The following is a 70,795-nucleotide window of genomic DNA, read 5'->3' on the forward strand; positions in this document are numbered from 1 at the left end:
ATTGGATCGGATGTAATGATGTACACTTTCCAAGTTATAATCCTGTGTTCATTAGTGTGAGGAGGTGGTCACTCTGGGGGCAGCACCCCACTTGCTGACCCAGGTAAACCAAAGAAAACACTGGAACTCTTAAATAATCTGATAAAAAATCATTTTAAGAGTTTTGTGAAAATGCCATTTATTAGTGAGTGATACTTTGTACTTTGGAGGGCGCGGTGGCAGGATGGGGCACTGCAGCCATTGCTACAAGCTATCCGGTCCCTATATATCCAAAGTGAGAGCCGTGTCCATGTACTCTGTACAAGTTCACACATGTTTCCGGTGAGGCTGCTCCTTGTTCCTGATCCTGTTTGTGATAATCGTCGTCAGGATCTCAATGCACAGCTGTGGTGAGGATGGTGTTCGGTTTAGGAGCCGCAGAACTGTTTCTCTGCTTTTCGCAGATGGTGTGGTTCTGCAAGCTCCTTCAGTCCGTGACCTCTTGCTGGGAAGTGGGGGGGGCAGAACCACCATCATGCTCTGAAGACTCATCACAGGCACCCAAAACACTGTGTCTGACCGTCCAAACACTTTCCACACTGAGCTGATGCTACCAGGATTAAACTGTCTGTCAGGATGTGCAAAGACCAGAAGGAGTATTTGTTCACAACTCCAGCATGACATCGGACACCAGACAGGCCCTGTATGGGGAGACACCTCTCATGAAACTGAAAAAGTGTTACCCAAAAGGCCTAAGAGGAAGTCTGCTGCAGATTCGATCAGTGCACAGTCCCAGGGAACCTGTGATTACCCCCTTTTCAATCTCTCTCCTGAAACGCTGGGTGTTTGAGAGATGAACTGCGGTTAAAGAGCAGGGATTAGGTCCCATACAGGATCATAAAAGAGAGCTGCAGTGGATCAGATAAGTACAGCGTCCTGGAGAACCTGTGGTTACCCCGAGGGTCATAGAAAAGACCGTAAGGATGGGAAGAAGAATAAGGATAAGAAGAAGAATAAGCTACCAACAAACCATGATCAAGGGCAGTGAAAGGGCCAGAGGCTGAGAACAGAGTCATTTGGGCAGTGGGCCATTAACTGCCCTCATTAACCTCAAGAACAAGGAGGCGCAGTTGGTGGGCAAGGAGCAGTTTGCAGTGTGATTGACTAGCGGGCAGGGCTGGAACTGAAGCTGGGGAGTCAGACATACACGCATCATCACTGACAGAAGATGATGTGCGCTGCACTCCATACTACAGGCAAACACCAGGGCCAGAAAAGACATATTAGAAGCAGAACAATGTCCAGACAGCCTGAAACAGTATCACCTTGTAAATGTACTTAGCGATATGTTTTAACAGGCTAGACATAACACATGGCCAACTTCTTCATGTGCAGTGTATTACACTCTTAGTATTATATTGCCTCGTGTCTTTATTTGTAATTCTAAGTCTTATGTTTTGTGTATTTTCAGGGCTCATCCAGGAAGGGGAAACTTTTCACCTCAAAACATTTGCCGTTTGTAAACACACTACATTTACTAACTCATGTGACTTTGTTTGACAATGCAGCAGCGACATGAAAATCACAAACGTACTTCCTCAGTCTCTTTCACAGCTCTGCTGCAGGCACAATTCCAAGCTACAGCTTGGTTACAGCTAAAGCAGTTAGCGCATACATGTTTACAAAGGGGTTCAGCAATTATGGCTCAGTTTTTTTTTTCCTTCCTTCGAAAACACTCAAGAGACGGGCCTTGAAGGGCTTGTCCAGTATTATTGTGTTTTTGCTGCTACGTCTCACAAGAGCAGTATACTATGGAAAAGAGGCATGAATGTAACCTCAGCTGAGTTTACTTTAATATTTTTTCAACTTATCTCATAAATGCACTTTTCCTTTAAAGGCAGTAACCATGTAACCCATTGAAAATTATCTGTTGATGATTGCACATTATCACTGCATTTTATTTATTGAGCGTACTGTAACATAATTAACAAAACAGCCCCAAGAACATGAATGTTATTATCTTACCAATGATTACTTTGAACTTACATTCTGACATTTGTTAGATCTGATGTAAGGCATATGAAGTGTACAATGATGCATGGACAGGATAAAAAGTAGAGCTACTGTCAAAATAGGGACAAAATAGTCGCCTCTTTAACCTCTCACAGTAAATCCATCACACAAAAAAGCAAACAAAAAAAAAAACCAACAACTGACGGCTCAAAAACGTTAACTTTAGTTTTATTCACACATTTTGCTTTTTACAATTGAAAATCTGCATATTCTGTACATTCAGCTGTTAATGGTGTGGAAGACTTACAACCATTTGATAGCCACATAAGACATGTATGAAGTGTTTCCCTGACTGTGACAACCAAAGTCTGCTGAGGAATTGCTTGGAGAAGGCAGTCGATCGACTTATTCACACACAATACAAAACTGCTGCTGCAAAATGGCATCGTATCAAATCCAGAACCAGGTACACAAATATGGACAGCATGGAATATGAAACAGGACTGAGGCGTGCTGGGCAATAATCTGACACAAGGAATGCCAATAACCTTTTTTTTCCCTAACCTGTTCGCTTTCACTCAAATCTTAAAATACTGCATTATCAAAATGTATAAGTGAGTCAACAGGGAAGGAGCTGCATCTAGAATTGTATACTTGGAATGGGTCATCAAAGGAATTAGCAGCAATAGCCAAGTCAATTGGATTTAAGTAAAATTACCCCTGGTTTTCAAAGGCCCAGGTCAGAAGTACAATTTCAAACCTCACAACATTTGTAAAAAATTAAAATAAACTTCGCTCCTGGTTTTGTTATAGTTCCACTTCAGCTGCTGCTGCTTTTATAGGATACAGCCTGTAGCCTAAAAGCACATCATTCAGAAGACTGAGGGCCACTGGGCATCAGCTGAACCCGCGTATCAGAAGAGAAACGAGCCAGACTAATCCAGAGTGTTCCAAAGTTCGATGTTAAGAGGTCTCAGATGGGCTACAAAGTAGTTCACACCAGAATTAAACTAAAAGTTGAGAGAATGTGTATCCTTCCGGATCTGTAGTGACTGACTACTTATTTCACATCCAACTGCTGACTGACTGGACGGAAAAGGTCACTGGACATTGCCAGACCTTACAATGGCACCATTAAACAAATATCAATGCAGTATTCAATGAATTAAGGCCCCTAAACTGGGTGATAAGAGTGTAATAGTGTGTTCTATGTCATTCCATGCTGTATTGTGATTGGTCGGTCTGTCAAAGCAGCAGTCATCTTGTGAGAATTTGGTTCTCTTTCCTTAAGCCGCTGTCGGTAAATGTGTTTTACAGTGAAATATAGGTTCACTTTTTTGGATTAAAGGTATCTGGTGAAGTTTTTGCCCCTAGTAGCGCTATGGAGTTTTTTATTTTCAGAAGTGTTAGAAATAGGCCCTCCATTTCCATCCACCATCCACAAAGTGGATGGAAATGGAAGAATCGGGGCACTGCAAAAAATCGTCCACATTACTCCACTGCGTGGCAGTAATGCAGAATAGTAGTAGTTTTATATTAAAATTTTCAATTGGTTTTCATTTCATTTTTATAACATCCACCCCTGCTACAGTCATGGACAAAGGTTTATATTCACTTGTATAGAACATGTATATCATGGCAGTCTTGAGTTCCAGTGATTTCTACAACTCTCATTTTTCTGTAATGGAATGAGAGGAACACACACAGTCCAATGTGTTCAATAATGAATTTATTATAGGTCCTGTGAAAATGTGACCACATCTGCTGGGTCAAAAATATACATACAGCAACTTGAACAATCAATTGTGTTGATTATATAGTTGTGTCAATCAAATCTGCTTTGTAGTGTGGCCCCTTAACTTCTTCTGAGTGATTATGAACTGATCAATTTTTCTGGGCCCATTTTAATAGGACTTGTTTGATACACTCCTCAGCCACAAACACTACAATGGGAAGCATTGATCTGAAAGAGGGCAATATCAATAGGTCAGGAAAGTCACTTGGAGCCGTTTCAATGCAGTTACAGGTCCCAAGAGAAAGTGCACAAACAACTGTTTGCAAGTAAAAAGGAATGGCACCGTTGTGTCACTGCCACGATCAGGAAAAAAAAAAGACAAACTATCACCTGCTGCTCAGAGAAAATTGGTCAGGATGGTCAAGAGTCAACTAAAAACCACCAAAAAGCAAGTCTGCAATGAATTAGAAGCGGCTGGAAGACAGGAGTCAGTGTTCACAGTCAAGCGTGTTTTGCATCACCATTGGCTGAGAGGCTGACATGCAAGATAGAAGCCTTGCTACAGATGCGGTAACTTAAAGCTTGATGGATACTTGCTGCTGATCACATGGACAAAGAAAACTGTGATCAGATGAAACAAAAAATTTATTTGTTTGGCCACAATGATCAGCAATATGTTTGGAGACAAGACAGTGTGGCCTTTAACTCCTTTATCTCCAAATTCATCCAGGATGTTGGGTCTAGGGTGCAGTTGGGGGTCCCAATCAGACAGTCATCCCATCAACTGTGGTAAAGGGAATGGCTTAATCAGGCTAGAATTTTGGTTTCGGAATGGCCTTCTGAAAGTCCTGATGTGAACCCAGTCGTGAATCTTTGGACTGTGCTGAAGAAACAGGTCCATCCCAGGAAGCTCACACATTTAGTTGAACTTCACTGAGTCTATCAAGAGGAGTGGTTAAAAATTCAGTCAGAGGACTACCAGAAGCTTGCAGATGGATGTTGAATGCTTCAGAAAACCCATATTCAACTGGAGACTGCCATGGTAAACAAACTTTTGACAACAGTAGCATTTGGAGAAGCCTTTGAAATAGTACAGGTACTGTCAATCTGTTACTGTATTCAGCTCTGAAAGGCAGACTTTGATAGACAAAGCAAGCACAGAAGTCTGACTTTATGGTTGGATGGTTGGTATTCAATGCAACTCTCCTTACCTCTAAACTCACTTTCCATTTTTTCCATGTTGACCTACTCACTGTTTGTAGTCTTTAAATCAATTCTGATCTTCAGACTAATTTCTCTTGGCTTACCTGCATAGAGCACAGTTTGCATTTCCAAATTTGCACTTTGCACAAAATGTCCTGATACAAGGCAACATGCAAATTTAAATATGAAAATGACGCTGACATGCTAATGGAGGTGAACATTGTCAGAATGGATTCATGAACACAACATCTGAGGAAAAACGACTTCCGGTGCCACATAATTTCACTATGCATTTTAAACGCATGCAGAGACAAAGAAAGGAATATCATCCATGGCATGGGCATCACTCCAAACTCTACATTTAAATCCAAATTGTCAATGAAAAGATTCACAGTATAATCTGCACAACAGAGTTACCTGCAAAAGATGATGGATTTTGAGAAAGCACCCAGCATTTCTGCCATAAAAATCAAAGAACACTTGAATCCAAATTATTCTTGTACAAGAGTCTTTAAACTCAGACATACACAAAAAAAAGAAATACTCGAGTCACACCAAACTGATCACAATACTTTCCAAACTTTAAATACAATAAGAATATCAGAGATCATTGCTTAAATAAATTCTACAAAAATATCTGTTGTACATGTAACATATTAACATTGACTGTAGCTTTGAGTGATTGTGTGTCAGTGTTATCCAAAAAAGACCTGATTATTCATTTGTACATGAGCAACTGCTTTAGTGAGAAAATTTGGTGCTTTCGAAGAAAATTATATCACAGTGCACTCACTCCAAACTAAAATGTATAGTGTAAAAAGTAAGTTCACTAACGCTTTGACTGTTCGACTGGCAGTTTCAAAAATGATCTTAGAATTATACTTAAGTTGCCAAATCAACTCAAATCATTTTTGAATGGGCATTGAATAACTTGATTAATCTCCTTGAAGGGAAGGGTTTTTAAACCTGGGCACTGATTGACATGTTTTAGTGTGTTAATGATTCATAATTATCTAGTTTGGGAATCTGGCTGATAATGGCCAAGATGACTGCAACTCCTACCGTCAAAGTTAGGTCCACTAAAGGTGCTTTAAAGGGTTTCGCCACAAAATTAACAAGATTGGTATTCTAATCCCCAGATGCAACTGGGTACATCTGCTGCTGCGACAACGTCACAGGAGCTGATTGCGGCAGTTCGATCGATGCTTGTGGTTCCAGCTGCGTCACGCTGTGTTTTAACAGCGTCCCAGAAGCAGCTCTCTCTTTTGCTCTGTCGCGAATACACACTGAATTTTTCTTTGAGGGAAGCGGACAGCAGCCGTGTCAAGCTGCACATAGCAAATCAAGCTAGGCAGGAAGTCAGACTAGGCATCTACAGCACAACAAAGTTGGAAATGTTAAGCATAAACAAACTGAAAACAGACAAATTACAAAACAACTTAACCCTGTAGCCTACTCAACTATGGAAGAAGCACCCGAGTGAGTCAAGAACATCAGGCAGGCGTGATGCTCTGCCTCTGAAACACTCCTGGTAGTACATGAAGCAGCGTGGACCATGGAACAAAGCAGTGTTTCACATGTGGAAAAACAAGCACTTTTAGTGGATGTAACTCTGAAGGTCAAATTTGCCCCAAAGGATAACATTTAGCCATTTTAACTGTGTTGCAGCTGCTGGTTCTAAAATACCACAGTCCTCCTTTAATGATGAATTATCTAGCTTTTGGCCAATCAGCTGGCTTTCTGGCACGTCACAAATGATGGCTGCTTGCCAGTTATAAACTGAGTTTATTCCATTATTACAGGAGAAAGAACTTGCTGTGCAGTGACATATATGTTCCAAACATACTGTCCAAATCTCCCAGCCATTTGTAGCTCCATATTTTGTGTTGTTTTTTGCTTTCTGTTCAAAGCAGAGTTACACAAAGTAACACCGCTTTTCTCTTTTGACATAGCAAATTAATTGAGAGGTCATATCCAGACTGCTGATTGGTCGACTGATTCATGAACTGTTGCCAATAGCTGTCAATGGAAACAACAGACAAAAAGGAGATGTGGGTGGTTATTGAGATTTACACTCACAACAGGGTGAGCAAACAAAATCAGTGAATGTACCATGTAGACGATTTTAAAGCTATAATTATCCATGCAGCTCAAACACCAATTCTGGGTCAGGGAGGAAATTGTCATCAATCACTGCACCGAGGTTCTACGGGTCAGAAGAAGAAAAATGTAAATAAAAAATTTCAAAAAGGATGGGGGCTTGATTGGCAAGTACGCACTTGATGAAAATCTGTCTCAGCAAAGATAACATCATACACATTTATACAATAACAACATACATGGTCATAATGCAAACTGTAGTAGCGATGCTATCTGCATGAAAATAAGGTTTTCTTTTTCCCACAAAAACAATCGTTCCTCACATGAGGTGGATCCATTTCCACTCCTCGGCCACTGTTCTAACCATAAAAAGGCTAAAATGGAGAACAGGAGCTGAAAAATCTACTTTTACTGTGTTGAACTGACTTAACAAATGGACTAACTATCCTTCAGCATGTAAAGAACTGTCCTATGGACATTTCTTCCAGGCAAGGAGCAGAGTGATTGCATAGTCTTCACAAATGATAGCAGAGTTTTAAGTCACCCTCTTCACTTCTGGCGTTGCCTTCACACATTGTCAAACTTGTGTTTTAAATAGTCTTTCATAACCTTTGCAATTGGTAGTTGCTCCAAGAATTTCAAGCTTTGGAGGCCAATGCAGTGACGAATTTTTATTCGACACAGGTCTTGTAGAGTCCGCGGTTGTCCTGAAAGAGGAACATAAACATTTATTACATAGTGGAATATGACTTGGTAGCATGCTCATTACTACATTTTGACCAAGCAAGCAACCCCTAAACATAACCCTCCAGAGCTGTGAATGAAGCCAAAGCTGAAGTACCAAAAACTGCAGTTCCTGGAAATGCCACTTGAGGCTTGCACCAAGGGCAAGTCAATCCCTGTCGCAAATGAAAAAGAGCCCAGCTTTACAGCATAAAAAAACATGTTTACAACCTGCTACAAAAAACAGTTGCGGTCCCTATACCTAATTTATTCCTTCATGATAACGGTTCTGTGCTGGTGGGAATTTTTTTTATACAACTCACTCGTTTAAATTATATATTAGAGGACATGACACATTTGTACAGAAGTAAGTGAGTTGTAATTTATTTTAAGTAAGTTTTAGATATAAATTGTTTACAAAATAATTCAAATAGATTTATGTTTGATACCAACTAACATCTCGACTCTGGCTCACTGCCGTATGCATCACTGGCTACATCATCAGGGTGATTAGTTGGATGGCGGGCTCAGGAAAACAACAGTCAATCAACATAAATTTAGCTTAATATGGCCAAAGACTTCCTTGAAAGTTATTTTGAGGAGATTCCCAGAAACCCAGTGGCTTACACATTCAAGGCAGTGAGTAAAAGCAAGGCAGCGTAGGGTTCAAACTCTAGTTTGCGTAGACTGCTTGGGCTGATATTCGACTTTAACAGTTAAATAAACTAAAGAGGTGTATATTTCAGTTGGTAGTGCATATGCCCTCTTCTAAATCCCCTATGCAACTTCGTTACATTGTTTGAGGGAATAATAGGTAACTGCATACTTGTGGACGTAATCAGTAATGCTCATTAACGCACAAGGATGTTGAAGCAGGGGCAGTGAAGAGCTGTACGACAATCTCCATTCAGGAAGAAATCCGGGAATACTCTACAGAGAAAGCAGTGACCACCGGGCAGCACAGAGGAGTTATAAAGCCTGACAAAACTCTGTCAGTAGCAAAATACAGTGTTTAACAAACTTTTATTTTTTCCTCCCTAACCCTAACCACAGTTGTGTGAACTACATCATATGGCCATCAAAACAGTGAGAATGCCACATGTTGGTAACAGGGACAGAATCCTGCTCCAGAGAGAAGCCTATTGGATACACTTCCTCAACACTCCAATTCCAAAGGGAGTGAATGAGGAGATTTCATTTACTTGTTTCCTGTGATACAAATGTGTGCTATGTGGTTTCTGCGATACAGTTAGATGTTATTCGGTCGTGAGATTTAGTTTTGTTTGTATAAGACCCTGCATGGTCCTTGACTCTCCTTCAAAAAGGATACAGCGCCCCCTATTGGGGTATATCTGTTGTGCAGTTTTGGATAAACTATAATTCGCACATCAGTATAGTTTTACTGTAATTTTGCCAGAATACATGCTGAGGAAGGGCGTTTTGTCCGAATCAGAGCAGCAAGAATAAACAGTCTGGTGAGAGTGCTGACCTTTCTTTTTCTTTTGAAATTCAGAATTATATGAAATACCAACACGAGATCTGACTCAGCGTCCTTAGATATTTGATTTTAACTGAACCACATTTTAATGGAGATCAGTACAATTCACAACTGTACTGGGTTACTACTTTTTACTTAAGGGGGCAAAACAAAGCCCAAATGAACAGGAACAAGGACTGTAAGGTAAAGGAAATAATTTTGATTCTACAGAGATGGTGGTGGAGATCAGGAGTCCCTATCCTGCCACAGTAAGAAAGCTGGGCAGTTGAACTTGATCCTAATGGTTGTGGTGGGGTGCTCGTTAGGGACAGGACAATATATTGAAAATGCAATTTGCCCTTCTTTACATATCCTGTTACAAAGTCTGTCTTTCAGCTGTATGCTTTTCCAACTGCCTTCCAAGGCATTAATCTGTTCCCCACAGCAGTCAGTATTCACTCTGTTATCAGCTGTATGCAAACAGTTGGGAAGAATCTCCTTGATTCCAGGAAGTGATATGTGTGATGTATGGGTGTTATCTGTCTGATGCACGTAAAGTGACTCCTCTGCAATGGACGCTTCCTTTACCACAAAAACACCTACATGCTGTGACATCATATTAAACTCTGATTACCATCTCCATGGGCTCCCATGATGCTTCTACCATTACCTTCTCCTGTACTATACTGAATCTCAGAGGTGGACGTCTCTAAAGATCTTTCCACTGCAGTACCCGTACGGCACCTCATCTAGATGGGAAAATGTGCATTTTTATCATTTGATTTAACAGACCCATGGAGTTACAGCTAATTATCAGAAAATAGTGTATGTGTATTCAGTGTTTTTTGATGTGTTTGGTTTGATGTGTGTGGGACCTTAATCAGTAAATGAAAAACAAGGCTCAGTTCAACAGGCTGCCAGAGTCACCACTGGATTTGCTACAGGAGGTAGCACTGTGCCTTTGTTAAATGATTAGACAAATTCAAACTCGGAAGTTAGCAATGATTGTGATGTAATACATGTAAAAGGGGTGTAAAGGGGTGTCACAATCTCGAAAGTAAGTCGGCTATTGAAAGTAGAAGTAGTATCGAAATGACGACACAATATCAACCTTCAAAATCAAAAGCGGAATTGAGGATTTAGCCCAGTGTCACGCCCCGGCAGGCGTGCCAAGAGGGGAAAAGAAAAACAAACACAGCATGTTGTAGCACAGCGAGTGCGGGTTTTTGTAACTGCAGAGTGCACTCTTCACATCAGATGTCATTCAAGTTTACAACAAAACATCCAATATGTGGTGACACTTTTGGAGTATCGTGACACCCCGAGTGAGTGAGAGAGAGAGTGAACAATGTCTGAGCTTCTGGTTTTGCTTTAAGTTTGAGCCTTTGTATGAGGACAGTTTAAAAGAACTCAGTGCCTTTCATGCCATATGAAATAATCCAGGAGGCAGAGGTGTAATCAATAACCCAGCAGATATGCGATCTGGTTGAGGGTTTTCAGTCTCTGAAAGGGCTTGTCTGAATCAGCGCACAGCTCTTTGATATCTTTGATATCAAAATTCAGGGGGTAGTGAAGGAATGCAGCCATTGTTCCTGCTAAATCATAATGCTTCAGGTAATGTACTCTCCTGTTCCACCAACCTGGGAATGTTCTGTGACTGAACACTGCTCATTATAACCTAAAGTTGGCGTGCAGCCCTCTTTCACTCTATACATTTCTTAACTTTTTCCTCAACTCAACTTAAAATAAAAAATTTCTACACTCCACCCACTATCACATATTTCTTTTCATGGTTAAATGAACAATAAACAATAAACATCCTGCATTTTGAAAAGTTCTTCCTGATCAAAGTGTTATTTGAATCGGCAAATGAAAATGCGTTGGTAAAAATACTTCAATAAGCTGTGCGTTGTGCCTTTGTCTTTAGGAATGAAGCACCTGCCGTCGGGACATATTATGTCACATGTCCAAATGAAGGCAAAAGACAAATGAAATCATTCTTTAAACAAGAGAGGAAGATAAAAGGAATCAATAGGAATCTACAACAACCCTGTTCACAAAGGGTTCGTGCATTTCCGCGCAGTGATGAAAGTCCACATGACAAAGAATCTTTTGCAATATCAACACTTGTAGTTGCATGTAGTTGTACTCATAGTGCAAGTTATTCAGTCTTGATAAAAAAATGCATGTATTCTGGGAGAAATGTCATTGTTAAAATAAAATATATAAACTGTGCAAAAAAGGCAAGATATCTTTATTTTATATATGTTTTTAATATCTTCATACTACTTTTGACGTTCTTTAAATGACTGACATTCATTACATCACCTGGAAGGCCTTGAATGCCATTTGGGAAACATAACCTTGGTTCCAATATGGACAGGGGTAGGGAGTTCCTGAATAAAGTTGTTTTCATGTTCCTTATGTTACCAACCCCCTTGTCTTACTCTTGGCTTGGAGCCACAAAAGGTAATTTTGTCAAGAGTGGTGATGAATGAACTACAGGTGCGCATGAAAACCACAAGTAGGCACTTTGCTCCCTCAGCCAGAACATTTTCACTTGTGTTTGAATAAAGAAATGGCTACTCTCTCCTGCGTTGAGCCCTCTGTTCTGAAGAAATTACCTCGACAGTCTGTATCTACCATCAGACACTTAATTTCAAAAGCGTGCAAACTGCACAAATGAATGCTGTCAATATCCATCAGCATGAGAGCACTGGCGGTGAAGTACGTGTCCTAGCGTTTCCGATGCTTTAAAATTCGAAAGAACAGTGAAATCACCATCCATATTGTATCCTTCATAATGCTATATTGTTAACAACAAATCCGTATTGATATAATTATAAAAGTAAACAGTTTGTTTAACCTGCAGAATAACACTTGTGAGACCTCAGATTTCTACATATCTATAAAGGTATATTTATGGTTCCTTTTATATGTAATTCCACTCAGCTATCCCTCAGCATTTTTGTAAGCTTTTATGTTTTATCTTTTGTAATGTACTGTAATGATAAGTAGTTGCAGATGATTTTTTTTTTTTTTACAATCTTATATCTATATGTCATACTGTGGGACATGCTTGACTGACAGGTAATGTGCTGGTGATACTCACTGGTGACCTCCTGCAGGAAGTCCAGACAGGGCCGGCTGATCCCAGACATGCTAACAGATACAGCGACCGGTGTTTGGCCCTCATAGTTTCTGGTGTTGGTATCAGCCCCGTACATGTACAGCATCTGAGCACACAACACATCATCCCGGAGGGCTGACAGGTGCAGCGGGGTTTGGCCATCTTCAAGACGTCCGAGATTAGTGTCCGCTCCTCTTTGCAGGAACATGCGGCAGTATGAGTGATTGCCTTTGATGACTGCATATCGCAGCAGGAAGCCATTTTGAATGTCAATGTTGGCGCTGTGGTCAAGGAGAATCCGTACGCAGCTGGAGCGCTCACGGATGATAGCCAGCTGTAGCGGCGTGGTCCCTTTGTCACTCAGCGGGTCCACCTCAGCCCTGAACTCAAGGAGGAGACGCACAAAGGAGTCTCGACCGTAATGGGCAGCCACGTGCAGAGGCGTCCAGCCGTCATTGCTTTTTGCATTTATAATGTCACTGCGAAACTCAGATTCCAGCATCAGTCGGGCGATGCGCGCTCTGCCATGCATAGCGGCATAGTGAAGTGCTGTGAAACCACCAATAAAGTCCTTCACTGTGGGGTCAGCTGCACAGAGGGAGTGGAAATGAAAAGAAGGTCAAATACAACAGGAGTTGTGCCTTATAGCAGTGTGTGACTTTACTGTCCACATTAATTCTAGTTAGTCACCAAGTCTCTCTTCAATGCCTCACACTTCTATCATAGAGAGCCATTATATTATTTAGACACATCTAGACATTATGACTAGGCAACAGATTGTTTAATGTAAAGCCTTTGAACCTTCTGCAATTGTTTCAAATGGCTTTAGAGCAAGAGACAGGCTAGTATCAACAGTCATTTTCCAGGACATTTCATAACCAGCGCTGGAACTATGCTGACAACAATGTCAATAAAATGTTGAGAAAATACATAAATACACTTATTTTATATTGATTATATTGATTCAAAGAAAAGAAAAGAAATCAAACAAAATGAAAAATATCTCTTAACTGTAAAATACAAATTCAGAAAAAGGTTAATAGGATAAAGACTTTAGGAACGATTCTGTGTTCTAGTCTCAGTTATGTCTGTCTTTGTACTGAGGACTTTTTGCCCTGAAGCCACTACTCCACCCCCTGGTTACTGCTGGAGATGGAAATTGTCTGCAACTCCAAACACAATGTACTTTCATCCACAACACTGTACTCAGCTGAAGTACCTCAGCATGTTTGCTTAGAGTAAAACTTGTCACATTTAACTGCAGTTCACAGTTTAACACTTCATTTCCTCCAGTTGACTGTGTTTAGCTCTGCTATAAGCTATTAACTCAGTCAGCTTTCATGTGCAGGGTTCAAACAAGCATTACGCTGTCATTCTATCCCCTCAGTCACAAATATCTGGCTGGTAGGCCAATAAACAGCGCTGGTTAATCCACGAGGGAATTGAAAATGTGTATAGATTGTGGCAGGAGGAGAGCTAGAGAGCATTTAGCAGCAGGTGAGCAGCAGAATCATGTGGTGTGTGTAGCATTTTAGCAGCACAAATACAAAAGCTGTCTCATTTGTATATCTGATCTGATCTTCTGACCTGGCTCTATAGAGAGCATCAGTCAAACTTTTTAGAACGCATATTGGCCAATAACGATTGGTGGCTGATCAATCAGAGCACCCTTACTGTTAAGCCTCATACAGCGAAGCCTTTAAACATGCAGTTGTCTTGAGTTGATGATGAAATGGATGCTTGCAAGTTGTATAGACGAACTGAATAGACAAGGAATTGTACACATGTTATGTGTCATTGACAGGTCGCTGCCGACCTCTCTACAGTGCTGAAATAAAAGACTGTCCTGTCTATTTGACTGGATTTTCCACCATATAACACACCATATATATTACAAATGACAAAGAAATGGATAATTGTATCTAGGGCATGTTTCAGCCAGGGCTTAATACAGGATAAAGATTTTGGATGCATCATGGTTATTCCATTGCTGTGTTGGAATTTTAGATAGTTGGAAATTTTAGAGCTCAGCAACAATCCTGAACATGGTCCTTGGTCTTCTTACTGGTGATTGTATCTTGGCGCTTTAAGTAAATTAAAAAGCTTTTTAAGGTAAATGCTATATCCTTTAAATATTAAAAAAAAAAAAAAAAACATATATAGATATTACTATGACTGTTGTATGTATATAAAATGGGCCTACTTCTCTACCAGAAGAAGACTCTGTTTGTGACTTGATATATCTTGCTTTACTTTAAATGGTTTTCAACACAGAGGTGAATGAAAGGCTGTCTTTTCCAGTAAAGTATCGCCCTCTAGTGTACGGACAGGAAAACTTGTCATGGCATGATGCCAACCACCAGATAAAGCCAGCCTCAGCAGCATGACAAAAAACACAAAGCCTCTGACCTCCATGTTCCAGAAAGACTCGAACACATCTCTCTTTTCCTTTGGCAGCAGAGAAGTGGAGCAGTGTCCAGCCATTGGCATCGCGGATCTTGGGCGAGTATCCTTGCTCCAGCATTCTCCTGACAGTGTACACATCACCTGCTGCCACTGCAGCCTGGATCTGCAGCTCCTCATGAAGCTCAGGGTTCCTTCGGCAGTGATGGTTCAGCATCCTGCCACATTTCAGAGAGGGAATATTTATCTGTGTTTGAAGTGAAGATTCTCACTCACCTGCAAAGGTCTGTACCATCCAGAGTCATTTACACATTTCATATGCTGTACACTCAACATTGTCTATCTAAAGTACACCTGTTATACAGGTGCTTGGGACAATGAAGCCAAGGAAGGGATTGAAAGCCTTCTCCCAGTATTATTAAGTGTATTGAAAAACAATGTTTCGGGCATTGACACTACATGGATAACATTAGGTCTATCTTTATATGGGCTGCCACAATCAATAAAATCAAAATCAAAAGGAGTCAAATCCCCTTTACGGAGCAGATCTGGGCATTTTTTTGTATCAATCAGTATCAGTTAAACTAACCTAGATCAAAATATAATCCTTTCTTAACTGTATTTTGTACATCCAAGCCTGCTAGTGTTATTTGTTCCACACATGAAAAGTGACATTATTGGGCGCACCATTGAGTGACTCTCTCTTTCAGTTATCATTGTAAAAGAGCAGTGTATAAACATTCAGGTAGCAGTTAAAGTAACAAACGTCACCAACAGCAGGTTATATCCTCTGTGATTCTGTGAGTAATTTGATAAAATGACAGTACACTTGGTTGGTAAATGTGCTTTCTAATTCTTCACTCTTTAAAAGGCCTCATTTAGACCAAATCAGGCATGGTGCTGGAAGATAAGATAAGATGCACCTTTATTGATCCTCCATAAAAGAAATTAAATTATGCACAGTAATGAAAGGGAAACAATCCCAGTGCAAACAATATACTATAAAACGTACAAACTATACTATACAAAAAGCAGCAGCACAAGGTAGGAGTTGACCAGGGGGAATATAAAAGGGAATATAAAATAGAGTACAATAAAAATACACTTGACTAAGTAAATAATACCAGTCCACCCATTCAATTGAGTACTGGTAGTGTGTTGAGGCTGCACTGATGCAGACCACAGGGGTTGCCCCTATGGCAAAAACGTCTTCTCAGTGATGCCCAAAATCATTGTACAATCAATGTGATGTGGACTGACATTTACACTGGCTCATATTGGCCAATAAATGGGCCTAGCTGATTTACAGTAAATAACTGAAAACAAACATAAAAGAACATACAAAAAATGAGACAAGTAATAAAGATAGACCATAAAAAAATGAGCAATTCATAGTTGTAGTAAATGTTGTTCTAAAGTTTAGAACAAGTTCAACAAAAACTGTGTTAATACACAGCTCTGTGTCAAGTTGAACCCAATTGCTGTGATAAAACAATTACAATGGATTACCTTATAAGCTTTATTGTCATAAACTTGTGTAACGATGCATCTATGATTTTTTTGTGGCAGTTTAAGTGGCACCTGCATACCGACCTTGTGTCTGCAGATACTGGTCTTGCACTGTTGCATTATTAGTTTCTTGCTGTTTTTGTTTTTTTGCCATTATATCTTGTTAGAATTAGAACTTGTTCAACATTTAAGTTACATGTGACACCTTATACATGTTATTACATCAGTTTGACTCGGAGAGCATCAACAGTAATGGAATAAATTAATTATTAAAGATGCTTGAACAGAAAAATATACTGTCCTTATACGACAGTAGGGGAGTCACTTGATGATCTTGTAGTTCAGGAAAAGAGGCGGTCAAGCGGGTTTGAGTTAAACCACCGATTCAGTGATCTCTACTTGCAAGTAACTTGATTTATACTGAACACTGCATGGATTTAGACCAAAGCACAAATAACATTTTTTTTTCCATGTAGAACTGCATAACTGCAAGGGTGTGTGAGGTGCATTTTGTCATCAGCCCATGTTCACAGAGGTCCGACTATCGAGCGCTGACCAAGCTCAAGCTGGACTTTACGCAATGACAAATACATGTGAACACATCCACCTTAGCAGATGCTCTGTGTGGTATTAACACAACCGAGTGAGGATCCGCTTATTTCAGAGTATAAACCCCCCGCCCCCCAAACCACAGGTATGGAAGATGTAGCTATGAGTCCTAAATCACATCATTTATTTCCAGACAAGCATGGGTTGAACCCTGACTTTAACAGCAGCAACAACAAAAAAAATGAATATAAAAAACTAATGAAAGAGGGAACGGACCCCAGAGGTTCAAATGGTTATTGCAAATGTTGCCAACTTTTCTTGACCAATCCCAAATAACAACCAAACAGTAAGTTACCTTTTGACAAGCTGAAGAGACGTGCCTCTCTTAGTCATATCGGAGCTGCACCTGTACGTATACAGCTGCACTGTCAGGGGGGCTGAGAGCTGACTGAGAAGAAGGCTCTCCTCTGTCTTCTGTCGTTTTTACCTGCAACAAACAAAAAACAACGTCTCTTTTTGTCAGTCAGCAAGAAAACGAATAAATGATCAAATAACAACCTCAGCTTGGCGTACCCAATTAGTTACACTGGAGATTATGGATTTGTTATTGATGTGTAACTACTACTACTACTACTAATAATAATAACAACAACAATAACGTTGAATGACAGCAATGTCAAACGAGAGGAATGTTGCAAATGCACAATTCGCTCAAAAGAAATAGCTCAGGTCGGAAATAAGGCTGCCCCTTGATTAAAACCAAACCACTAAGAGGTTTCAATAAGGCAGAAACTCCAACTAACAGCATATCCGGCCGGACTGCCAATTTTTAGCTGGTTAGCTTAACCGATTGATGAAAATACAAAAGGACAATAGAATGGCTTTATTTGCTAACGCAACCAACGATGCAAACCGCTCACAGGTAAACAACGATAAGGGCATCTAACACAAACCGAGGGAGCCAAGCTGACAGACACGACGGTGGGTATCACTTGGAAAAAACATGCGATGAATCCGAAACTCTCTGACTAGAACCTCTGATTTAAGGCTAAATCTATACCAGGCTGTTAGCTAACGCTCGTTAGCCAGTAAGCTAACAAACTCAGTAGCGGTAGCTCGCTCGCTTGCGTTGACTTTGTGCACTTGCAGAGTTGGGTATACGTCAAAACAACACACGGGGTATGAAGATATTAAAGTAAATTCTACATATTTAGTGACAAACACACCAACTTTGACACTGCAAAACAAAGACCTACTTGACAGACACTGGCTCGACGTTTAACTTAGCCAATCAGCTTCCAGACGGGAAAAACTGGAGTTGTCAATGCCGCATGTTTCTCTCCCTCTCCACTCAAATCTAGCACTAAACTGCAGTATTGTCAGTCAAAAGTTCCCTAATCGTCGGTCTCAGCATTGTTGAGCATCATTTCGCTGTTGAACAATCCGCTTTAACAACAAAGTCTCTCTGTGCACACATCAGTTTGACCCCAGCAGCATAAAAACAGCTTCCGCCTCTAAACTTTCAGAATAAGAGCATTATTTCTTCAACTCTGAACCTACTACAAAACTTACAATGCGCTAAATGTGGGAATTCAAGCAAGTGCACAAAAATATTAAAAATGCAAATTTTAAAGAAAATGTGTAATCATCAACATACTGTATAAGAATAAATGAGGCAGTAATGGAAATGTGGCTCCTACTAAGAATTGTTGGTAGGATGTAACATTTTCTGGTTTTAGATGGGATACAAGTTAGAAAAGTCAATAAGTTCCAGTTAGGTGACATTCAGCCCAGTCCAGCAGTCAGTACAAGCATTTCCCAGTTGAGGATACAACTATTACAAAGAGAGGAGAGTGGTCAGAGAGGAACATGCTTATATTGGTTACTTATAAGGAAGAGCTGTTAGTCTTCAGTGGTCTTTAGTCTTTAGTGTAGGTCAAACAAATCTAATCATCTCATACAACCCAAGTTAATATGAACACAAATGTTAAGAGATTATTTAGATTGAAATGTATATGATCTTATGGAAGCTTCAGCAGCCAGAGTCAGACACACGTCCCTGTTAGATTTGAGTAGACCTTCATGCCGATGTAGAAAAAAAGAGCCTTAAAGTGAAGTGGAAGACTCTTTTCGGATATTGTTTTTGACGTCTTAACTGCATCTTAGAAAAGAGAACTTGAATATGGGGGAAAGACATTAAAGGTAGGGACTGGCATAGAATATCAAAGCCCTTTTCTGAGTGAATAGAGATGTTGGAAAGAGGGTGTTTTTTTTTTGGGCCTTGAGACTCAAATGTTGAGGACACAATTTGACACTGTCGAATGAAAAGTAAGTTTAACAATAATGTGAGGTCTGCAATTGTAAGGAGCATCTTGATGTGCTGATGGATTATTATTATTATTATTATTATTATTATTATTATTATTATTATTATTTATATTATTATTATTTTATTTGTTTTAATTCCTAATGAAATCTGATTAACTTCCTGGCTAAAAACCACAACAGATGTTGCAAATGGAAGAACCTGCCCAGTCACCTTTTTCTTACATGAATTGTCCAAAACTCCAAATATTGGTGAAGTTAGTTTTTCTTCCACGGGGCCCTAAAACTTAAAGACAACACAGTCTCACCTTTTGGCGAAGTCACAGTCTCCCGACTGATCCTCTGGCAGAAGATCCAGAAGTTCCCCTTGTCGATCTCGCTGTCTGAAAAAATGCAACGAATGCTACACTTCCGGTCGCAACTTTTAACGCCTTTTAGCTGTTTATATAAAAGAAATGGCTTAGTGGTAAAGTTGTAAAGGTCCCTCGTCCTTCCACCCATTATGAACATCGAGCGTCAATCTATAGCCTAGATTGAAGCGATAATATGGCTTGTGATGTCGGCACCCCAGAATGAAATGTGTTCTATTTTGAAGGCCCGTGTGGCGTGCTTCCGCTCTCATTGTGTTAACTCCATGTGACTTCACTAGGCTCGCCATTCGTCGGAAACGCTGCTTCCGTGTGCATCACATGGCAGGTCCACACACGGAAGAGTCCGCAGCATGGAGCACACGGCGAGCTGCAGCAGAGAGCGACCCACCTCCACCTGTCTGACAGATGTGTACAGGTGTTTTCAGACCGGATCGCGTCCCAGCCACAGCGCTGCGGAGGTGGCGGGTGTGATATTTACCACCATCCTGCGCGGCGAGGACGGCCAGCGTGCTCCTGCAGGGCATCGCCATGACAACCGCTCGGAGCTGACCTGCATCAGTTTGACTCTGGTGGAGAAGATCATCTCCAGCCTGACCTCCCGCAGCCTGCCTCCACCTGTAGAGTCGTACTGCGCGGACATCGAGAGGGTGCTGTTTGAAGACGTGGATCTCATGTCACAGCTTGTGAGTGCCCCTCTCTCCTCATGCTCAGTAAAACAAAACAAAACAAAAAAACACCAGTTAAATGTATCCCTTCTGTTCCACAGGTGTGTCAGTTCAGTGCTGAGGACCAGATCATCTCACATCTGGCTGCCAAGAGTGTATCAGCGTGGGTGTTCTATCAGCTCCTCAAATCTGTGAGTTTTCAGATCTGGACTCCCACAGTTTTAGAAATACTGCAGGCTTTTGTTTTGTAACTGCTTTCTTGGCAAACCGTCTTTAACCACACCAGCTTTTCAGCTGGTTCATCCGTTCAGGGGCATGTTGTGCCCAAGCTTTGTTCAAACTGATCACTTCTAACAAATTGTAGATTCTATAGTTTCATCAGGTAAATGAATCTGAATTTCGTCACAACGGGAAATCATGGTAAAATGGCGCCTAAGACATGTAGAATATGATTTTGGAGTGAGGGAGCTCTGTGTACTCTGTGTATACATGATGTATTTTCAATGAAACAGTTGACAGACAGTTGGACCACAATTCCAAACAGTTGCCCCAAGGCCAGAGCTTAAAGCTTAAACAACATATCATTTTCCATACTGCAGACCGACTAAACTAAGTTAAATGCGTGGAAACAACTTGGACGGCCACCACAGCTATACAGTTTGAGCACGTTTTGCATAAATCAGCCTTACAGTATAAACATGGATGCGGACAAACATTGGTCAAAAAGTCAAAAGACTCAGAAAGAGGGGCAGAACCGGTTTAATGAGCTGCTCCAACAAACTGAAACAAGTCCAGATTCCCGCAGGATCGCACCTATGAGCTACCGTGAGCTGAATGACTGAGAGCCTTCATCAGTGTTCTGTATTGCTCGTCAGGGTTCCGTCAGTCCTGCGTGGGAGCAGATGTGTGTGCGGACGTTTCTCAGCTCAGCCCCCGGCACTGAGCTGGACGCCTGTCTGTGGTCGCTGACTGACGTCTTGAAACGACTTCTTAAAGGAGCTCATCGAGGTAAAATTTAAAAAAAAAAAAAAAACTTCTGCTGACATTTTATGAGGAATTAAAAAGAGCTATATAAAGGCCGGAGTGCAGCAGCCCAGTTTGCTTGCCCGCTGCATGAACCGTGCTGTGCTGTAATGCCTGAGCTCATTTTGAAATTCTTGCATTTTCCTCCATCAGAGATCCTTTGGAAGCTTCTGGCAGTGTTCGACTCCGGCCTCTGTGCTCTGTGTTCAGAGTTTCTCCGGGAGGAGGGCAGGTCGGCGGAGCTGAGCCACAGCAGACTCTCTGGAGCCACATTCTGCCTCCTGCTGGACCTGCTGGAGGTGCTGACTGCGTCCAGCTCGGTACGCGGAGCCGACGGCTGCTGGAAGAGTCCGAGATTAACCCACATCCACTCCTCAGCGCTCCTGGCAACGATCAGCGGCTCCGCGCAGTATTTTGTCAGAAAGCGAGCGCTGCTGCTTTTAAAGAAGGCTGTGCTTCAGAAGGCTGGAGAGGACTGGGCGCTGGGAGAAGCGCGGCTCCCCGGGCCCAAACATGACCGCTTCAGCTCAGATATGAGCGCGCTGTCTCGGAGCGTGTTGACAGCAGTGGCTGCTGATTGGTTACAGAGTGTTCGAGTGGAATCTGCCTCTTTCTTTGGGGGGACCAGACAGATTGTGGCCGATGAAGGTCGGAAGCCAGACTGTGTAATGCTCAGTGGTGTCAGCCTGCTTCTTCTGAAGTCCATGGAGCTTCACATCCAAACCGCTGGTGGAACAGGTGGGACTCCATGATGACTGTACATCCCTGATAGACATGCAGAATAAAGCACTGAGTTTTTGAAGGGAACTTTAAACTACTGTCAAGTGTCTAGATAATTTGATTAAAACCCTGTTAGTTGATTTTTTTTGCGACTCAGTGGCAGTACAACAAAATGTCAACACAACACTAATATATAGGGGAGTCACAATTTTACAATTTTGATCATTAGAATGATTCATTTTATTCATAGAGCGCCTATAAAACTGAAGTACCAAGGGATTTACATATTTAGAATGAAATAAAATAACTAAATAAGAAATGAGTAATAAAATATACAAGAAAATAAATTATTTATATTTAGATCAAGTTAGATATAAAACAAAATAAAAACAAAACAAAACAAAAAAAAAAACAATGGTCAGTAGTTAACACTGTTGCCTCGCAGCAAGAAGGTCCTGGGTTGAGCGTCTCTGCAGGTGCTCCGGCTTTCCATAGTGCAAAGATATGCAAGTGAGGTTTATCAGTTATTCCAGATTTCCCTGAGGTGTGAATGTGAGCGTGAACGGTTGTCTGCCCTGTGATGGAACTGGCCACTTGCCGCCTGCCCATGTCAGCTGGGATTGGCTCGAGCCCCCCACGACCCTGCAAAGGATAAGCAGTTACAGATAATGAATGAATGAATGAATGAATGAAACAAACACTTAATTAAATCCAATAAAATCAGCAGAAACTGCAGTGTTCTCAGGTGCAGCAGGCAGGTGATGTTGTGAAAAAGCTCCATACCGTACATCACCTGCTCAGCATCCAACAACAGACAGACACAGTTGCTAGTTATTCAAAATAAATGAGCACTTGGCAGTCAAAGGGCCAAAAACCAGAGCTGAAAGATAGGAATATTGGATCGGGGTTGTTTCATCACCAGGTGGCCAGAGCCTTGACTCCAAATGAGCAATACTGTTGCTCTGTGACAGCTGGATGAGCAAATAAGTAACTGTCGGCTAACAAGTTTGCCCTTCAAAAAGTAAAGCTTGGCCTTGTTTCTATTAAATTTGCCTTTTGTTTCAACAGTTGTGTTGTTATGCGCCTAATTAGATGTGTTACAGCATGACATAGTAAGAAGAGGAACTCTGGACACCCAGTATTACATCAGTTCCACAGCAGGGGGCAGTCCTCTCATATATGCTATCCTGTGTGTCTCACAGCTGGAGTGGACAGTGCTACAGAGGTGTATGGGTATCTGCGGAGTCTGTGCGGCTTCCTGAAGAAGAACAGAGTGGAGCTGACGGAGGTCACTCATCCATGCTGCTGGGTCAGCCTGCTGTTTGGAGAACAGGACGACGACATGATGGAGGCACTGAAGGCATTGCTTTCCATATTCCTTCATCACAGGTACAACAGATTCACAGACACGTCAAAAGGAAGAAGTGTTTTGATTGGATCGGGTTTGATGGATGACTCTGTCAGCAGAGTGTGTGTTGATCTCTTCCAATCTTTATCAAAACAACCTCAAAACCTATTTTTAACATGTAAACAGACTTTTTTTTTGTAGATTTAACCAATTATTGTGGGCAAAGAATCAGTAGTATGTAACCCATCAAACTGTAATAACATGGGTCATTGCTCTTCTTCAGGCCCATCAGTGCAACCCCCCACAGGTACTGCGAACAGCTAGAGCATATAAAGCAGGCCCCCCCACACTTAGCTCTGCATTTTAAGCACATGATTTATAAAATGGATAACTGAGAAATTTCCCATTTTTTGTGAAACCTCCCAAAAGAAAACTATCAGGACAGTGTTCATTTGTAATATCAGAAACAGCTCTGCAGTGGTAACTTACAGCAAGTGGGAGATGTGTTAGCGGCTAGTTCGCTACGCTCAACACACTCCCTTCGCTTTTTTAGTTTAATAAATACATGAATTAACTAAAAAAAAAAAAAAAATAGCTGTAAAAAACGTACCTTGGTCTGAAAAGGCCTCCTGTCCCGGCAGTTACTCTTCACTTACAAGTTTTTCTTCAAACAAATACTAAACCCAGTGGCTCAGCATTCAAAATAATAAACACTTTATTAGGTGACACAGTCATGAAATATTTAGTCACTTGAGCAGTTCATTCAACAAAATGACCCTACAGTAAGTCCCTGGAAAAGGATGTGATGTCACAGTTCTGAAATGGGTAATAAGTAAATATCAATCAGAGGAATTTTAAACTATAAACTTCTTGTCAGAGCAATGCTGCAGTTTGTAGTTTAGTGATGAATATACACTATATTATACGTCCAAGCAAAGTTCAATGTTTAATAAAGTTGATTCCTCCTGATCTGGCTGGAGATCTCACCAAAGCCAATCAGTAAAATGAGCTGGTACAGTACCAGGGAGCAGGTGTCATTATTCTTTCAAAAAAAAAAAAAAAAAAGTCGAACTGAACTTCTCGTCTCTCCCTGCAGACTGTCTGGTTTAGGTGAGTCTGCTGAGTTGGAGGCAGCTTGTGCCTCTGGGTGCAACCCTCACTGCCACTTCCTGCTTTTGCTTCGGAGCATCTCGTTCGACCACAGCATCCTCCTGGACTTCCTGATCTCCACTGAAACCTGCTTTCTGGAGTACTTCGTGCGGTACCTCAAATACCTGAGGGCCGACTGGCAGGGCTTCACCGCAGCCTGTGGAAAAGTCAGTGTGTCAGATTGTCAACGTTCGCTGCAGAAATCCCTTCCTGACTCGGGTGCTGGTGATATGTTTACACTAACATATAAAGGTCAGCCAGAGCAAGTTGGACTCAGCCCCTGTGGCCAGCCTAAAGATGCACCAGTAGAAATGATCAGCGTGGCTGCTGGCAGTCGCCTGGTAGAGTACAGTAGTTCTGATGAGTCCGGTCCAGAGAACATGGATTGTCAGGACGAGCCGGGGACATCTGCATGCGAGAACGGTAGATTTAGTGCTCTGGATGGGAAACGGAAGATTAGTGGAGCACCTATCACGAAGCAGCAGTATGAGCCCTCTCACCCACCAGTATTACCGAGTCCATCGAACTCTGCTCTTGAAAGAACACCAGAAGGGTCATCGTCACTGACTGAGCGCACGTCATGTCCAGATGTGGCACCTCTGTCAGGACAGGTGACCTGCGAAACATCAGTGAGAGCAGTCCTCTGTCTGTCACAGCTCAGAGAGGTGGTGACCAGGCTGCAGACAAAGAACCTCTTCCCGTACAACCCGTCTTCACTCATAAAGCTCCTACAACAAGTACAGAACTGTTTCCAACAATCACATCCGTCACAGTTTGATGAATGATCAAGACATATTTTGAGTTTGAGTTTGTTTTTTCTGCTTTGTGAGGAGGCATGGAAGCTGGATCTAAATGGTTGAGAGGTTTAGACATCCAGAATGTATTCTTTAACCTGACTGTCTTGGTAGGATCAAAACAACAAACTGTTGTGTATTGCATTTGCATGTGTCCTTACGATTATATTTACTTTTTTTAATGGCATAGGTTGCAGCGATGCCGCAATGGTGCCAATGCGTAGTCAGCTGTAATAAACTCAGAATATTCATCTAAAGACAGGATGATGACTTCAGAACTTTGGGATCGCCTCACAAACAGATGTGGCCTAGAGATCGTGGTGCCTTCTGGGTCATAAAAGACCTGTGACAAAAATAAAAAATGTCACTGTAACCGTAATTCCCAACTTCCAAAATACTTTGGGAAATGAAATAATTGGTTAGGTTTAGGGAGCTAAAATTATTGGTCAGGTTTATGGAACGAAAATGCTTGGTTATGTTTAGGGAACTAAAATACATGGTTAGGTTTAGGGAACTAAAATGTTTGATTATGTTTAGGGAACTAAAATACATGGTTAGGTTTAGGGAACTAAAATGTTTGGTTATGTTTAGGGAACTAAAATACATGGTTAGGTTTAGGGAACTAAAATGTTTGATTATGTTTAGGGAACTAAAATACATGGTTAGGTTTAGGGAACTAAAATGTTTGGTTATGTTTAGGGAACTAAAATACATGGTTAGGTTTAGGGAACTAAAATGTTTGGTTATGTTTAGGGAACTAAAATACATGGTTAGGTTTAGGGAACTAAAATGTTTGGTTATGTTTAGGGAACCAAAATACTTAGCTAGGTGTAGAGAACAAAAATGTATGGTAAGGTTTAGGGAACTAAATTCCTTGGTTAGGCTGACAGGTTTAGGGGAACAGGGAGTCAGGGGAACAGCACTAATACAGTGGTATCAGAACATGCAGACCTTAACCATGTTGCTAGTTTGTCTTAAACCATGACATGATGATTCAATTACAAAACACATATTCATCGTGGAGACCTTTGAACACCTGGAAATCAGGTCATATTTGAAAGTCAATGAACTTAATGAACCTCTCTCAGAAATGCCCCGCGGTTACTCCAAAAATCAACAAAACAGTAACTAATGTGCTTAATATTCCTGCCAGCAGTCAATATGAGAGGGTAGGTGTTTTTGGAGACTCTCTTCTACTTGGAGCTGGTGCAACACTTTACTTTTCCACTGAGGAAACATTTCAACTTCAACTTCAGTTTGAGTTTAGAGCAAAACTTAAGCCATTTGGATGAACGGCTTGTTTGCATTGACTTGCTCTCTGCTTTCATCGACCAGGTTTTATAAAACATTAATAAGCTTAATTTCTATGTAGTCCTTTTAAAAAAGAGGAGCCATAAAATGCATTATGGAGACAGTGGCAGAGGAAACAACATATTTTGTACTACATTTACATGTAATAAAACAACTGTTGTTGAGATGATACGGTAAGATGACTGCACACCACATTTTCCTACCAGGCAATGACTTAATTTAGATGAACATTCATCGTGGTGATTCTACAAAGTTCAGATTTGGCAGGAGTGTGTTTCCCAGCCATCGCTGCCAGTGATCTCTGCGATAATCGATAATCGGGCAAAAATGACCTAATGGAAATGATTGATTACATTTTAAAAGGGCATTATTTTTCTGGTCGGATTACTGAGATGAATCATGTACATATTAATTAATGTCTTGGCTTGTTAAAAGGACTTCATATGACATCACGCTGATAGTGTTTTCTGCAGCACACATAAAATATGACCTTTAGCTGTCAAAAAAGAGTGGATGCTGTTACTTTATACCTCTTCTCCACTACAGGTCTCTGGCAAAAAAAAGTACTTTTGACTCCAGTGCCTTTAATTCATAACTATAGTTACTGGTTACATGGCAAAATTAGTTTAATACAGAATATAATCAACAAATGATGCATGAGTACATTCACTTTTGGTACTTTAAGTATATTTTTCAATGTTTATACTTTAGTACATTTACATTAGAGTTAGAACGTCATTATTCTACCTCTCTCTATCCCTGGTCACTGGACTGATGTGGAGAGGGAGGGCAGGTCGGGTCCTGACCTTTGAACCACTGGCATTTTAGTCTTTTCCCCACTGAAGAGAGAAGGTGCTGCTAGTTTAGTATTGTACAGCAGTTCCTGAGGAAGAACTGCTCACAATGCCTTCCAGGGATCCCGCTGAGATTTGTGTGTAGTTGTCCAGATGAAGAGCTCTGACTGTGATGAGCTGTCTGTCCCTAACAATGTTTCAGTGTCTGTATGCCAAGAGAAGTCATACATGTGGATATATTCTGAGGCTTGAGCAATACAAAGAATAAAATGTTTTCCTAGTTTTATTATTAAAATAAATAAAGTGTCAGGGATTTTATAGATCTTGCAGAAACAAATATATATTCCTTATAACGGCACATTTATGAGATAAGACTTTTGTTTCTCAATCATTGAAGTCAAAATAAGTCTTGGTTCACAATATCTAAAGAAAATCTAAAGAATCTGAAACACTGCTGCATTGGCTGGCTAACTTTATGCGGGTGCTGGTAGAGTGTGTAGCTCTTGTCTGTCACTGTATCTTTTTTTTTTTTTTTCTTTTATGGCACACAGAAAACAGCAGTAAGATGCCTCACAGCCACCTACCTGACAAAGTGAGAATGGAAATAAATGGAAATGACTGAAGAGGAGCTGGTTGTCTAAACTATATAATGTGTTTCTTATGTCTTTCTCTCACTTATTAATGCCAGATTAAACCAAATGCCAAACAGGCAGGTATATGAAACCCTTCATGCCTTTATAACTCTTTAAACTCTTTGTGTCCTGATGTCAGTTGCCTATTTCAGATGTGTTTGTATTCTTACATATCGTCTGTTCTGTAAATAAGTCAAGAAGAAAGAAATCTAAAGTGTCCTAATGTACATTAACATCAAAAATTGAAGTGATTCCAGCCCAGTCAGCAGAATCATTTTGCACATCTGGAAAACACCGACATGTTCAAATTTCATGTAGACAACACAGCTGCCAAGCCAGAGCTCACTGTTTCAGATGGTGTTTCACTGCGTGTCTGCGGCAACAAAACCAGGTATTTTATGCTAAAACATGATCTATTCCTCACTCTCCCAGCATTAATAAGCAGTGTTGTTACAACATAAATTGGAAACTAAATCTAAAAAAAACATAAATTTGCAACACAAAGGAATGTACGCTTCAAAATATCAACTCGTTGAGACGAAGGATTTCACGTGAGGCAGATGGACGCGATAACATCAGGTCAAGTTCTGCAGATGTTCTAGCACATCAAGATGGCGGACTTTTAAAAAAAAAAAGGGTTTATTAACAAAGAATGGCACATCAGCAGCGTTTTTACAGGAGAATAAAATGGAAAAATATATATGTTTTGAAGGAAACAGGAAAAACAAAAGAAACACATCAACTATTCGGAAGAATACTTAAATTGCTCAGCAGAAACTTGATCGATATCTGCTAACGTTATTGAAGATTACTGAAAACATCACGGTCTTGAACAGTCTGTCTGCCTGACTTTGCCGCTGAGTTCAGGGGAAGAGCACAAACACCGATACCTTGATCGCGTGTTTAAAGCCTCAAAAGTCACTGCTCTCTAAATAGCAAACTTGTTCCGGATGATCTCTCCGCCCTCCACCTCCACCTGCTCGTACAGCCACTTCCGGTCGCAGCGACACTCCACTCCACACTTGCGCGAGCCACATTCGGGGCAGGGGTAGAAGCAGCCCATACAATCCACATCCAGACAGTCGCACATGTCCTTGCTGTTGGAGAGCAGGCGGCCTTTGCTGTCGTACACTCTGCTCTTGGCTCCGAGGCTCTGCCTGCATGCACGAGGTGACAGACAGACATGTATTCACTGCCATGCAACAATTTCAGTTTTATTAAAGCATTTTCCTCTTGCTGGTTTTCTTTTATTACTGTTTCACGGTGATTTATATCCAACAAAACGAAATGTTAACAGCTGAACAAAAAGACTGTTTAGGGATACATCTCTGATGATTCTGTCACACTGTCAGTATTACAGTACTCTGGCAATGACAATAAATACTGTATTACAAAACATTCTCTGAGGGGTAAAAACATGGGAACAGTTTATTTTTTCACATCATTATGAAAGAGATAATGAATAATCGCACGCACACACAGTCTCACCTGTCAGACATTTGTTTTCCTCCACGGCTTCCTCGTCCACCCTGTAACAAAGGAAATGAGTATATTTTATTTTAAGGTAAATTGTGCCTACAGGAATTCTTGTATTTGCTATAGTTAGGTAATGAAAGTAATGTTTGTCGCAGCCCTTATTGTTCATAGATTGAATCTCAACAATGTAAATATTTTACATTCTCAGGTTGTTTTGCTTGTCTAACAATTACGGCACCGAGGGAAGTTAAATGTCACAGTTTTGGGACATTTGCTACTTGTAACTTAAGGTATCCTTGGAAACAAGTTTGTAATTATTCACAGTTTAAAATAAATGAGTCATCACATTCATACGGTGGATTTATCAACCCACAGTGCTGACAACAACAACAGAAACTCACCCTCATTCCGCCTCTCTTTTCTCTGCGTATACCGCCAACGTCTCGAACTCTCTCTCGCTCGGCTTGTGTTGCCATGGGATTTGCTACGTTTGTCTCCTTTGGTACCACTCCTCTTTTACGAAGTTCAATCTGTGGAATTATCAGTTATCTATTCACTTGATGTAAAAGTAAAACAGGATGACTTGTTCAGACCGAAAAAACAAACTGTAGGGAAAGAATCCACACCTTTGATGAATCCTGCCCACTGGCGAACAGGGTGGGCACTGCGTCCTCTCTCAGAAACTGTTTGCCATTGTAGTCCCTGAAGCAGTCAGTCCGGAAATGCTCTGAGCAGAGGCAGGTGTTGGCAGTTGGGACAAAGTTTTTCATCCCCAGGCTGTGCACCCATTTGCTGGAGAGCTGTGGCTTGCTGAGTGGAAACCTGATACACAGGAGAGGGAGGAGATGGCTTCAAACCAGGCCGCAGGTTTCCAGCCATCACAGCTGTTAAGGAAATGTCTCATAAACAAGTAAGTGGACGCAGGGGAGGGAAATTATGCTTTCTCAGAAACATAAAGCAGAATTCTTGGCTGTCTTAACAACACACCAACATCTGTAAATGATGTCTTTTTTCCACATTGCATGTATTCAGGCATACGTAACTGTCTGAAACCTCAAGCAGTGCACAAAACTCTAACATTTTATCAAGAAGTCTCCAGTCCTAAAGGGTTTGGTGGTTACGTGCAGGTTGGTTGTGTCTTTGCACTAATGTTATGAGTATGTCTTCATTTCTTTCACTAATCATTTAAGTTTCAGTTGGTTATAACTGCTACAGCCTGACCAATGCATGATTGTTGAGGCAAATACTTATATTAGGGATCAAAAAATAAATAAGTATAAAAACCAACACCTTATTGTACGTAGAGCACCTGATACAGTTCAACTGGTTACCTGTCAGGTCTGTTCACATTATCAGGAGAGCCCGAGTCAGTTATAGGTGATTGAATACAGCAGCGGATGGGCAGTCTTTATGATGTATTATTGAATTTTAACTTAAAGTTAAAAGTGACAATAAAGTTGTGTGCTATTGTGTACCTGAACAAGCATATTGCTATGTTGTGCAATAAGGACCAATTCAACCCAAAACGGATCGAATGGTACACTGCTTTTTCTTTTCTTTAAAAAAGGCACATGTTTGTTATAAGGGGCACTATGGAGTTTTGGAGAAGAAATTCAAACTCAGAGTTTTATACCAGGATATAACAAAAAACTCAGAATATCTAATTTTGTCTCATAATTGAATAAACAAGCTGTTCTCAGAGGAAAATAAGTTCTTCAGAACGCTGTCTGAAGCTAGAAAGGTGGCAGGGTCCGCCAAATATAAACAAAGTAAAACAGTCTGGAATTGTGTTGTCCTTTAAGGTCAGTTTGTTTATTCAGTCAATAAAACGTAGAGTTTCTATATCTATTCCTAAAGAAATCAGTCAAATAAGATCTCTCTTCTGATTAGAGTGTCTTCATCAAAACTACATAGTGCACCTTTAAATCGCAGAGAGATGCTTAAATGTGTGAAATCATTTTTCAAGCACTGGTATAACGATTGAGCCACATTGGCGACCATCATCACTAAATGTCCAGCAAATGCACATTAATATCTGACATGATGCCACCGAGAAAAGGACACGATTTTCCTGGTGGGTCTCGAGAGGGTCTCACAGCTAGCTCGGATGAACCATGAGTTAATGTTAGTTAAGCTATCCCAAGTAGCCTTCATTATCAAAGCTGAAAATGCAGTTAGAACGCTACTTTAAAGCTTAAAGCGGCCAGGAGGAGATACAGCCTACGGAAGTACAAGTTAATTCGTTTAAAAGCGACGTTATTCACGTCCATGCTGTGCCATATCAACGCTGGAGCTGACTGTATGAGATGCGCTGTGACGCCGCCGAGAACTTCGGCTCCACCTGCAAAAAAACCTACCTGTAAAATCGTATTTCCGACCCTTTCACAAACTTATTGTTGCACCCTGTAGCCGCACAAATGACGGGCATGGTGACTCCTTTGTGGAAACTACGCAATAATAGAAAAAAAAACCTGCTCTGCAAACAGCCGTTTGTGATTGTTTTCGTTATTCTTCTTCTTCTTCCTCGGCGGACTAAAACCGAGGACACGCTGTTCGCCTGAGCTTCCTGTTCGGTCTGTAGCGAGTCTGCCCTCTAGCGGCGGCGCTGATGATGAACAATGACTGAACGATGCTGTGCAGGTCAGAGCCCTGGACATCAGAGGTGCACTGTGTAGGTTTGTGAGGACATTTTAATCAGAAGAGAAAGATCCTCATTGACTGATATGCTATTCTCTCATTAAGCCTAAACAGACTCTCTTTGTCTTCATGACTGAATAAACTGAATAAACCAACCTTAAAGGACAACACAGTCTCTTACCCTTTTACTTTGTTTACATTTGGCGGACCCTGCCACCTCTCTAGCTTCAAACAGTGTTCCCGGGGACCTCATTTTCCTCTGAGGAAGGGACGTCTTGTTCTTTCAGTTATGGGAACAATAAACATTGCTGTGTTTGAATCGTAACCTCATCAATTTTGTCCACTTCTTCAAAACTACAAAGCGCCCGTTCACGTACATTCTATACAAAACTAGGTGTTTTGGGATATCTGGAAACAATCACTGATAAAACTGTTTGTATTATTGTAAACTGTTGATACTATTTAACTGAGGCGTTTCACTCAAACCGCTGGAACAGGCAAAAATACAGTTTATCTTTTATTTTTTGTTAAATTTAATAGTCAATGTCACGTTTAGGGGAAATTGAATGAGACTGCTGCTATGCGGGGTGGAAAGGAAAAGTACACTAACTTCACAGTTTTAGTGTTACATAGCATTTTTGCAATTCATACCGCGTCTCAAAGGAATATATGTGATTGATACACCGTTTTCACTCAAACTATGACAATCCAGTTGTAAAGTGTTTTACAGTTTTCATTCTTGTTGTGTCACTATGACTTTTTTTTGAGTATTTTGCCACTGATGCTTTCATTTTAAACACATGACCTTTATTTTTAATTGTAATGTTCCCACACTGAGCAAAGGATCTTAGTAAGTCTTCCTCCTGTTTTAAGTGTGACACTGAGTGAGTGGTGTTGTGTCTGTGTCCAGTAAATCATCAGTGTGTGCATGTACGGAGGCATAATAGATGGGTCATAAAGGAAGAGGCTGTTTCTTTTTTTTTTTTTACGCTCAACCTTTCCCTTTTTAATTTCCAGTTCAGTTTATTGCACTGGATGTAAGGTAAGATAAGATAAAACCGAAATATGATTTATTCTGAAGGAAATTCATGTGCCACAAAATTATTACCATGTAAGCATAAAACCAAAACCACCCACACTGAGTTTGAGCTGCTCCCTTCAGGCCTCTCAGGCAATTTATGTAGCCGACCGACGACAATAAACTTGATAGACAGATGACAGGGAGCACCGGACACTGTGGGTATAAATGTATGACCGTTGTAAAGTCGGGAGATCTTTGTTTTACTGATGTGATGTGTCTTTGTTTTTAATACAGTAGATATGTTTGTGTTTGTGACCAGAGACAATTTTCCAAGTTATTCTATTCTATTCTATTTGGTGCATGACAATTCAGTGCATCACATACAGAGACATTTCTTATTAGAGTACAGATAGTGTCTTGTAAGCAATATATATATATATATATATATATATATATATATATATATATATATATATATATATATATATATATATATATATATATATATATATATATATATATGATAAATAATCCAATAAACAATGTCAAGATCTACATCAGCTTCAGTCAATACTGAAATAATTACTGACCTTGTTCATATTATAGTGTGATATATGCCCAGAAATGATCCCATGCTGGTGCTTTACCCTTTTTAGCAATGTTTATCCTGTTTAGCATATGCTCACAAGAAGCTGTTTTTATCATAGCATTAGCCCATTCTTTTTATCCTGGGATTTTAGGCGTTTTCCAGTGTTTAAGTATTGTCCTAGCAGCCACTGCAATGCCAACCATGATCACAGAAAACTCTCCATCTGATATGTTGTGTAATTGACTTCTGTCACCCAGTAGACAGAGTCTAGGAGATACTGGTAAGTTTCTTCAGACCCAGTTACCAAAATAGTTGGATAGTTGGACATTTCCACGTACAATGTAAAACAATGGATTCTATTCTATTCTATTCTATTCTATTCTATTCTATTCTATTCTATTCTGTAACATTTTTTTTTCTTTTATCACCGAATATCTATTATAGCAATTCAGGTGTTTTATTCAAAAGATAATATCACCAGGTAAAGATCTTTTTTGCCCTCAAACATGCTGAAAAAAATCTGTCTAAAACCAACGCCTTTGCATCTCACCTTGCATCTTACCTACTCATTTGCGCATTTTCATTTGCCAGCGGGTCTGCTCCTTTTACCCAAAAAACAGATTGTGTATATATATTTATATTATATAGTTATATTTTCTACTTTTTAAAATAGTTTATATTGTTAAATTGTTATATTTTCTTTCTTTTTTTTTTTTTAAAGTTTATATTGTTAATTTGTTATATTTTCACTTAATAGTCATTTGATGCATGCACCAACATCACCACAACAAATTCCTCGTATGTGTAAAATCGTACTTGGCAATAAAGCTTTTTCTGATTTTCTGATCTGTTTAGGTAGTTATTGGTAACGTAACATGCCATGCATGTGATATTCATCTTTTGGAAAGTTTTTCCCCAAATGAACACACACTTCATTCTATGAACTGAAGTGCCATCCCATTCCTAACTCATAGAATTCAATATGATGTCGGTCCACCTTTTGCAGCTATTACAGCTTCAACTCTTCTGGGAAGACTGTCCACAAGGTTGAGGAGAGTGTTTATAGGAATTTTTGACCATTCTTCCAAAAGCACATTGGTGAGGTCACACACTGATGTTGGTCGAGAAGGCCTGGCTCTCAGTCTCCGCTCTAATTCATCCCAAAGGTGTTCTATCGGGTTCAGGTCAGGACTCTGTGCAGGCCAGTCAAGTTCATCCACACCAGACTCTGTCATCCACGTCTTTATGGACCTTGCTCCAAACTGTTCCCACAAGGTTGGGAGCATGGAATTGTCCAAAATGTTTTGGTATCCTGAAGCATTCAATGTTCCTTTCACTGGAACTAAGGGGCCAAGCCCAGCTCCTGAAAAACAACCCCATACCATAATTCCTCCTCCACCAAATTTCACAGTTGGCACAATGCAATCTGAAATGTACCGTTCTCCTGGCAACCTCCAAACCCAGACTCGTCCATCAGATTGCCAGATGGAAAAGCGTGATTCATCACTCCAGAGAACGCGTCTCCACTGCTCTAGAGGCCAGTGACGGCGTGCTTTACACCATTGCATCCGACGCCTTGCATTGCACTTGGTGATGTGTGGCTTGGCTGCAGCTGCTCGGCCATGGAAACCCATTCCATGAAGCTCTCTGCGTACTGTACTTGGGCTAATCTGAAGGTCACATGAAGTTTGTAGCTCTCTAGCAATTGACTGTGCAGAAAGTCGGCGACCTCTTTGCACTATGCGCTTCAGCATCCGCTGACCCCTCTCCGTCACTTTACGTGGCCTACCACTTCGTGGCTGAGTTGCTGTTGTTCCCAAACGCTTCCATTTTGTTATAATAGAGCTGACAGTTGACTGTGGAATATTTAGGAGCGAGGAAATTTCACGACTGGATTTGTTGCACAAGTGGCATCCTATGACAGTTCCACGCTGATATGTATATATTGCCGGTAAGAGTCGACACTGTGGATGAACCGTGCAGCCGCAGCTCTCAGCCTGAGCGGAGCGGAGCGGAGCTTCCCAGCGCCGTGCAGTCACATGATGCAACTACGCTGGCTAGCGAGCTAACACTTTAGCTTCGGTTGTCAAAGCCGCTGTCAACAGCCAAGAACGGACGGAGTAGCCTACCCTCACTGCCAAGTAGTCTCAAACTCGTGAAGTCTCTGGCAAGTCAATCCGTTTTGCTTTTTTGTCCCGTTTGTTGTTCCCGAAACGTGAAGTTAGCGAAGCTGTTTCAGTTAAACTTGTTTACAGGGAGTTGCCATCGCGTGCGGAGGTGTTAGCCGAACGATATTGGCCTTGTTTAGATTGACTTTGAAGCTAATCTCACCTAATTTAGCGTCCATTTGTTTTTAACTACCAATGCCTGGAGGCAAACGAATTTGTGCTTGGTCCATTAAAACGTGTTAACGTTAGCTAGTGCTTACAAGCTGATTTTGTAGCTCGCTAACTAGCTACGTTTGTTTTCCTGACAGTTCCCTGACAGTGAGGCTAGTAAAGTAACTTACTGAGCTAATGTTAGCAGCAACTCTGAACTACCACGACAGAACAGTGTCAACACGAAACCTGTCAAATGTGTTCGAAGTTGCGACTTGGTTTTCACGTAGTTGGCTTCATAACACTCTAACGAAACAAAGCTGATGGTGCCGAAGTAAAGTGTTTGTTGACAGCCAACGAGCTAGCCACCGAGGCTAATTGCATTTGAGCTAACGAAATGAGCTTGACAAAGGATGCCAAGCTGTGACTGCTGGTCTTGCACCTCGCTAAATGTGTCCTGCTGTAGTGTCCAAACAAGGGGCTTCACTGAGAACATCCTGAACATATCTGGTCCAACCACCATGGGGGTTTAACTTATTCTGCCCCAGTGTGGCTGCCTACAGTCTTGACATCTGTTGCACCTGCTATCAGCTGTCCTTTTCAACGTTTCTCCCAATTTGGTGGCCTCACTTAAATCCCAGCACTGCTCCACCCAGTGTTAACCTGAGCAGCGTTCTCTGGTGTGGAGAAGTGAAAACATCTGGGTGGGTCTGCAAGGCACCAAAAACACCAACTGTACTTCTTCTTCCATCAGAGTGATGGTGGGAACATTGATCCATTCTGGAGTCTGTGACTCCTGAAAAGCACTGACTCTTTGCTTTCACACTGAAGTTCTTGCTGAGTATGACGGTCTGATTTAGCTTCACCGGAGGGCGTGACATCCGTTGGCACCCTGAGATTTTGAGAAAGGAACAGTTCCCACCCAGTCAGGCTGACTGCTTTTATGTCCGGTGTACTGGCTTGGAGACATTTACGAACGCAGCTTTCTCATAATCAACCTAAAAGTCGCCAACGTGGTCACTGACAGTTTTTTTGTAGTCCTCAGCGCAGTCTGGTTAAAGAACCTGCTAATTGTTTCTGATTTAAGATGTGGCTGAAATTGGAAAATCTATGTTATCGACTATTGAGCGGTGTTGGTGAATTTGTAGCCGATGCAAAGATCTGATCATATCAAGACAAATTCCTTTATTTGATTTAACCAGTGCAACATCTACACACTCAGTATATAGCAGTATCCACCCCTCAGAGTTGGTTAGCAATCTGCTAACCATAGAGAAAAAAGAAGAAAAGTGGGAGTTTCAAACAAGACATCTTAATAGAGCCATTCATCAGTCTTCTTTTACATTTAGTAGACACTTTTGCCCAAACCGATTTACAGTAATTCATGCATACATCCTTCACTGATGGCGGAGGCTTCCATGCAAGCTGCCAACCAGCACATCAGGAGCAGTTCAGGGGTCAGTATCTTTCCCAAAGTCAATGCAGACTTGGGGAATCGACCTCCAAAAACAAGATGCTGGCTCTACCCCTGAGCCACAGCCGCCCCACATTTAATCACTATTGATGATTAAATCATCCATTTTTGCTCTCTACCTCTTAGACCTCCACAGCCTCAGTTGTGCACAAACAAGAGGCTTTATACTTATTTTTAAAAAACAAAAATGTGAAATTATCGGTTATCTTATCCGTATCAGCCAAGTCAAGCAGGTAATTATCGGTTTTCTGTGTGAATGAAAAAAAAAAAATCCATATTGTTCCTACTTAATTTTGTCCAACTAGCAGTCAGGAACCTAAAAGTATTTAGTGAGAAAACACAGAAGACAAAGAAACCCAGCAAATAATGTCATTTGAGGAGCTGCAACCAAAACCTTTTTAGTTTTCCTATCTTGAAGATGATTAGAGTGATTAACAATATCTAAATAATGTCTGATTGATTTTGCTCTTGATGGACTAATTCATCTCAATTCAGTAGTTCTATTTAAACCTCTTGTCTAATAACAATGCATCATCAAGAAATTGTTGTGGAATCACAAATGCAGTTCAATTCTACAGCTGCTTATCAGAGATTTGTGTAAGATAAGAACCATCCCTGCCTTTTAAGTGAGACACTCAGGCGATCATATTAAATGTGTAGTAATGAATTGTAGTTTGTATCTGTTTTTGTAATTGTGTCTGTTTTAGGCAGAACCACATTGCCTTAGTCAGTGCTTGTCTATCGATTTTGTTGGCGCTTTCATTTAATTTCCAACAGTCTATGAAAACATGCACATGGACAAAGGTGGCCAGCTGATAAGATGCGGGGGACATTGGACTTGAACAGAGAGGTCGGGGTGGAGATGACATGAGTTCACCGGCTGAGCTGAAAGCTTTTACAACCAAAGAATGTGAATTCACCCAATAAAAGTTGATACCTTCTGATTACTACACCTATTGTGTGCAAGAGCAGATGTTGGAGCTTGTACAACACAAGTCGAACAAGCTTTGACTTACGATCCGCTGTGCTGACATGGAGTTTGACATATTGATTTGTTGTTACTCAATATGCAAGTGTTGAGGTTCGTCTTGTTCTTTCAATTAATGACAGACACGTTTGAGCTTGATGCAGTAGTTGAGTGTTAATTTCATACACTTTGGGACATTTTTGTGACAGTGGTCAGAGCCCTCATAGATCGGGATCTCAGGCGATGGACAACAATAATGGTTTTATTTTCAAAGAAATGGAAAAAAGATGAGATCGTCTCCAGGTGTCTGTGTGGTATGAGGCTATTTAAGTAAAATCGGCTGCTTAAAAGATCCAAGTGGAAAAGGCTGGAACACCGCAGCCCGGTGGGGATTTAAGAGCCATGCACATGACCAATAGTAACCTCTTGTGTTCCCTCATTCACCCTCCCCTCCTCCTCTTCCCTCCTCCTCCTCCCTCCGTCTCTCTATCTGTTTTCCCTCCTGTCTCCCATTGGGCATTGTAGAAAGGGACTTCTTTCCTACTCACTCGCTTCAAGATATTGAGTCACTAAAACTTCCGCCCAGTAAGCCACAGGGGTTTTGGCATCCTCAAGACTCCTCAGGCAAGAAAAGTCATCCATCCAGCGCAGGAACATCGACAGACTGTGGTCGTGGACTCACATGAGCGGGATGGATAGGCGATAAATAAGACATCAGCTCCAGAGGTAAGGTCAGTCCAATACTGTCACAGACTCAGTGGCTGTTGAGTTTCAGTCAAGTGGGGCTTTGTGCTAAAGTGTTTTCGTTTTCATTTAGGCATCGTCCAATGTCATTTAGAGCAAAATGCTTTGTAATCAGCGGAAACATTGAAGTAGTTTGAGGCTATTACTGAAAGAATCCCATTAGACTTGCATTCGTTCTTTAGCAAATGCACTGCTATGCTTCTTGATTCCGACCTGGATATTTTAAAGGCAAACATTAGTCATACTTTGCCCCACTTTAGAGTAATATTTGCCGACAATAAGAGAGTACAGTCACAGCTGTATTGTAAAGAAAAAAAAAAAGTCACCCAGGTGCCTTTATGCCAACAAGTGAAGCTCTCATTATTACCTCCTGTGTGAAAGGTTTTAACTCGGACTGCTGCAACAATGACCACTCTCCAGGTTAACTGTGCTTCCAGGTTCAGAGGCTTGTCTGTGGAAAGTTACTTCCTTCACCGCAGTTGTGGCTTTTTCGTGTCTTCTGTTTTACAACGGTTTTCCCCTGCATTTCTGGGGAATAGAATCTGACAGTCAAGCATGATCACAATTGTTCATTCAACCGTTCTCTTGTTTTTGTTGTCTGTCTTGAGTCATCGAATTTGTACATTTTTGTTCTAAAACTAGTGTTGACGCTCGTGTAGTTTTTTAAAAATCACTACCAGGTCAGCATCTGCTATCAGCTGACAGTTGACATTGATTGCAGCGGTGTTGGGTAATTATATCCTATAGTTTAGTGATGAAAAAGTGACATCACCAGCGGTTACATAATGCAAACTTTGTTTACACACACACACACACACATAGGTACTCAAACTGAATGGGACTCTTGGCAAGCTATCCAAACTTGCTGATTGCAATAGACAAATTCAGCAAAACAAATTTTGATTGTGCATTTGCAGTGTACTTTATTTAGGACCACTGATTTCTAGTCTGTCAGCGGTCTTCAATCTAAAGAGTTTTGTGAGAGGGATGGAAGATTCCCCTTATGTCTGTCAAGTCTGTCTGTTTTTACACATCATAAGCTGCTGTCTTGTAAACACACAGAGGTGATTTCCAGCAGGTGCAGGTACAAAAGCTCTGTGACACAGTTTAAACATAATTTGAAAGCGTACACAATCAGTAATGAAATTACTTATTTATACCAAGTAATGACCCTGGTGTAGACACAATATGCAGTTTTGAGGCTCATTTTGATTTTGACAGCTAATACCACATGCTCGGACAGACTTTGTCCACTGTCGCCATTTCAGAGGCAAAACTTGTTTCCAACAGCATTAATCTCTAATAACATCCAGGTGTTCATTGTGAAGGCAGGTTTATCTAGTCTGTGTTCCAAGTCAGTCAGAAGAGCTGCCTTATTGTGAAAATGCAGGACTCCTTTTTTACATTTTACAGAACTTGACATTCCCATATGGTTATTACATTTAACCTGAATTTTTATATCATTGAATGTAAACTGATAAAATGATGATGAATAAGTTATAATTGGTCACTAATGTGTGGGAAAGTACATCTTTGTATCATATCAGCTAGTTATAATAAACATCTTTTTAAGTTATAATTTTTATTTGTTAGACATATGACAGACAGCATACATTTTTAAACTGGGGTTTTCTTCTTGCACGCTGGCTAAGAATAGCCGAACATCATGCGTGTGTGTGTGTGTGTGTCTGCTGAATCAGTTTCCTGAAATGCGTCCATGTGTGACACATGACAAACTTTCATTTCTGCTTTCACAGTCAGTTGGCTTTCCTGCTCACACATTTTTTTATAGACAGGATCTGAGTTGACTCCACTTGTCATATTTGAGATCTTTCTAAGAAGCACATTGTGCTGTGTAGCTCCAAATATGCCCTTCCATTGATGTAACACAACCACATCCCTGTTTTGAATGTGCCCACAGCCTACATTGGATTACTATAAACAGTCTACCACAGTGACAGCTGCTTTCAGCAAAAAAGAATTTTTGTTTTTGCTTGATGGATTTGTTTTGGTTATACTTTGGTTCCTGCTGTGACAAAGTTAGTGAAATTGCTGTCATAATGAGTAAGATTTGTTTTTCTGTCGCACAGGTACACGTTGATTTCGTTATGACAAGCTGCTGTGCAGAAGATGTCCACGCTGTCTATGACTGATATCCCAGATGTTGGTCATGGTAAGAGGAACCATCTCTGTATTAGTGCACTGTGTGAGTCAAACTGGACAGGGATCAGTTCTCTGAGTCTTTGTTTTGCTTCATGTTTGGCCACAATCTTCTCCTTGTATGCTCTGAGTATTCAGCCTGGGCCGTCTAAGCTGTTTATTACTTTGTCCAGCTCAAAAGAACATGGGTGTGTGCTGAACAAGTGCTGGTGGTTTTGAATGTGTTTGCGTCTCGTCCCTCAGATGAGAGTAAGGTGTTTGACGGGGCCTCTGAGCTGCAGCTGGACTGCATGGTTGAGGGAAGCAGTGGAAGCGCCACAATGAAGCACGACGGCCTGCTGTCGCTGGCTGACCTCTCCCACCCAGATGACTTCCCTGTCCCCCCTCACAACGGCCCTTCACTGACCGACATGAGCAGCCCTCTGGCGATAGAGCCAAGTGACATCAAGCTGGATCCAGCTGCAGGTGACACATCTGCCAGCACAGGTGAGAGAGAAGTACCGCATTTTAAGTGGCTGTAGTACACAAGTTTGACGCTTCTCTCTAGAACTGACATTAACTTTGAATCCTTGAATAAACAGCACACAGTCTTTTTGAAGTGCCACATAGCTTGTCTGGAAGATCAATGTGCAGTTTCTGTAAATGTTGCCGCTTTAGTCACCATTAGTCATCGTCTGGGGAAAACAAGGCATCACTGTGTGCATCACCATTCTGAGAGGGACTTGGCAGACGTGGCTAAATTCCAGCGTCCTTTTATCATATTTTACCTAATTGTGGTCAAGATTATGGCTTAAGACAATAACTCGGAGTCAAAATTGAGATGTTCTGGCCTCCAAATCTCTTCCTCAGGATGTAAAAAAAACATGTTTATTTGGTACAAACCCCAACAAATGTCACATCATCATGATTTTAGAAGTGTTTTCAGTGAAAATAACAACTGTATTGCAAAAATTATCATTCCCAATAATCTGGAATCATACCTCAAAATGCTTTAATATGATAGTGGTTGTCTCTGGAGACTCAAGACTAACCAGTATTTTTTTCTGCTAACGTTGTCCATAATAGATATGTCTTGACATTTTTATGCTACTATTGTAGACATATTTCTTTTAGCTTAAAGGTTTCTTTAAATCTTTATCTTAATTGCAGAATCAGCTTTTCAAACTAATTAGAATAGTTACTCACTCAAGTGGACAGTAGTTTGTTAGCAGTATAGACAAATGCAGCTCTATCCACCTGTCCTCTATCCTGTTGTTCTTTTTAAATGAAACTGATATTGTACCTTGTGTATATTAATGGGAGTCAACAAAATATTTTAAAACGTTAATGCGGTGTACTACTACTTCGAGCCTTGAAAATAGCTGAATAGTTTAATTAACATATCTGACATCACAATTCAAGGATTGGATCACAAATTGGATCAGCTTGTACAAGTGTATCTGATAATCTAATAGTTCAGTGTCTTTACTATGTTGTATTCTTACTCTCAGGTGCTTAAAGGTTGATGAAGTAATGTGTATTTGATTTGATTTCTCTTTTGCAGTGAGGATTTTTTTTCCGTTGAAAAGACGTTTAAAAACATGTTACCTGTGAAGAAACATTCAAAACTGGTTCAAAAATGATTTTTTTTTTCCATAGACTTTTTGAGATGTTAAACCTTCAACCTAACAATTTGTGTTTTGTGACACATGGATTTTGTAATTGCATTTAACTGGTTGAAAAGAGGGCAAAGACATTCAGACTGAATGTCACCCAGTTTTCAACTAGAAAGTAACAGCTGGTGCTCACTGGGTTGTTTCATTTATAAACATTAAATATTATTCTTTGCATTGTATATCCTACATTATGTGCATATAGAGCCATCTCTGACTTATCTCAGTTGAGACTGGATGCCTTCCTCATGCTACTGAGGCTAGACAAGCAGACGTGGCCTGGCCTCCACATCTAATAACCCTCTGTGTACAGATTACTGCCCCTGAATTTCCTTCACTGAAATTGTTGAAAGTTTTTTGTTTTTATTTATTCTCTTTTTTTGTGTGTATAGATGGTCAGCCAGTGAAAAGAAAGAAGGGGCCTGCTCCGAAGATGCTTGGCAATGAGGTGTGCAGTGTATGCGGTGACAAGGCCTCTGGTTTCCATTACAATGTGTTGAGCTGTGAGGGCTGCAAGGGCTTCTTTCGACGCAGCGTCATTAAAAGCGCCCAGTACTCCTGCAAGAACAATGGCCGCTGCGAGATGGACATGTACATGCGCCGCAAGTGCCAGCAGTGCCGCCTGCGCAAGTGTCGGGAGGCGGGCATGCTGGAGCAGTGTGAGTGTCTGCTTGCCAGATGAATCAGAGATGGAGAAAATTCAGATTGTACTGCAGTTTGGCTTATGGGGTCGTAGCCAAAGTGAAAATCACGAGTATAAAATGTAACATTAACCGTTAGTCAAGATGTGTATCCCTCTTTGGCCTGTAGGTGTGCTCTCAGAGGAACAAATCCGACTGAAGAAGATGAAGAAGCAGCACGAGGATGAGACGGCCCGCTCGTCCACAGTGGTCACCCCCACCCCTCCACTGGAAGCAGCCGCACTGGATCCACAGCAGCAGGAGATGATTGAGAAGCTGGTGGCCATGCAGAAGCAATGCAACAAGAGGTCGTTCCTTGACCGGCCAAAAGTCACAGTAAGTGAACGTCTGTGAACGGATAGACCTGTAGATTTGGGTTGTTTTGAAGTGCCTTTCATGTGATTCAGTAGGCCTACTTAAAATGACAAGGGAGAGGAATCAAATATGAATACCTTCAAACTTGTTTGTGATAGAGACAGTTAATTTGGACAGTAAAAAAAAGCTTCAGTGTGGGTGGCAAATATGCGCGCAGGACATGACAGCTGTATCAGAAAAATAACTGCTGTAGAGACAAAATATCATTACTGTGCTGAGGTGTGGAGGTAAATTGAGAGTCACAAACACCTATTGTCAATGTCTGGTCAAAGACTTGATTCGAGCATCTCTGCTCTCCAGGTTCAACTTAGTGTATGTTGTGTCTTTGCTGTCTTGAAAACCCATCAGGTGATGTTTATTCTTTGTTAACCAGTTCATACATCTGTGTGTGCGTCCAACAGCCGTGGCCACAGAGTCAGGACTTACAGAATCGAGAAGTGCGTCAGCAGCGCTTCGCCCACTTCACTGAGCTCGCAATCATGTCAGTCCAGGAGATTGTGGATTTTGCTAAGCAGCTTCCTGGTTTCCTAGAGCTCACAAGGGAGGACCAGATTGCTCTACTGAAGACATCAACCATTGAGGTTTGTAATCATCAAAAGTATTTAATTTCTTGTTCCTGTAGCTTCAGATTTAAAATGATTTCTTAGCTCTCAGTGCAGGCAATGGAACTGTACATAACTTACGTGAAAACAGCACTTTCTTGATTATGTCCCAAGTAAACTAAATACACAAGCTTTCTATAAGAAGAATTGACTTATATGTCAGTAATGTCATACTTTTTTTTTTTGCAGTTTTAGCAGACAAAACAGTAGACATTCTATATGCTAGTGGCAAAAACTTTGAATGTCTTTATCTGCTCAGCTAGTCTTAGGCTGCGTGTTAATATTACACATAACAAGATGTGTTTTTCTTCCTCAGATCATGCTGCTTGAGACGTCTCGGCGGTACAACCCTGCTATTGATAGCATCACGTTTCTGAAGGATTTCAGCTATAATAAGGAGGATTTTGCCAAAGCAGGTGGATTTGCTAATTACTTCCTGTCTTGATAATGAGTATTAGTTATGACTTAAGACGATTGCATGCGTTCCAGCTGTCTTTGTGCTTTTTAAAAAAAGGTCAAGCAGATTTTTTTTAGTGTTAATACCTTTTTTTTCTTAACTTGACAGTTACCATAAGATATGAGCTACGATATATTTAAATCATGCTGTTTGTAGTTGTCACAAATGGGGTATATTTAATATGTAATCTATATAGAAAAAGAAACGTTTGGTGCTTTTGCTTTGTTTCCACTAATAAGTAAACCCTAAAGCACACAAAGTATTATTGCACCACATATCGTTCTTTAAAGTGACTAAATACTTCCTTCCTTCCTTCCTTCCTTCTCTATTCTCACCTCCTCAGGGCTTCAGTTTGAGTTCATTAATCCCATCTTTGAGTTCTCAAAAGGAATGAACGACCTGCATCTGGACGAGGCTGAATACGCCCTGCTCATCGCCATCAACATCTTTTCTGCAGGTCAGAATCATAAACTACACAACCTGCAGTGAATCCTAAGTATGCAGGGCTCAGAGTGAAAGTGTATCTAGAGCTGAAGTCGCCACTGTCAGTTATTTCTGATAATCTGTAATAAAAGAGATTAAAAGGTGTCTGTTTTGTTTGGTGAACTCTGTTTAGATCGGCCGAACGTGCAGGATCATGATCTGGTGGAGCGACTGCAGCAGCCCTATGTGGACGCACTGCGCTCTTACATCATGATAAAGAGACCAAATGTAAGTGCCCACTGCCCAGTGGTAACCTCTTTGACTGGCAGTATGTCAGCATGACCTGGCTATAGTCATCACAACAAGAACATTGGGTCAGGGCTGAGGTTAGAATGGTTAGAACAACAGTAACATAAAAGGGAATGAGAAAGGCCAGAAACTGTAAAACTGTTTTGTTGTCTTTTTTTTCTAAATTTTGTTTCAATGGTTTCCTCAGGATCACTTGATGTTTCCCCGTATGCTGATGAAGCTGGTGAGCCTTCGTACACTAAGTAGCGTCCACTCGGAGCAGGTTTTTGCACTTCGCCTCCAGGACAAGAAGCTTCCCCCGCTGCTATCTGAAATCTGGGACGTCAATGAGTGACTGCAGACCTGATGTCACCTGATGTGGCTGTGTGAAGACTGAGACAAACATTGCATTGAGCAGGATCACTGACTCCTTTCTGCCCATCTGGTCAGGGATTGGTTATAACATTTTTTGTTTTGTTTTTTTTTTCTGGTGGGAGGAGAGCATCATTGTCCTTTGCTCTCAAACAGACTGCTAATTGGTTTTGTGTTCATAAGGAGCAACACGAGCACCTAGTTTTCCTTGAGCGATTCTGTTGTTTTCTCTTTTTGTGTAGATGCTGACATGATTGTGGCGATATTAAATACCAGCATCAGGCTCTTTAGCCAGTTATCTCTGATTTAATATTTGTTGAAGTTATGTTGATCTCTAGTGCAGTTCTGTACTCATCCTCTAAGAATTATAATGCAACATTTCTGAGCAGGTCTTAGCTGTGGCTGTCTCAAACATCAGGATTACAGCTGCTCGTTCAGTTCAAATAGTGATTTTTGCAGTTGTGCAATAGGTGGAAAAGGATAAGCATGAGCAGACCGATATCTGCTGTTCACTTTATTGATGTTCGGGTAAAACAGTAGGCCATGTGGCTGGTGTTGTGCATAGCGATATGGCAACAAATAGTTTGTGTTCCTTTTGGCGTAAGTGCAGAAATCAAAAGGTTGGTGTAGTCGCTCAGGTAAAGTAATGTGAAGCAGACCTCTGGAAACCGGAGGCTTCTTTAATTTCTATTAGATTAGTTTTCTTCCAAGTGCATAAGGGACCCTCTTGGTCATTTATAGATGCCCATTAACGTTCATGTAAATTGTATATTTATTTTCACAAGAAAACTGTATAGAGTGCACAGATGGAACGGATCCACAATATTGTACAATCACATACTAACGCACAAGAAGGTAAACCTCAGTGCAGGTGACTGGCCGACTGCGCCCTCATTTACACGAAATGATGATGCGACTAAATCTTGTTTTTTTTTTTTTTTTTTTACACAGAGCACTGGTACCTTGAAATAGGTGGTACTAATGTGTCCTTAAAATTCCATGTAAAGATTAAATGTTGTTTAACAAAGAAAGTCAAACCTTCATCTCTGTGAGCCTCCTTTCAAATGAATAATATCCCACTCTGACAAAGTTGTATTCTTAAATCAAAACAGAAATGATTGCTTCTATCTAACACCTTACTCATCTTTATGTTCATGTGAGATTTCTTAATTTCATTACAAGGCAGTACAGTTACTTTCATATTTTGGTTCTGTTTATTAATGCAAGCTTTTCAAGGTGAGAGAAATGTACAAGCAACATTTGTGTAGTTTGAACAGGATGTAGAGAATTTCACAGGCTTTTATTTTTGATAATATACTGTATAAATGATACTGAGATAAAGGTGTACAGCTGAATATTCACTGGAAAACGAGCTCAATCTAAAGGTCTGCTGTTGTCTCTTGCCAGTGTCTCGACACCAAATGCTTTAACTGGTCAAATTCTGGAAATCCTCACTAAAAAACTGTACCAAAATCTTTATTAACAGGGAGCAGAGAACAGGAGATGAGTAGAAACAAAAAGTTCATAGGTTGATGAGGAAAAGTACAGACTTTTTAGATGTTTATATTTATGCTGTGTTTTCCATGCATTTTCCTGTGCAGTGTAAACTTGAAATGCATAGTGGATGATAAAGGAATGTCACTGCAAATTCAGAAGTGTGAAGTTTATTCTCTCTTCATACTCAAGAGAGCTGAAAACTTGACAACATGTCTTTGAAGCTTGTTTTTGAAATGATGGTAAATTAAGTGCCAGTTAGATTCAGGCATTATAAATGATTGTATTTGTTTTTCTCCACCCTCAGCTACAATTTCTTAATGGCTTTTAATTAATAAAATTGTATTTAACAGCTAATATGTCACATGATTCTTGACATAAGCACAGAAATACAAATGCATTCGACTCTGAGGAGTCTTGTGTATTTTGACATTTTCAGTGTCAGACTTTTTTTCCTCTTCATCCACCACCGTGTCTGTATTGCATCATGTTTTTGTTTAAATCAGTGACCTGCTATGGATCCTCCAGATGTTAAAACCATGTTTTTTATAAACAGGCCTTTCTTCACAGCAGACATTTTGACTTGTCACAGTAAGAAAAGCACAGGTGTTACTGGTATTATTTAAAAAAGAAAAGTAAAAAAAGAATGGCTCTATTCTATCCAACCATTCCAGTAAGCTATGTGGACAGTTAACCACCATGCAAAGTAGCAGGGCGCTAAAGCAGCCCTTACTTTTATCATTGACACATGTGCTCCTCCTATTGTGACAGGTTAAAACGTCCTCCATGACAGACAGTTATTGTTTTATATCCCTGCTGATTCTACAGGACTAGAACGTGTCTTTGAGACCCAGGTTTAATCTTAAGGATAAATGTACCCAATGAAAATTCATTATCTACTCACCTCAATGACAATGGAAACTTGGGCAAAGTTTCATAGTTCAAAAACCTTTCTTGAGCTTCACAGCAAAACAGCATTGCAGTATTCTAAACAGCTGTAGATGATGGGGACTTGTTTTAAAACCAAAAATCTACTGGACAAAAAGAAAATGGCTTCATACAGCTCGTCTGGTGTAATCCAAGTTTCCACAAACACTGAAATCCCTAATTTATTTGAAAAGACTTTTTCTTTTTTATATTCTGAACGAGCTGCTGGGAGTATTTTTTAATTTTTTTTTTCAGTATTCTACTGTTGCATTTAGCACAAATCCCCATCGACTTCCAAGTGTAATAGGGAATGCTGCAACGCTGTTTTGCTGTGAAGCTCCAGAAATGTTTGGTTGACTTCAGAACTGTACCAAACTCTCCATGTTCATGACGGTAAATAAGATAATGACTGAATCTTCATTTGTGGTGAACTTACCCTTTAACAAATTAAGCAAAAAAAAAAAGCCACAGTAATTACAAAAACATATTGGTTTAGAGTTCACTGCATAAGTTGTAACTGCTATTTAATGATGACATCAATCATTGTGGTGACTAATCTGAGCGACAGATGCTGGGTTAACACTGGTTGATTTAAGAGACTGACCTGTTGCAACAGAGGATAAAAGACTGCAAACGGAGCTCCACCTATTGGTTGGTTGAATGAATACAAACAAAAGGATGGTTTCCTTCCACATGCTGTATTGTATTAACACTGGTGCAGTATGTTCTTGAGCCTGCGAGATCATCACTGAAACAAAAGGAACCACCGTGTTCTCCTTCCTCTCCTCCAACAGTTGCTCAAAAAAAAAAAAACCCCAAACACCTTACATAAAGCTCCAGTTGTGCAATTGTTTCCGCTACTGGGTGCAAGTGCGGTGCAGTTATATGAGACAACATGGAGAGTTTACGTTTCATTCCCATTATTTAAATGTCAAACTTGTTATCAGAAACTTAATTACACTTATAAGTAAGAGAAGATCCAGAGGTATACTTTTCCACTGATCAGGAGCACATGAAGGCAGAAGTCAATGATACCCTGGTATTTTCTGACCACGTTTTGTATCAAACCTTTTTGCCTTCCCTGTCAAAATCTGATTTACTTCTTATTGATGCTCTAAAAAAACGCTTTTGTTATTGATTTTCTTACATCCTTCTTGTTTTTGTCAAATGAATCATATTAAAAGGAAGCAGATTAATGTGGGAGTATGCAGCGTTTTGAAACAGCACCAGTGACTGGTTTCAGTTGGTTTTCTTTTGGGTCCCTTTGCAATGTAATGTGGGGTTTTGCTTTTGGATTTTAGTCTGCTGCTTTTATGCTATCTCTAGCGAAACACTGACTATTAAGTTTATAGTAGCCTCTGTAATACTGGGGCGAATTTTCCATCATAACCTCAATTTGCAATGTTGTGCTGAACTCTGCTCAAATGAGCAAGAACCATCAGTTGTTGACTCTTATGGTGAATCTTTTTTTTTTTTTTTTGCAACTGTACATGCTGTATTTATGCTGTAGGTGTCAAATTTAAATGTATTGTATATACTGTTGTTGTCGCCTGAGCTCATTTACTTCCTGTCAAAGGGTGGCACTGTAAACATTATTGGTATATAGAAATGCAAACCTATTTTAATACTGTAACTCCCGAAGACCTTCTGTTTTGTATGTACAGTATATATTAAAGCTACGCTGTAGTGCTGATACGTTTGGAATCAGAATCACTTGTTTCTTTTTTTTTTTTTTTTTTACACAGAGGATGATGTCCAAATCATGTGGCGGACAACTACAAAACCAAATCAGTGAATCAGTTTGAAAAGGTCATAATAATTATGATAAAATACAAAAGCATCACAATCATATTTACAGTATAGGCCTATAACTGGTACATTTTACAACATACATACCAAATAGCATTTGTTTTGCAGTTAATTTTGTGAGTGCTTGGTTAGGGCATTCAAATTTCTATCACATGCTAAAACGTACTACATATTTATGATAGGATTTTTAAAAATAGTATGATGTGGATCGAGGGCCTGAATTAACTGGAAGCTGATGTGACATCGAGCTGCTGGCCACAAGCAGAGATGAGGAGTAGGCTACAGTGGTTTTATAGACTCTCTACAAGCTTGCAGTCCTCACCACACTGACTCAAGTGACATCACTCAAGGCAGTTTAAAAGATTTCATACAGCTACTTCTAGAGTCACACAATGCTTCATACAACTTTTTAATACCTGCAGTAGAACTGTAGGGACCTGTAAACGGACTTTGATGTATACAATGTATGGAGATCCATTTATTCAGAGGCCTAGTTTGATTATAAAAAGAACTTGTAAGGTTAATTAAAAAAAAAAAAAAAAAACAGTTTTAAAGGGGCTGCTGAAAGCTAATGAATGGACATTGAGTTAAACTTTCAAAATACACCCCTTTATCCCAAAATGTTCACCTTGCCACTATTTGATGCTTTGGTGGTATTAAAAAAAAATGGGACAATATTGATTGAACCTAAAATGTGCGGAAGCTACACTGTAGTTTATAATACTCTGTAGACATTTAAAAAGACATTTAGAATATTGTAATACTGTGTGTATTCATACACACACACACACACACACACACACACACACACACACACACACACACACACACACACACACACACACACACATTTAATGTATGTCAATCTGGAAGAAGAAAGGCAGATTTGTTATATGTGCTGTTTGGAAAATGTATTTAATTGCCTTTCTACTGTCCATTCAATGAAGAGCATACAGAAAAACAAATATTGACTTTCTACAAGGTCTTTACCAAGATTAACTGTGGATTTATAAATAAAAAAAATCTTTTCAGAGCACAATTTATTTGAAATGTGTTAATTCAAATTTGTTGTTTTTCTGTTCCCAAATTTGGGGTATTGGGATGCAAAAGAAACATTTGAGACTGAGATCCAAATTTTAGGATCTTGCCTATTATTGGGGCGGCCCTGCTAGGCAATAAAACACGTTAAATACCGCAAATATCCAGACTGATAACTAAATGAAGAAATACTGCTGCCATAAAAAAAAAACACGTTATTAGTTCCTGTGGGGCGCATGAAGTGGATTTCTTCGGTCTTGTTTGTCGCTTCCGTCGGGTCGGGCTGTGAGTATGCGGAACTCCCTGCAGATGATGATGAAGAGGATGTTGTGAAGGCAGGTTGTAACTGACCGAGCCACCCGTTCATCGAGCAGAGAGGCGGACATACATCTCGCAACGTTTCCTATGCAGCGAAGCTGTCAGACGGGGAAGCGAGCCGTTCTAGACGTCGTGCTCGTCTAACGTTTCCAATGATAAACCGTAATATTAAAGAAAGAAGGCTGAATTCAGACAAACACCGCTTACCTTGCTCCCTCAGTGACCGAAGAAGGCACCCACCACCCAGGCCGTCATCAGCAGCTGGCTTCGCTGCGAACGTTAGCGGCTAATCGGCTAATGTATGCAGGTAAGGATGTTGTTACTCACCGCCTGTGCCATTTAAACCTCCCAACATCATGTATAACGTTTGTTTTGAACTGTTTTCTCATGTCGTCGCCGCCTGTTAAATGTGACAGGTTAGCATTTGTTATCCATATCGGCGAAGCTACTGTTAGCAGCTAACTAGGCAGCTAGCTAGCTAGCTAATCCATCAGTGACGTAGGAAACCATAAAGCTAGCAGAGTGGAGGTGAGATGATGCTTCTTTGAGGTGAACATGTAGGACAAGTCAAGGCCTGACAGCTTGTTAGAGATCTAAATAAAGGATGACCCAGCCACAAGAGACACGACTTGCTCTCTAAAGAGCTATCAGGAGGCATTGGCATCGCCTTATATTTGTTATAACGCTTCTATCCTATGGTAACCCCCCCCCATGTCATTAACTGTCACCCTAATCTCCACAGTTAGCTTGTTAGGTAGTAAAACTGCCGCTACACCTCGTCACTAACGTCAGCCCATATCGGATCTGCACTGTGTAAATGACACCCATTCCGTTTAAGTCGTGTGTCATTGTAAACCCACCGCTCCTCACGTCTGTAGCATCGTTTCGCAGTTGTATTGTTTTACACAATGTCAAACCAGCCTCCGACGAAAACACGACTGATGAGATAAGGCATTTGATTTAATAATAAGTGGATTGAACGACCGTGACATGGGGGTGAGTAACAGATAGATGGTATAGTGTAGAATGAATGACTCATATCATCCTGCTGCTAAATGTTTTATTATATATCGTTAAGGCGTGCTTTGATATCTGTACTTACCGTTTCGTTCAGTATACATCTTAATGTAATGTCAGGCAAAAATCAGGTCAAACACATGAGAAACCACTGTCTTAAAACAGAGCTGGGCAGTTTATCAATAATATGTCATGTCCAGACAACTTTATTAATCCCATCTTGGGCAGTTTGCTTGCCCTGCAGACATACTTAAGTAAAACATGCTGTAAGATGTCAGATGAGTAGTGATAAAATGATAATAAAATGATAAATAGAAATACAATATATAAGATATGTTGAGGAGCTCAGTGGAAAAAGGATGTATAATGAATAGAGAATGTTCATAAACAGTTTGATCATCAATTAATAAAGTACAAATAAGAAACCGTTAAAATCAATAGAGAAACATCTCCAGATGGCCCAGCCGTTAGTTTTACAGGCAGGTAAAATGCAAAGATGCCTTTAGAGTGAAAGAGAAAATTTACATTTAAGAATGAAAATACTACAGATTTGAAGAATGTTGTTCAGATTATTATTTGGGGTTGTGACAAATGTTTGTGAATGGAATACAAAATGTGTGTAACAGTCTATCGAAACCAGTACTAGTATCAATACTTATATGGTGATATTTCCGATTTGGTTGACCAATCCTAGCATTCATGAAGTGTTTTCGAGGAGATCATTTTTCACAATGCTATTTTAAGGCCATATCACCTAGCCCCAGTCTCAAAATAGAAGGAAAATGTAAGCAGCTATAGGTGCTAGGGGCTACCTTCATCTTTATGACTCAGGATAAAATCAGCTTCATTGATCTTGAAGTAAAATTCAATGTGGATTTTGAAGCCTAAGAAAAAACAGGCCAATAAAACAGCTTAATAGCTGGGTGTCAGGATCATGTATGGATGCAGATGGAGTCAAGGGATAATATGTGATTTATCCCTCAATAAAAACAAGGCATGCATGTCCTTTTTGTTTTCTAATACACATCGAGCTGAGCTGCCCGTTAGTCAAGAAAAAGTGGATGCTTGCCGTGCTCATACATACAGAATAGAACTATTAATACACAAGTGAAAAGTTAACCTATTGAATTAAATACATCATAACATATAGATATGCTTCCTGTTAATGGGAAAATATACATTTGTGTTAATTTGTATGTCAGCAGAGAATAGATCACTATAAGTACTTCTTTTTTGTGAAGTTTTTGACTAAAAATTAGGGTCATAGGCAGGCAAGGTCAAAACAAACCTGGCTTCTATTTGGACTGAAACGAAAATATAAGTAGAGAAGATGATTCAAGATGTTTATTGGCACTCTGTTAATACAAGTACTCGTGTAAAATTCTTTGATAGCACTGATATAACGTAGTATTGTATTTTTTATCAGTGGTGGCCTGGAGAGTTCAGGGCCGTCATTTTGTGCTCACTAGTTTCATTGATTGGGGACCAAAATAGTTCTTGTACCATTGGTTCAGTATTAAAAGATTGTAATCATAAAGTGAGATTGCAGTAATCAACACAGTCTTATCTACACTACAACCCTCTCTTGTGTGTGTCCATCACTGCTCACTGCTTTTCGTTGTGACTGGCAAGAAATGCTGTCCATGTTGGAGGCCTGTGAATCATATCTATCTCTCTGTGCTTATGTAACCAGTGAGTGCTGCCTGCAGACCACTCTGACCACATTCATCTGTTGTGTTAACCTACATCATTATCTTGCCTTTGAAGATCACACAATATTGTGGTGATCCTTTTTTTTTTAATCCTTTTTTTGTAGAGAGACAAAACAAGGTTCAATACTGAGCTCACTTACTACATATAATCAGTGAAGTGGCGTAGTGCTCCTGTTGTCATCTAAAAATAATGCTGTGGTTCTGTATCTTTGTGCTGGATGAGTCTGCCTCCAGCTCTGCTTTCAGCTCTGCTGCTTCATGAAATAGCCATTTTGGCTTTGCACCAGGAAGCGTTCATGTTGCCAGACCTGCACGTTGATTCATTGTCTTGATGGGGTTGTAAGATAAATTGGGTTAGATCTGTATTCTGCATAGGCTTAACCCGCACTGTTGGAATATATTTAGCTGTATGATTTATTTCCTTCTCTGTATAAGCCACTGCTGTGACTATGAGGAAGGTTTACATTGTCTCTGCTCTCTAAAATACAACATAGTGATTCATTAATTGTGCAAAAAAAGCTGGAAATCTACAAAAAACTAGCTTTGAAAAAAGAGTGTCTGTATCCTTACCAGTCTCTCGGAGCAGATATACTTATTAATGTAAAGTGACAGTTAACTTTGGTCTTTTTGTTCACCCACATGCAAAAGCAAGTCGGAGACCGTCAGAATTGCAGTGTTTTGGAATAATTTAACAAAATGTGATGGCTGTTGACATAAGCCGACTCAACAAGAGATGTGTCCAGTCTCAGCCCACTCTTTAGTGCTCTTTGAACCATGCCCTCCTATAGCATTGCACACATCAAATACTTGAGCACTGGAAAGATTCAGCCAATTTACTCATTCTTTATCTTAACCCTGTCAAATATGAACCATCTTCCCAAAGATGAAAAACATAATGTTAAAAGTGTTCTGTAACTAAAGTAATGTTTTCATACTAATATGTCAGTAATAATGGTGTTAAGTATTGTTAATTTCGGATCTGTTTGGTAGTTAAGTAAGATTTTGTCCAAGAAGCCCATCTGCGAATGGCTGCTCTGCTCACATTCTGAGCTATTAGACATAATTACACCCATAATGCATTACAAGCCTTCTGTGATAAAGTCAGCCATAACATTCACTGGATACAGTTGCATCACACGCAAGGACATTTAATCACATGCATCCTGTCTGACTTGTTTGTGTACCTGCCTGGTCTGTTCTTGCCTGACAAGAAGCATGAAATTCACTTGTGAAATGTCAACATTAATTTGTAGTTGACATTCATTAATATCTAATGATGCATTTCACACGTTAATGAGAAGATATTGATTGTTATGTTTTTAGTATTTATATAGTCGTTTTGTATCAGTGTATATATAGAAAATAACAGGGCCTTCCTGTTTTGAAAACACGGTTTGAAATTTGTATTTCTATCAAAGTAATTAGAACAAAAAAAGGTAGTTTGATGACTTCATGAAGTAGCATGGGATCATGAGAGTTGTTGTCTTCATTGTTAAATGGCCACTATTACTGATAGAAATTTATGTGACATGACAGATATGTTCGTAGATGATTTAATATATTTATTTACTTTAGGTTTGGTTACATTCACCCTCTTCCCTGTATAAAGTGCAGATTTCTCTTGAACATTACTGGAAACATGTAGGATAATGTTATACACAGCAAGTTCTTTTTGTTTTTTTGACGTTTTGATGCAGTTTTATATGAGAGAGATATATTAATAAGTCAGTAACACACACAACTTTAAGACCAAAAACCCATGAAGACCATGAAAGCTGTTGGCTGCTTCAAGATACACTGCCTCTGTGTGCAGTGGACATTGACAATGTTGTGGAACTTTACAACTTAGTAAATCTTGTACAAAACTATGAATACCATTGTTAACAATGATTTATTTAAGTTTATGTCAGTATAATTCTGAACTCATCAATCTTTCTTGTATTGGGCTGTAGCTTTAGCTAATTAAATAACTATACAAATAAGTAAATAGAGCTTAGAGCTTTAAGCCACTGCAGACCTCTTTCTGATATTAAGAGTTAATTATCTGTTTTTTTACTCAGCCTGTATTTTGCTTGTAAGTGACAGAGGTCTAATAATTGTAAACCAGTGCCTCATCGAGTCCTTTTCCCTTAGGTGACTCTCAAATTTCTTAACTGGAATAAATCAATGAGATGTACTATATATGAGCCATAATGGCCTTTAAGAGACAGTGAAAAAATGCTCTGGTGTTTGTGTTTCAGGGTGGAGTTTCTGCATGTGCCATTTGTTGCTGTAAGAGTAAAGGCTGTTTGCTGTGTTAAAAGTCGATCCCATCACTGAACATTGTCCTCCTCACTTCATCCTAATGTATGATATTATATTATATATTACGGTATAATGTATGAACTGTTACTTAATTAAATTCAGCAGTCTAAAGCATCAGAATTTAGGAGTTTTTTCTCGTCCATCAAAATGAAACGGTTCCTTTATAGAGCCGCCATTTTGTGAAAATGTTTCACAATCATGCTGAGGAGAAATCTGCTGTGGAGGAGACACAGATACCAAATTCTGCTCTGACTGAAGTCTTCACTGCAGCCACAAGCTGTTCATTATGCTCTTTCCCTGCTTTTTATGAACTGTATCGCTGTAGATGTAAAACACAGTGGTTAATCACAGTAGCTAACTAGAATACTGAGTAATTTACATCCACCTCTAAATGAGATTCTGACCTCTGACATCCTTTGTGGGGGAGAGGCAATTCCATTGGCTATAAGTATGGTATCACATAATTGCTGCAAGGAGAAACACATGAAACACCTGCAAATGTGAAAACATCAACTGTTGTTGCAAATAGTTTGTGACAAAAGTGTCAAGAATTGAGCTTAGCATAATCCCTACCCTCTCCTGGTGTATTTGATTGTTGTTTAAATGGTGTGTCTCATGCATTCTCATCTTACCTTTACCAGAACACTGCTTCTATGAGGTGATAAAGCAGCAGTATTGTTGTTGCAGCTCTGTGTGACTCAAGCAAGGCCTGCTGAATTGCGATAAGCTGCCGAAATATTGTTCTTAATGCTGTAATGTTGTCAGGTTTTGGCTGTTTATGTAAGATTTTTTTAGCCTGCTGTGTCCATAGTTTGAGGATTCCAGCACGTTGAGAAGGTGCTTGACTGGAGCTGTAAGTGGCTCCATGTGGGGGATAGCCATATGTAGAGGTTGCTGGTTGCGTTTTCTGCACTTACCTGTAAATCACAGGGCTGGAGGGGGCATAGTACAAGCTGTGAAGGGTGCTTATTCCGCCACGGCTCCTAAGCTGCTTAGTATATCAGCAAGCCTCTCCTGAAAAGTCCTTATCCTCCAACAAAAACAACCAGCTGACATATCCGTCATAACAGAAAAATCAACGCCAAAACACTTACTTTGCTTTTATCGCCTGTGTATTATTAAGAATCAAATGTATACACAGTTTTACACTGGAGATGAAGAAGCAAGCTTGTCATGTCTGACATCTTATGCAATCGAGTAAACTGTCGATGTGACATTGCAGGTGACAATTCTGTTTGATAGCAAGAAAACATCTGAGCCGGATTTTTTTCACAAATACTGGAATGTCAGACAAAAAGGGACAATGCTGAGTTTTAATGTGAAAATGAGTTTCTTCATTGGCAGTAGCCTCAATAAAACGTAACGCAATGCAACTATATTTTTTATCTGTGATAAACCTGCTTCTTTAAATGGATTATCTGCTTGAAAAACACAGCATTGTTCTCTGTCTACTCATATTTTCTTAAGTGAAAACTATCCTTTGGATTTCATTCCTGTCCTAACTTACCTGTATGTGACACACCACCTGTCATGTGGTTTTGAAAGGCTCCTTATGACAAGTGGTTAATACTGAATTAATAGATGAGATACATACATGGAAAGTGGAGACTACTGCAAACATGAGCAGACTGCACAACTTCTTTGTAGTCCTTGATATTTAAAAAAGGTCAGACTATAAATCATGATTATTTGACACATATTTAATTTTGCAACTCTGAAAAAATGTTGGTATTGTGCAGTGTCAGTGACCTAGATTTTTCCTTAATGCTCCGTCATAGTTATAAATGAGTTCAAGCTCCAGCATTTATTTAATTGTGCCTAAAGGAAAACATGACATAAACTACTTTTTTCCTGTCTTTTTCGTGTGATTACAGGTTTTATTCATTCATTCAAGCCATCACAATGATAATCAAGGAGCTCTGTTTCAACTTCACACCTGAACTTTCCCAGTTGTGATGAAAGGACAGCACTGACTCAAGAGGGAACATAAATCCTGGATGCCGTGACATACAGGACGTGGCCAATCCAAGATGGAGAAAAAGAAACCGTGCCCTCGCCTTCTCGACTACCTGGTGGTGGTCGGAGCAAGGTGAGAACTTAATCTGACTTTAAGAAGTAGAAGGAATAGCTCAATCAACATAGTAATTAGGGTGGCTGTAAATATTGCTTTGAAAACCAAATTGTATTGATGCTACTTGAGGAAGGCAATCAAGCATCTGTAGGACATGCTGGAAGAAGTCTTACCCATGACCCATCACAGTAAATCGGACTTGGCTGACCCATTAAGGCTTGGGCACAGGACCTCCGGGGGTGTTCCCCAGGGTTTGACTCCAGATCCTTTGAGTCCTGTGGGTTGTGAGATGTGTCTACATCCCTGCCCACATGATGTAGCATTCATAATGAAGCATAGAAGCACATTGTTTCAAGCTCAGCAGCTACAGGGGAAAGGATGATTCACATGAACACAGTGAAAGTAGAACCATCCAGTCTGCCACTGCTTTTTAGCTAGTCAGTATCTCTACTGGAGCATTTAGGAATGTAATGTCATGCTTTAGGGCAGTTTCAGAGTTGTGGGCTGTTATTATTGTTTCCTCTACTTGACCCGATTATGTGAATGGTTCCTGGATTCTTGTCTAAACAAAGTGTAGATACAGATTTGCTTCTGTAACCTTCAGGATGGGTCAGGGCTTGGTTAGTCATTGTGATGCACAAGGCCATTTCAAATTAAATTAAACAGTTTATTCAGATCCATCAGATATGAATTGTAAAATGCACAAAGCTGTTAAATCACATAGAACTAATGATGTGTTCAGCTCTACAGGCTACATTGCTGCTTTTTAAACTAAACAAATATTTTTCTGCCTCCCCTCCAGGCAACCAAGTAGTGACAGTGTGGCCCAGACACCTCAGCTTCTCCGCCGCTACCCACTGGAGGACCACCATGACTTCCCTCTCCCACCAGATGTGGTGTTTTTCTGCCAACCAGAAGGCTGCCTGAGTATACGCCAGCGCAGGGTTAGCCTTCGTGACGACTCCTCATTTGTTTTCACGCTGACCGACAAGGACTCAGGAATCACCCGCTATGGAATCTGCGTCAACTTCTACCGCTCCTTTCAGCGAGGACATCACCGTCCTCGAGGGGACAAGAGCAGCCACACAGAGACAGCAGCACAGGCGGAGAACACTAGTGAAGGGTCTGATGGCAGCGGTGGAGGCCCACCCTCAGTGTTATCTCCACCTAAAAAAGTCGAGTCAGCACCTCCACTGGCCTCTGGGGAAGAGAGCGGCAAACCAGGTGCCGACCAAAATGCCGGAAAGTCCCCACAGCACAGACGAAGCGCTGCTAAGATGGCAGCCAGGAACCGCAACAGCACGCTGACCTCCCTGTGCATACTCAGCCACTATCCCTTCTTCTCCACCTTTAGGGAATGCTTATATATTCTCAAGAGGCTGGTGGATTGCTGCAGCCAGAGGCTAACTCAACGAGCTGGGCTCCCTCGTGCTACTCAGAGGTGAGGCCTAAGATTGCTTTATGAATTATACATGGAACTCTTTGCTGTCTTTCTTAGAAAACTACCATTTCACCCTGGTGCACATTAAAATATATGTACTATTTAAGAGGACCCACACACGGCTAATCTGATTGATGCTATGAGAAGTTGCTGAGCACATCTGTGCTTTTCAGATGATGAACACTCATCGCTTTTTACACTCCATGTCCATTTTATCTGGTGACGGCCTTTGGCCGAATGTCAACTTTGATCAGGAGAGCTCATTATCTAACAGATAGATTGCCCCGATATTTGCCGAATTACCAAGGGCTTAAAACCTTCGATTTAATCAACCCACAACATTTACTTTCACAGCATCCATTTTTAGCTGTCGACTTGATCAGCACATCTTTCATTCCTTGCAAAATGTGTGTATTGTTGAACATAATTAACTTTACAGCCTCTAGGAGGTAAGTTTCGGTAAAAGCAGTTGACCCACATTAGATCTGTACATTCACAACTATACATTCTGTAAAAAGAATGGCTAGCATTGCTTAAAAATCAAAGATGATTAAACAGTTTGTAGTTTATAACCTGTCTTCATCATCTTTAAGCTGTAGAATAGCATCAGTGGGTTATTGTTGATGTGTCATTACATGCAAATAAAGTTATTATTATAATTCAGCTTCACTTTTTCAGAGTTAAAAAGTTACCAGAATAGCAAAAATGTCTTGCTTATATTCTTCTTACTCACGTTTTCTGCAATGCCCACTGCTTTCTTTATCTCCCATCTGCTTCTCTCATTGTCCGCCTGTTCTGTGTATGCTTGTGTTACAGAATTAACACAAGAGCCTTTGTCAGTGGCCCTCATGCAGTTTAGCAGGCCATCTGCAGACTGTGTCATGTTTTCACAGCACACTTTATGCTATCACACGCCACCTTGATGATAAATAATAGCAACCAAAATATCCACAGTGCACTTAAAGGGTTTTGTTTTTAATGATTTATAATGCAGCAAGTGTTACTTCCTCCAGTGTTATAGGTACATCTGAAGTACAAAGATGGGATTTTAAGAACAAAATTGAATCATAGATATTAAAAATGGTAATTTTATTTCTTCAACATGTAACCGATAATGTTGATACCTCAGATGTTTGAATCCCTGAACCAGGAAATTAAATGTGCTTGGTGTAACCACTGTATGCAATATGAAGACGTGGCATTTAAGACAGTATTTTGATTGTAAGAGCTGCAATGATTCATAGATATGTTGTCAACTTTATCTTTAATTGCCAACTAGCTTCATAACAAATTAATCTGTTTGAGTTTCTGTTTTTCTTAAAGGGTCCAAATTCTCAGATTCATGGGTCATTATGTTTCTCTACTCCTTAATGACTACAATTAATAGGGAATAGTGAATATCTCTTGGGTTGTGGACAAAACAAAGACAGTTGATGGGGAGCGTGCCTATGTTTCCACAGCCCTATGTTTCCACAGCCCTATGTTTCCACAGCCCTATGTTTTCACAGCCCTATGTTTCCACAGCCCTATGTTTTCACAGCCCTATGTTTCCACAGCCCTATGTTTTCACAGCCCTATGTTTTCACAGCCCTATGTTCCCACGCCTTCTTTTTCATAAATGTCCTAGAAATGTGGGAACATAGGGCTGTGGAAACATAGGGCTGTGGGAATATAGGGCTGTGGGAACATAGGGCCTAATTTTAAGAAAACTATTAGAAATGTGGCAACACAAGGCTGTTGGAACATAGGGCTGACCCCAGTTGGTGAGCCGTCTTGGGCTCTGGGCAACACTGACTGACATTTTTCACCATACTTTTTTTTTATACATTAGGTAGACTAAACAGCTTTTTGACTAATTTAAAGATAATTCTTAGTAGGCCCCATTACTGTATGTAGATTTTTCTTAATGATAAATCAGGCATGATAATTTATTCAAGCTGCAGAAAATACGCACAGATGTAGACTATATTCTCTTTTTGATATTGTGTTGTGATGTAGCTGTATTTGCCAAGCTCTTCTGGCTATGCTGTTGCCATGGGTGACACAGTAGATTGCAATTTTGGAGTGACAAATTGTAAATTAGGCTGTCACCTCACACTGGCTTGGTCCCAGTGTTTGGTGATTGTTGGTCACCAAAGGTGCACATTTTCTCCACAATCATCTATTTATAGATGTAAAACCAGTGCAGCTTTCCCGCTCATCATCACCATTTGAAGGGATTGCAGGGATGTCTGTTGCACAGCTAATCTTTTACATTAATATTTTTTTCCTCTGGGAAAAAGCTGCAGCAGATCCACATATCAGTATCAGTATAGAACTGTGTTTTTTCTGACAACCTCAAAAAAGGCCATTCATGCCACAGGCTCAACTGACCTGAGATTCTTTCATTCCTGCCATGGTTGTTGGAAATGTGGTGTGGCAATGATGACAGAGAAGGAGGAAAGCCATTGCATAATGGCTGTGAGCGCTGTGTGCTATGGCGGCTCTGACAGATTGAGGTCTCTGGCTGCCTTTGGGTAGCAGCTGCAGTTGGTGGGAGGGCTTCAAAGGACTAATGATTTATCTCCCTCCTTGCTAGACACACAGTGATTATACACTCTAGAAAGGGTTTAATGGCACCACGTGTGTGTTGAGTGGAGGGTTTTCACATCAATATTTTGTTGATTGCTTGAGAGCCTCTCCTGTATTTCCAATCTCATTTGCTCATTATATTAGTGATTTCACTGGTTGTTTTCTGAGGCGTTGTGGTGGCTGTTTGCAGTACTAAAAATAATTGAATCAGCTTTTAACTTTAAGATTACTGTTTACTGAAATCAATAGGTGTTATTTTTAAGCTTAGCATTTACATGTCAGTTAAAGATTTTTAATTATGGCAGTGCTAAGAATCACTGTATTAGATGTCAGATGCAATTTTCAGCTTGGCACCAGAGAGACAATCTGTTCCACCAGTGGTTTGCAATTTACGAGTTGCTTTAACATTGAGATTCATGTCAGATTGTGTACTATTAGTGTGGGTTCTTAAAGTTTTGATTTGTTTTTTGAGGGGAGACGACAGGTATTGTAAGACCAAATTATGTAATTTAATTCTGTGTTATATGCCTAAAGCCAAGTCAACCACCACCCAGATTCCAAAAAGTAAGAATGCTGTGTAAAACATAAGTAAAAACAGAATGCAATCATTTCCGAACTGTGTTTACTGCAACAGCTCTACTACATACTACTAAGTGTTCCTGAGCCCATGTAATATGTCCTGCCAAGTTGAAATTTTATTACCCCGTGTTTTGGACTGGTGGTTGGGGGAATCTGACATTTAAAGGCATCGTACTATCAGACAACATTTTGCTTGAGGTACACTGAGTTATTGTGATGTGATGTTGCTGTCACTGTCACTTCTTTAGTTTGCATTTTAGAGATATGTGAAAACCGGCAGACTTGTTTATTTCTGTTGTAATTTTCAGCTGGAACTGTAAAATTTAATGATATATAGTAAAACACAGTGATTTGACTTTTTTACTGTGCTTATTTGGCATACTGTGTTTCTTTGCTAGTGTTTTTGATAGCTATCCAAAATCGGCAACATCTTGGACTAATTGCTAGTTTTTTGTTGTAGTCTGTGGACCACCAGGTAAATTAGGTCTCTAAGTGACATTAGTGAAAATGAGATGTATATACTTTGAAATAACATCAGAACTAATGAAATTGTATGTAAGTTAGTGTGTGATGCAGGGGTTTTCTACCTGAAAGTAATTTTGAACAAACATTGTGATTGGTTCTATTGTACACTATTTGAAGTATTAAGAGACCTTACATATTGTCATTTTCACAATGTTTTTATACATTTATTTATTTTTACATGTTATAGATAAATAAAAAATATAAATAATAAAGGAATTTAATGGAGACACAGTCCGTTCTGAATATATCTCGATTTATGTTCTTTCTAGGGACACCATGTGGCGCGTGTTCACGGGGGCACTGTCAGTGGACGAGAAAGGCAGCCAGCTGCTGGCAGACCTGCGGGAGATTGAGTCCTGGGTGTACCGGCTGCTGCGTTCACCAGTACCACTGGCGGGACAGAGACGTGTGGATGTGGAAGTCCTGCCCCATGAACTCAAACGCTCACTCACCTTTGCCCTGCCTGACAACTCTCGCTTCTCCATGGTCGACTTCCCCCTGCACCTGCCCTTAGAGCTACTCGGTGTAGATGCATGTCTTCAGGTCCTTAGCTGTATCCTGCTAGAACACAAGGTAATGATGGGTACACAGCGGTAAATTCAGGATAGAAACTGTGTCTTATCAGTGATCGCTTGAGACTTTGTCTTTGTTTCCTTTGTATTTTTAAAGACAGGAATGAGTTCTGTGGTTGTCTCTAGCTGTATTTTAGTAAAGGTCCAGTTGTTTCAAGGCGAACTAACAAGCAAAGCTATAACTAATGTGTTGTTATTGGTCAGAGCTTTGTTCTCGAGTGCAGCTCTATGTCCGCTCCTGGACTGAGAAATGTCCTGAGTGACCTTCATCAGACATTTTCTTTTAAAGATGTAGACTCACTGCAGCCATTTTACTGCAATGTGGGCAAAGTATGATGGGTAAAAGGGATGTTGTAAACACCATGTGACTAAAAGGAAAGACTCCTCAACTCTGTCTCTCCTATCATTAACACTTGAAGCATTAGTAGGGATGTAATAGAAATCCTTGTTTGGCTGCTGCTGGTGTAGTGTTCTGTTGTTGCTCTTGGTTTACAGTGACATTGATAGACTGGCTCATTTGCAGCCATTGCATAGCAAACCTCAGATTCACATGTTCATTAACACTGCTGAAAGGCCGTACTGCTGGGTAAATATTGGATAGGTTTTCTGCTTTTCTGTCAGTCAATGTCTCTCAAATATTGAATTTATCTGAGCCAACTACTTAAATAAATGTCCTCCTACCTAAATTCAGTATGGAATGCAGATTGATTGAAAAATATTTCTGAATGGTCTGTCCAAGTGTAATCATTAGTTAGCTTTAGTGTGATTTGCAGCCTCACCACCAACCGCCTCCTCCTGGTTAGCCTCCGCAAATAATTTCTCAGCCAGTATGAAACACTGCTGTCTTGCATTCATCCATATTGGCTTTTTGAAGATGTATTCATTACATCATTGAATTCAGTCAGGTTGAACTAAGTGCTGTCTGAAAGCTTTCTGAGTGACTTCCTTTCAAGGACTTTTTGCTGCCAAATGAATTTTTCATAACGGTTCAGTTTTTAATATTGCGAATATGACTCAAAGGCAAAATTTGAACCTTGAAACATTTATGTTGCTCACAAAAGGAGGAAATATGGACTGAGTGATCAAATAATAGTGTGATAGTTTACTTAGTTGTTCTGGTGCTCTAAGTGACCATCTGTTTGTCTATTTCATTATGATATATGAGCATAACAAGGCAGTTAACAACCACCAAGTTTGTGTTAAAATAAACATTAACACTTAAACCTGTATATTGTGTTTTCCTTCTGTTTCTTTTTTTGCTCAGGTCATTCTTCAATCCAGAGATTACAATGCTTTGTCTATGAGCGTCATGGCCTTTGTGGCCATGATCTACCCTCTGGAGTACATGTTCCCTGTCATCCCCTTATTGCCAACGTGTATGGCCTCTGCTGAACAGGTACAAAGGATTATTTCTTTGAAACATATTTCAAAGAAGTTGATGATTTTTGCCAAACATGCAGTCTTTAATTAACATGAAATGGTGACTGACTGGCATGTTTTTCTCCTGCCCACAGCTCCTTCTTGCTCCCACTCCCTACATCATAGGTGTACCAGCAAGCTTCTTCCTCTACAAATCTGATTTCAAAATGCCGGATGATTTGTGGCTTGTAGACCTCGATAGCAGCAAGGTTAGTACACCAATATGATGTTCTAATCCTTTTTCTGATCTTGTTTTCATCTATTTAAATGACGTTGAGATTTTGAATTCAGCTGTTAGATATTTCTTATTTAAATTTAGATTGTTGTTTTCTTTGTCTTCAGGTTATAGCACCCACCAATGCAGAGATACTACCACCTCTTCCAGAGCCTGAAGCAGGCGAGCTTAAGAAACACCTGAAACAGGTACTGCATGTGATTTATCTGATTCCTCTTAGGTTTTTGTCAGTGTAAGATTTTCTGATTCTACTGCACTTTTGCAGCCCAGGCTCAGGCCAGAACCAGTGGGACAACTCACAATATGAGCATTTTGCAAAGACATCTCTATAATTCAGTTACTGCTCTGGAGCTGACCTTTCACTTTCAGTGATATGCACTCTTATTTGAATGTAAAACTTCTTTTTCAGCAGTGTGAAGAGTAGGGGCTTCCTTCCTCAACACAGTTGTATGTATTGTAGATGAGTGTGCGAGCATTTGAAATGGGATTTGTAGTGCACTAACACAATCAAATGTGTTTCTTTTCTTTTTTTTTTCCTGTTTTCTTTGCATGCTCTAGCTCTTGGAGGTAAAGTCAGATCCTAGGACCCTGCTTCTCAAGAAACTTACTTGTAGTAACTAACTCCCCCCAACCCCAAACCCAGTTATCTAACATAACAGAATCTGCTTCTGATTCATGGGCACAACTTTTTCTTTGCATACTTTCACAATGCGTGCAAATAACATAAGACACAAAATCCCTTCTTAGCAAATGTTAAAAACTAATGATATGATCACTAAGTGTGCTCATTGTCTAAACTTTTAGCCGTCATTGACTGTTAATGGTCACATTGTCATGCATCCTTGTTTTTCCTTGGTAATCCTGAGACCTCAGCATGGTACTAAGATAATTACACTCATAACTTTACTAGTTAGCTTAAACTCCTGTTTGCATAACTAAAGGAAGAAATGCTTCAAACATTTAAACGCAAATCCTTGTAATGATTTTACGCATTTCCCTTCAGTGTGTAGAATTTAGTGGTTTGTACAGGTGAGTTTGAAGACAGCAGCCAACTGAACACCCTTTGCCCCAACAAAACCACTAAAAACAAAGAAACGAACACGAAAAACATGTCAACTTTGAAAGGGCCCCATCTAGAGCTAGTTTTTGGTTTGTCCCTTCTGGGACTCTGTGGAACAGGTGTGGCTCACTTTCACTATGTAAAAGGCTCATTGTAAACTAACATAAACACAGTGATTCTTAGTTTCAGGTGATTATACACTAGTGAAAACATCATTTTGGACATTATATTCCATTTCTGCAAGAGATCCCCCTAAAATCCTGCACACTGAATCTTTCAAGTGAGAGAAGGACACCACTTAAGTAAAACATCAATTAGAATATGTGTTTTTTTTGCAGATAAATACTAAGGAAAGGTCAAAGCCAAGGTCAAAGCTCTCCATGCTATAAAGTCAATGCATACACTGAACCTGTTTATCTTTTAATATATTAACTTTTTATTTTATTGTCTCATTTAATACAACTAACATCAAACTTTCCTTGTATGTTCTCTTCAAACTTTGCTTCATGTTCTTTTACACTGATTTAAAAAAACTGTTCTTTGCATACACTTACTTTGTTTAACTTGCCTTGAATCAGAGCAGGTTCTTCAGCCATGTGTGATTAGCAGCTCTCTCCCTGTGTGCGGATGTGTGATTGCGAGGCTGGTGTGTAGAAGTTTGCAAAACCTCAGATTAGCAGTTGTGTATTTGGAAACAAGCACACAATATTAATATCTGTGAATGGAGAAAAGGTCGCTGGAGATGGTTTAACCGATTATCTGAAGACTTTGATGCCAAAGCAGAATGCTGCTGATGTGAGAGTCAATCAAAAATACTTGCACTTTACGCTGGATATGTGAAATAAATTGGTCCCTAATGAGCGACTGATTTATTTACTTTTATTAAAATGGTGGTTGTATTAGTTATGCTCACCTGACATGTTTTTGCTGAAGTTACAAGTAAGGCTTATATATAGCTGCAGGTGCTTTATTGTGCAAGTATTTTATCTATGTTTCTCAAAAGATCTGCTGTTCTGTATCTGTCATCACCACTCCATTGTGACCGCTGGTTTTCTCCCAGTTGGTCACCATGGATGGCCTTCATGTGTCTTTAAGTGGCTGGATTCTGTAGGTGAAGTCTCGTCACGTAATTGCTTTGTCCGTGTATCTCACTGTCTTTCATGTTGAGCATAAAGAAAACATCTCTTCTTTCCTCACAACCTCTTTGTCTCGGTCATTCTCTTTCTTCACTCTCACTCAGTCATGCAAATTCTCTTGCACGACTGGCCATCCTTCATTGTGTCAAGAACACAAATTAATCTTTTCTTATCTCTTTCCATCAGTAAATTGCAGAATTGAAAATGGAAGTGATGAAACAGCAAGACATTGGTTTCATTGTGCAGCAAATCAGAAAAATAATGATAATAACATCAGCATATTTTTTCATGAAGTGAAATCTATTTGAGTCTCATTTACATGGCACCAAAATATACTTTAGTTTACTGTCAGCAAAAAAGGCAAATAGGAAGTACTGTTGAAAGGAGACTAAGAAAAGAAAGGGAAAGGGCCATGGTGGTGACCCTTCCATCATGTGCTGTTCCAGTGTCAGTCACAAAGTAATCATCCCAGCCCTTCATGTGATTCTCCTCGCATCTCTCTTATCCCCTTCCTAGTGTCTGGTTAGGTTGACCGTGATCACCCAAAAGCAGATCTTCTCCTCTGAAAATAAGGTTACTCATTTCTCCTCCTGTGGAATGTGTAATGCCCCCTGCACGGATATCTTCTCTCTCACACATTACTTTGCTTGTCACTACTACTTATATCTCCTACTCCTCAAGATTTGAACAAAATGCATAACAGTGTCACAGAATGCAGCGGACCAGTGTTTTTGATATACTGCTTAGCTCTGGCTTGAGCATGACTGAATGTGCGTGCATCTATCTTGGCATCAGTGAGTGTTCTTGTAACCAAAACAAGATACGATGAAGCTAATCACTTTGACAGAGTTAACATTCATCCAGACCCAGCAACTAAATGTTCCATTATGCTAAGCTAAACATTGAGACTTGAGTCTGCAGCAGTTCCCTCAAAGCAAACCATGCATAGTGACTTACTTCCCTTGTGCCCCTCCTCTCCAGAATGACACACCCACTACAGGCATCAACATGCACAAAACTGCTGCTTCAGCTCCATATGAAACAAGAGTAAAATGAAGTAGTTGTGAAAACAGTAAAATTGGAGAAAACCTAGGTTAATACCCTTTAGTTTATCATCTCTTACATCTCTTAAGCTCACTACCGGGCAGCAGAGATGCTTGGTTGGAAGAGGGACTACTGCTTAAATCAATTTTAGCTATATGAATCTTCTCTTAATACCCCTTAAACCAGATTTTCCAGGTTCCTTTTCAAGCAGTCAGTCACTTTGCCCCTGGTTGGTTTACTTCTACTGAGAGGGTAAACATTTACAGAATATCCCCTTAAGTGTAATTGTGAAATTTATGATAAATAAATAAATGTTGATGCCAATTGTGGGAGTGGTCCATCCTAGCGCTGTATTGTTTTATGTTTAGAGCCACTGCTGTGTTATTAATTTATGTCACTGTCACCTTTTCCAGGCCTTGGCCAGTATGAGTTTGAACACCCAACCCATTCTGAACCTGGAAAAGTTTCAGGAAGGTCAGGAGATGCCCCTGCTGCCACCCGGACGAGATAAAGCTTCGCCATCCTCCACGGAGTTCAACCCTCTGATTTATGGCAATGACGTTGATTCTGTGGATGTAGCCACCAGGCAAGCTTTGAATATCTTTTTTCATTGTCACTTTTTCATGTTTCTCTCTATCTATTTAAAAAAAACTTTGAAAAGGAAAAAAAAATGCACCTAAATCTAATATTTGACAAATATTTGTTTGTTGTAGTGGATTTTGTTTATTTTTCTAATGCCACACCGATATTCAGAGCACTCTGAACATCTCTCAAAAAAAAGAATACATTCATTTATTGTAAACTGGTTTTGTAAGAACTTTTGTTATTAGACAGGTAAATTTATTTATATTTCACATTTCACTCCCCAAGGCAAGCCAAAGTGATTTCCAGAGTGTGAAAGCCCATGAAAGAAATGATGAAAACAGTAAAAGCAATAAATGCACACAGAACAAAATCATGATGACGAACTTACAAATACATTTGATCAAAAAGCAAATTATTTAAAAGCATTGTTAAACAGGTAGGTCTTCAGCTTGGAACTTTAATGTCCTCAGTATTATTTCAAGTCAATGAGCAATGGCAATTTGTTACACACTTGAGCAGTGTAATTATAAAGGCAGTATCACCATGTTTGGTTTTCACCCTGGTCATTAATCCAGAACCAGCTGAGCTGAGAGGTCCACAAGGTTGTTAAAGGCTCAGGAGACACAAAAATCTAAAAACTAGTGTCAGATACTGAAATGTCTAACTTTGATACAATAAAAAGTATAGACATTCCATGCCATGTCCAACACCATGGGGAAAAACTGAAGCAACTTTGAGGGCATAAAATGT

The 70,795-nt window shown here is 40.1% G+C and overlaps 5 protein-coding genes across 29 annotated transcripts in view; 3 read left to right on the top strand and 2 right to left on the bottom strand.

Annotated features, from left to right (window-relative positions):
* Positions 1 to 5,207: 5,207 nt before the first annotated feature.
* On the bottom strand, positions 5,208 to 19,577 carry asb7 (ankyrin repeat and SOCS box containing 7). Of its 2 annotated transcripts, none has more exons than XM_037095239.1 (5): positions 19,455 to 19,577; positions 17,177 to 17,308; positions 14,770 to 14,981; positions 12,343 to 12,948; positions 5,208 to 7,737 (listed from the first exon to the last, which is right to left on the bottom strand). In XM_037095239.1, exons 2-5 carry the CDS (start codon positions 17,212 to 17,214, stop codon positions 7,598 to 7,600), a joined length of 996 nt encoding a protein of 331 aa, XP_036951134.1. In that variant the 5' UTR covers positions 17,215 to 17,308; positions 19,455 to 19,577; the 3' UTR covers positions 5,208 to 7,597. The 2 variants fall into 2 exon arrangements, with proteins under 2 accessions (XP_036951134.1, XP_036951133.1); XM_037095238.1 differs by lacking the exon at positions 19,455 to 19,577 and adding an exon at positions 18,078 to 18,322.
* Positions 19,578 to 19,787: 210 nt separating this feature from the next.
* On the top strand, positions 19,788 to 25,475 carry lins1 (lines homolog 1). Its single transcript, XM_037095237.1, has 6 exons — positions 19,788 to 20,200; positions 20,284 to 20,373; positions 21,058 to 21,190; positions 21,359 to 21,943; positions 23,128 to 23,314; positions 24,370 to 25,475. The coding sequence occupies exons 1-6, from the start codon at positions 19,868 to 19,870 to the stop codon at positions 25,205 to 25,207; spliced, it is 2,166 nt and encodes a 721-aa protein (XP_036951132.1). The 5' UTR covers positions 19,788 to 19,867; the 3' UTR covers positions 25,208 to 25,475.
* Positions 25,476 to 27,586: 2,111 nt separating this feature from the next.
* On the bottom strand, positions 27,587 to 31,978 carry LOC119018615 (ADP-ribosylation factor-like 14 effector protein). The gene is made up of 5 exons (XM_037096423.1): positions 31,787 to 31,978; positions 30,056 to 30,251; positions 29,831 to 29,959; positions 29,442 to 29,482; positions 27,587 to 29,110 (listed from the first exon to the last, which is right to left on the bottom strand). The coding sequence occupies exons 1-5, from the start codon at positions 31,855 to 31,857 to the stop codon at positions 28,882 to 28,884; spliced, it is 666 nt and encodes a 221-aa protein (XP_036952318.1). The 5' UTR covers positions 31,858 to 31,978; the 3' UTR covers positions 27,587 to 28,881.
* Positions 31,979 to 35,877: 3,899 nt separating this feature from the next.
* Positions 35,878 to 48,093, top strand: nr1h3 (nuclear receptor subfamily 1, group H, member 3). Of its 2 annotated transcripts, none has more exons than XM_037095176.1 (10): positions 35,878 to 39,166; positions 41,270 to 41,352; positions 41,583 to 41,825; positions 43,384 to 43,650; positions 43,802 to 44,007; positions 44,448 to 44,627; positions 44,965 to 45,064; positions 45,449 to 45,562; positions 45,722 to 45,816; positions 46,025 to 48,093. In XM_037095176.1, the coding sequence occupies exons 2-10, from the start codon at positions 41,310 to 41,312 to the stop codon at positions 46,169 to 46,171; spliced, it is 1,395 nt and encodes a 464-aa protein (XP_036951071.1). In that variant the 5' UTR covers positions 35,878 to 39,166; positions 41,270 to 41,309; the 3' UTR covers positions 46,172 to 48,093. The 2 variants fall into 2 exon arrangements, with proteins under 2 accessions (XP_036951071.1, XP_036951069.1); XM_037095174.1 differs by having other exon boundaries at positions 35,879 to 39,161.
* A 3,507-nt stretch (positions 48,094 to 51,600) lies between these two features.
* Positions 51,601 to 70,795, top strand: part of madd (MAP-kinase activating death domain) — a 56,149-nt gene continuing 36,954 nt past the window's right edge. For 6 of the 23 annotated variants that reach the window (XM_037095856.1, XM_037095865.1, XM_037095850.1 and 3 more), the window contains exons 1-9: positions 51,602 to 52,081; positions 58,682 to 58,896; positions 59,681 to 60,319; positions 64,264 to 64,567; positions 65,831 to 65,962; positions 66,081 to 66,194; positions 66,328 to 66,408; positions 68,933 to 68,989; positions 69,874 to 70,046. In XM_037095856.1, the coding sequence (XP_036951751.1) occupies positions 58,838 to 58,896; positions 59,681 to 60,319; positions 64,264 to 64,567; positions 65,831 to 65,962; positions 66,081 to 66,194; positions 66,328 to 66,408; positions 68,933 to 68,989; positions 69,874 to 70,046 (1,559 nt within the window). In that variant the 5' untranslated portion in view covers positions 51,602 to 52,081; positions 58,682 to 58,837. Of the gene's footprint in view, positions 52,082 to 58,681; positions 58,897 to 59,680; positions 60,320 to 64,263; positions 64,568 to 65,830; positions 65,963 to 66,080; positions 66,195 to 66,327; positions 66,409 to 68,932; positions 68,990 to 69,873; positions 70,047 to 70,795 lie in introns of all 23 variants that reach the window. The other 17 variants (XM_037095849.1, XM_037095861.1, XM_037095857.1 and 14 more) reach the window with 7 other exon arrangements.

This window comes from Acanthopagrus latus, chromosome 4, assembly GCF_904848185.1.
Source record: "Acanthopagrus latus isolate v.2019 chromosome 4, fAcaLat1.1, whole genome shotgun sequence".
NCBI lineage: Eukaryota > Metazoa > Chordata > Actinopteri > Spariformes > Sparidae > Acanthopagrus > Acanthopagrus latus.

Coding starts and splice junctions, on each gene's coding strand:
- lins1 (XM_037095237.1), top strand. CDS start 19,868: ATGGAGCACACGGCGAGCTGCAGCAGAGAGCGACCCACCTCCACCTGT. Junction 21,191..21,358: donor TCTTAAAGGAGCTCATCGAG/GTAAAATTTAAA, acceptor TTCCTCCATCAG/AGATCCTTTGGAAGCTTCTG. Junction 21,944..23,127: donor CCAAACCGCTGGTGGAACAG/GTGGGACTCCAT, acceptor TGTGTCTCACAG/CTGGAGTGGACAGTGCTACA.
- asb7 (XM_037095239.1), bottom strand. CDS start 17,214: ATGACTAAGAGAGGCACGTCTCTTCAGCTTGTCAAAAG. Junction 14,982..17,176: donor TCTCTTCAGCTTGTCAAAAG/GTAACTTACTGT, acceptor GAAATGTGGCAG/GATGCTGAACCATCACTGCC. Junction 12,949..14,769: donor AGTCTTTCTGGAACATGGAG/GTCAGAGGCTTT, acceptor CCCTCTGTGCAG/CTGACCCCACAGTGAAGGAC.
- LOC119018615 (XM_037096423.1), bottom strand. CDS start 31,857: ATGCCCGTCATTTGTGCGGCTACAGGGTGCAACAATAAGTTTGTGAAA. Junction 29,960..30,055: donor GTGGGCAGGATTCATCAAAG/GTGTGGATTCTT, acceptor ATAATTCCACAG/ATTGAACTTCGTAAAAGAGG. Junction 29,111..29,441: donor GGAAAACAAATGTCTGACAG/GTGAGACTGTGT, acceptor TCGTGCATGCAG/GCAGAGCCTCGGAGCCAAGA.
- nr1h3 (XM_037095176.1), top strand. CDS start 41,310: ATGTCCACGCTGTCTATGACTGATATCCCAGATGTTGGTCATG. Junction 44,008..44,447: donor TTGACCGGCCAAAAGTCACA/GTAAGTGAACGT, acceptor TGCGTCCAACAG/CCGTGGCCACAGAGTCAGGA. Junction 45,065..45,448: donor GGAGGATTTTGCCAAAGCAG/GTGGATTTGCTA, acceptor TCACCTCCTCAG/GGCTTCAGTTTGAGTTCATT.